This window comes from Ceratotherium simum, chromosome 6 (genome assembly GCF_057802395.1).
Source record: "Ceratotherium simum simum isolate JZ-2026a chromosome 6, ASM5780239v1, whole genome shotgun sequence".
In the NCBI taxonomy this organism is placed as follows: Eukaryota; Metazoa; Chordata; class Mammalia; order Perissodactyla; family Rhinocerotidae; genus Ceratotherium; species Ceratotherium simum.
The window spans coordinates 90729887-90781720 of record NC_141905.1 but is presented as its reverse complement, the minus strand read 5'-3'; the positions used below and the strand labels follow the sequence as shown (position 1 = coordinate 90781720).

Sequence of the window (51834 nt, the reverse complement as noted above, 5' to 3'; positions counted from 1 at the left end):
GGACCCGGCAGGGCGTGGGGCGGCTGCGGGGAGGGCGCTGGGGAGCCCCGACCACAATGACATGTGGCGCCCTGGGCTTGTACCTGGCGAGGGGCGCGAGGCCCGAAAGGCGCCTGCGGGCCTGGGCCGTGTGTCGCCCCTACCCTGGCTCAGCCTGCGCGATGCGACGTCCTCGGTGCGCCACGAAGGGCCCAGCCGCACGCGCCCCTCTCGCGGCCCCGCGGTTCTGCCCCGTCCTCTGTCGACCCCGCACCTCTAGGCCCCCCGCGGTTCGGCCCCGCCCTCCCTCCATGCCCCGCCCCCTCCAGGCCCGCGGCTCTGCCCCGCCCTCTCCAGGCCCGCCCCTCCCTCCAGGCCCCGCCCTCTCCAGGCCCCGCCCCCCAGGCCAGCGAGCATGGTGGTGCTAAAGGGCGTCCCCGCGGTGCTGTCCCCGGAGCTGCTCTTCGCGCTGGCGCGGATGGGGCACGGAGACGAGATCGGTGAGAGCGGCGGGGGCGGGGCCTCGGGGACCCCCACCCCGGGGCAGAAGTCCGGCGGGCGCGCGGGGCCTGGCCCACGCCGTGTCCTCTTCGGGTCTCGGGGCGGCGACATCGCTCCGGCCGCCCCGTCCGCATTCCTTAGGAAACTGAGGCCCGGGCGGGCGGCCAGGCCCTCGGTTGGCCCCGGGCGGTCACGAGAACGGAGGCCCTTGGTCCGGGCGGGGCTGCGTCCGGGCATGTCCGGCCCCTCCCCCGGCCCCAGGCCCTGCGTGCCGCCCAGACTGCAGACCCCTCCACAGACGGCCCCGAGGGCCACCCCCGCCGGCCCGGGGCTGCCCCCCGACGTTTGCGGTGGTTTCTCTTCCTGGGGCCGTGGGCCTGGGGCGGGGACTGCGGGGCCGGACCCGGGGTGGAGGCCGCGGTCCGAGCTCCGCCCTGGTCGCGGCAACGCCAGCAGAGTCTCCTGCACCTGGCCGCTCCCTCTCCCGGTCTGTCTGACCAGCGTGGGGGGAGGGCGGTGGGCGTGGTCTGACGCCCCCCCTCCGGCGCAGTGGGAGGGTGGGTTGCGCAGACCCACCCGCGCGGTGGGGAGGGTGTCTAACCGGCCCGCTGTTCAGTTCTTGCAGACGTGAACTTCCCCACCTCCGCCGTCTGCAGGTGTGGCCCCGAGGAGATCCGCGCCGACGGTGAGCCACCACCTCCTGCTCGGTGGGGTTGGGGAAGTTGGGCAGTCATCCTGGCCCTCGGCTCCCCATCCATTACCAAGCACCCACCAGTGACCCAGGAAATCCCAGTACCAGATCCTCGAGACTCTCCCTGCAGCCCCCAGCCCCCAGAGGTGAGCCTGGGCCTCCTGCTCCATCTCAGACTCCACTTGGTGACTTCTTGCAAATGGGGAAACTGAGGCCTGGCACCTTGTCAGCTGGCTGAACAGTGGTGCCCCCCCGCCCCAGGTCAAGTGTTCAGTTCTTACGGTGCTATAGAAATGCCAGCACTGGTGACCTGGCCTCACAGGCCCCAGGCGTCCACACGCTGGGTCTCTGACCCTTGGGGATGGGCAAGAGGTGAAGCTCAGAGGCGCCTGGAGCCAGGTCCCTGGGGTTGGTAGAAGCAGAGTTAGTAGTACCAGAGGTAACTGGGGGCGTGGGGTGAGGGCACCAGCACCCTGCCTGGTCATGTCCTGCCTGAATGGGCACTGGGCTCCAGCCATGCCTGGCTGCCCCACCCCCACCCCAGTGATGCTGTGAAGCAGGAACACAACTCTCCCTGCAGAGTTGAGGCCACTGAGGCACAGAGATGTGAAGTGTGGGGTACACTCAGCTTCTCTGGATGGAGCGGACCAGTGGTCCCAGGCCTGCGTGGTGGGCTGCTCGTTCCTGACCCCGTGGTCTCGGCTTCTACCCTGTGCTCAGGGAGCTGAGCCAGCCATGCCTTGGCTTACGCTGTGGGCCCGGTCACCCGAGGTGCTCTCCTCCCCAAGGAGGTGGGACAAGGTAGGCCGTGGGAAAGGACCACAAGCATTGTTTAAGTAAATCACGGTACAGCCACCAAAAGTGACACACAGCCTGCTTGTCAGTGGAAAGCAAGCAGTTAGGAGTTAGTGTCACTACAGTCGTCCCTCGGTATCTGTGGGGGATTGGGTCCAGGACCCCCAAGGATACCAAAATCCACAGATGCTCACGTCCTTCAGTCAGCCCTTTGTTTTGACGTGTTCTGTATGCGGATACGGAGGGCCAACTGTATGTATGCAGAAAGGCCTGATCATGTAGCAATGCAGAGAAAAAAGGCAGAAGGGACCGTACTCAGACAGGGGCAAGGCTTCCTCTACATGGTGAGATCAAGGTTCTTCCTCTAACAGGCTACTTTGTTTCCCGATCTTGTACAGAGAGCATCACTTCAACGATCACCAACCAGCTTTACAGGAGAGCAGGGGGCCTCAGAGCCCAGGGGGGCGTTTGGGGGCAGCCTTGGGCAAGAGAGGCCCCTTCCCAGACCCCACTGTCCTCGTCACAGGATAAAGGTGGCAACCCCGGGGGTCATCTCCAGGGCCTTCCGGGGTCAAGGAGGTGGCCCCTCCTGGTGGACGGGTGTTTGGGTCACCACCAACAACCTGCGTGGTGCAGAGTGAGGGGATGGCCAGTGCTGGGGCAGTGACAGGCACCGTGGCCAGGGCGGGGAGATGCCAGTGTGACCTCAGTAAGTGTCACCAGGCAGGCAAGGAGGTGCCTGCGGTTCCTCATCTGTCCTGGGCCCAATCTGTCCTTGCTGGCCACTTAGCGGGATCCAGTGTGCAAGGCATGGACAGTCGTGCAGGCAGGTGGTGTTGGCAGCTGGTGGCTGGGTGGGAGAGGGCGGGAGTCTGAGGCTGGCACTCTGCCCTCAGGCCTGGGCGTCCCACAGCTCCTGGAGGCCGTGCTGAAGCTGCTGCCGCTGGACACCTATGTGGAGAGCCCGGTGAGGGCCCTCGTTGCCATGCTGTCCCCTCGCTGCTCAGGCCTCGGTTTCCCCTTTGCCAGACCTCAGAGGACCCACTTGTGGGGGGCGGGGGGGCACATGTTTCCAAAGGGCCCTGATGCTGATCAGAGGAGCCCTGAACCATCACCCAATTCAGGGGCCTGAGGCGCCAAGGGTGGCTGGGTGGGTGGGCACAGAGGTGACCCCTTCCATCTCCAGGCTGCTGTCATGGAGCTGGAGCCCAGTGACCGGGAGAGGGGCCTCCAGACCCCAGTGTGGAGAAGCTACCAGTCCATCCTCCTCGGAGCTGGCTGCACGGTGAGCCTGTGGCGCCCACCCGAAAGGGGACCCTCTACACCTCCTTGGAGGCCCAGGAGGAGCAAACCACCAGGACCCCAAACTCCACCCCATGGTTGTGCGGGCACCTGCTCACCCCCCACGGAAGAGTGACCCTGGGGGTCTGGCCACCCCCGTGCCAATGCCCCCAGTCTCCCTTCCAGGATCCTCACCTTTCTCTGCCTAGGGGCCCTCACCCACCCAGCCTGTCCCAGTGGAGCCATGGGAAGCGGGGTACCCCTGGCCACTGTCTTGTGGCCAGATGCCTGGCCTGAGGCTATGTGTCACCCTCCACCCTTCAAGGGGACGGGCCTGTCCTCCTGGGACCACCCACTGGAGGTCTTGGGCAGGGCCTATCTGATGAGGGGACACCTGGGGCTCCTGTCCTGCACAGTGGTCCCCACTCCTCCAGGGCAGCTCAGAGGATGCAAGGGCCCCAGGCAGGCACCTTGCCCACCACAGCCCCCCATGTCCCAGCCTGCCCAGTCCTCGGAGGTCAGAGGGTGGGCGTCCTCAGGACCCCAACCAGGAGAACCAGAGAAATGGAGTTCAGAGAGGCCACACCTCGTGGTGCCCCTGTGCCTGCTGGACTGAGGGTTTCTGTGCACCGTGCTATTTTGCCTTCCAGAGCACCCTGGCAAAGATAGAGAGGTTTGAGTTTTACAACCGGGCCAAAAAGGCATTTGCTGTTGTAGCAACTGGGTGAGTTCTGGCTGGGTCCACTGGGTCCGCTGGGTCCAGCTGGTTGGGTGGATCCAGCTGGGTCTGGGCCGAGTGTGGGGCCCTCCCCCCGCGCCCCACTCCCACTCAGTTTCTGCCCTGGCTGAGACTAGATGTCCCCCAGGGAACAGGAGGGTGGCGGGGGGCGGAGGGGGAGGTTTGCCTGAAGGCTGGTCCCTGGGCCTGTCCTGCGGTGGGATGAAGGTGGGTGGTGGAGCAGGGATCTGGGCACCCTGGCCCTCTCCCGCCCAGCCCGGCTCTCAGCTCAGCTCCTTATGCAGGGAGACGGCTCTCTACGGAAACCTCATCCTCAAGAAGGGGGTGCTGGCCCCCGATGCCCTGTTCTAGGCCTGTGAAGACCGCCCCAGGCCCAGAGAGGGATCTGGACTCCTGAGCCCGACAACGCCACCAGCAGGCCCACCCGGCAGCACCCAGGCCTCACCCAGCTGGAGGCTCCAGGGGCGGGTCCTGGGGGCCCCTGCTGACGGGGGCTGGGATTCCCTCGATTTATGAAAATGACGGCAAAGTATAGTGATTGTGAATGTTCCGTCTAAAGGTTTGAACAGCAGCTTTTTCTCACTCACAAAGGCCTGTGTGGTGCTGAGCACAAGGGAGGCCATTGGCTTCTCAGAGAGCAGCCCCCCACCCGCCCTCCATGAACCCTCAGGTGGAAATCAGGCCTCCCTCCTCCCAGTGGGTTTGGGCTGCCTGACTCGGCGAGTCCCTGGGCTTGGGGCAAGAGCTCACAGGTAGAGACCCTCATGGGGGGAAACCGCACAGAGGACCTGGGGGCCGGGGCTGTGACCTGGGGGCCGGGGCTGTGACCTGGGGGCCTGGGGACCTGGGCGGGGGCCATGGCAACACAGCGACCTGCAGGAGGCCAGGAGGTGGGTGCAGCGGCTGCCCATGCAGCCCTGAGTGGGGTGGGGGTTTCTACATCAGCCCCCTCGGCTGCAGACACTAAGGTGGCCCTTGAAGAGGGGACCAGGGCCATTCCTTCAGCCCCAAAGGCAGGAGGACAGGTGGTGGGTGCTGGTCTGGAGGCTCTAGGAGGTGACCGTGTGTCGGGGTGCTGGCGAGGGTGGGGGAGGGCAGCCCGGGTGTAGGTCTTGAGCTGCCTGGGGCGCGGGCTGGGCTGTGCCTCTGTTCCCTTGTCCTGTGGTTGAGTTCTTAACCAAATATCCACGAGCCTGAGCTGTCCTGGGAAACGAGAGTCAAGGATGGGAGGACACCCGGTGTCCAAGCAGAGGGCCGGCCAGAAGGGGTGCCTGTGAGTCTGCGATGGCTTCCCGGCATGATGCTTAGACTGGCCTCACGGGGGAGGGATTCCCGCCCCCCACTGTCCTGGACCCCAGAGTCTTTCCCTGAGGACCCCTCCCTGCTCCTCCAGACCTTCCTACAGCCGCCTGGGTGTGGGAGCTGGGATGACCAGGGGCTCCTGGGCCTCTGGGTCCCCCAGGGCCTGGGGGAGGCATCCCAGATGTCAAGGAGCCTGGAGGGCAGACAAGCCCACCAGTTGGAGATCTGGAGCTCAGCCTGGGAAGGGACCCTATTCTTGGCCCATCACTACCAGGGCATCACCTCAGCCTTGACCCCATGGCCATTTCTAGCCACACAAGGGCCTTTCTTTAAACAGCTTTGTTGAGGTCTAATTGACACGTAATAAACTGTACACACTTAAAGTGCACAGTGAAATACGTTTGGATATTGTCTGCACTCTACAACCTGGCAGCCTGTACCCCCACCCCCGGTCTCCTCCTGCCCCATCCCACTGGTCTGCTTTCTGTCGCTAAGGGTAGTGTGCACTTTCTAGAATTTCACATGAATGGAGTCCAGTGCATACTCTTGTCTGGCTCTTCTTCCTCAGCGTGATCATCCTGGCACGTGTGCATGTTGTATATACGGGTAATTCCCCGTGGTTGCCGAGCGGTATTCCGTCAGGCAGACACACCACGACCTTCTATCCGGTCACCTGGTGGTGGGTGCTGGGTTGTTTCAGGTTTGGGCTGTCACAGATAAGCGTGCTGTGATTGTGCATGCACAAGTCTGTGTGGACACGAGCCTTCATTTCTTGGGTGAACACCTAGGAGTGGAATGGCTGCGTCGTACGCTAAGTGTATGGGTAACTTTTTAGCAACTCCCAAACAGTTTCCAAGTAGCTGTCCTAGTTTACATCCCTGCCCGCAGGGAATGAGAGTTCCAGCTCCTCCTCACTGTCACCCTCGGCCGCACTCCGTGCTGGTCTTTCGTGTTGGTTGCTCTAATGGGCAGGCGTGTCTTGGTGTCACCTCTGGTTTTAATTTTCATTCCCCGATGATTAGTGTTGAGCATCTTCTCCTGGGCTTATTTGCCTTCCGTCTATTTTCTTTGGTGACGTGAATGCTCAATCTCTTGTCCATTTTGTATCAGCACCAGGGCCTTTAGTGATTCTGGTCACCAATTCCAATGTGGAGGGGGTGGTCCTCACACCACCAAGCAATTCTCCAGCACCAGCTGGGTGTCCTACAATTCAGTCAATCCTGACACCATCTACCTGGAGATGGCGTCAGACCCCACAGGTGAAGGGCTCAGTCCCACAAGGCTGTCCCCCACTTCAGATGCCACTCGCAAGTCCAGGCTGTCACCTGTGCCTCTGACCAACTGGCTGTAGATCTGAGGTTCCAGTGACCCCCACCTTGGGTTTGATTGATTTGCTAGAGCGGCTCACAAAACTCAGAGAAACGTCTCACTTACTCGATCGCCAGGTATGAAAGGATAGCACTCAGGAGCAGCCAGATGGGAGAGCACGTAGGGCGAGGCGTGGGAGAGGGCGAGGGGCTTCTGTGCTCTGAGTGCGCCCGCTCCCCACGTCTCCACCTGTTCACCGTCTCGGAAGCTCTCTGAGCCCTTTGCTTTTGGGTGTTTACGGAGGCTTCATGACACAGGCACGATTGATTAAATCATGGCCACTGCGATCAATTCAATCTCCAGCCCCCTCCCCTCCCAGAGGTCGGGGGTGGCACTGAAAGTTCCTCCAAGGTCAGTGTCAGTTCCCCTGGCAGCCAGCCCCACCCTTAGCTGACCTGGGGGCTTCCCAAAAGTCACCTCATTAACATAATAAAAGACACCTTCATTGCCCTCCTCTCAGGAAATTCCAAGAGTTTTAGGAGCTCTGTGCCAGCAATGGGGACAAAGACTAGATATGTATTTATTATAAATTGCGATATCACAGCCTTTTTCAGTCAGTCCAAGCTTTCCTTGGGGAGCCCCAGTGCCCCCCAAAGGCTCTTGGGCTCAACCAGACATTCAGACACCCTTGTCAGCCGCCCACTCAGGAAGGATGTCAGACAGGGATGCAGCTGGTCATGGGGGCAGCTCAGGTGTGTGGGGATGAGGGTTGGAGGGCACCGCCTGGCTTAGGAGCCCATGCCCCGCAAGCCAGTGTCTCTGGTCACAGCTCTGCAAGGAAGCACCCGGGGTCCCCACCAGGACTGCTGCATCAGGGAAGCCAGACCTGTGGCTCCCAGCACGACTGACCTCAGCTGTCGCCCTCCCAGTCTGGACACCTCCCACCCACCAGCAGTCACTCTGCGTAAGCAGTATTGCCTAGTGACACCAGGGAGCAGAGAGAGGTAACCTAAGCTCAGCGCTGTCCAAAGGGTTTGTTTCCCTTGTGGACACGGGGAGAGTGGGTGGGAGAGCTTAGGGGAGGGGCTTTGCATGGGAAGAGCCAGCCAGGTGGGCCTCCGCCTTGCCTTCCCCCACTCCTGACTTCCATAAAGGGCTGGAAGGAGCCACACGCAGTTTTGGTGCATATCTCCCTGGACCCCTTTGGGCTGAGCCCGGGGTCTCGGGTCACAGGGAGCTGAGCTGGCTGTTGTCCCTGCCAGGGCCTCCTCTTCACGAGGCTCGCACGCTTCGATTGCACACCCCCCAATCCCCCGGCTCACTCTGCCTCTCCTTGTGCACTCTGCCACACTACTGTGCCCTCAGGTTGGAGGAAATGGCCACGGGGGATCCTGGCTCCAGCAAGGCCAGAGAGAGACTTGGCTACAAACACTACCTCGGACTGCCCAGGGCCCTGGCCACCATCGACCCTGAGTCTGAGCTCTTCGGGGCTCCCTGGTCCCCAACCACCTGGACCTGAGTCACTCAGGGGTGGCCCTCCTGACCTGACAGAGTGATCTGGAGGGGCCGTGAGCCCTCACATGTGCCGTGCAGGACTCAGGGCAGCCTGAGACCTGGGCACGATTCTGGGGCCTCTGCGTAGACACTGCTCCTCAGATCTGGGACAGGAGCAGGGGCATGCTGATTCAGCATCGCACACCATCTACTCAGCAGGATGGCAGGCGAGGTGCACACTAGTGAGGCTGTGACCCACTCTGCCCCTGTTAGGGCAGGACCCTGAGCAGCTCACTGTCCAGGCCTCGGTCTCCTCATTGGTAACATGGGGATGACAAAGCTCCTACTTTGTGGGGCATGAGGCATGTAAGCTGTCCAGCAGCACGTCTCAGGATGAGGGCTGCCATTCGCGTCCTCGAGGGAGTTTGGGACCTGCTGGGGGACGCAGGGAGCTCTAGGACACCTGAAGTCACCTGGACAAACCCAGGGTCCCAGAGCAGCCGACTGCATCAGAATGGAGAGCTCGGTGGCCTCCGCCTGGCACTTCGTTCTGTCTTAGCCACCAGAGTGGGCTCCGTCAGGGCCAGGGGGAGGGTTCAGGCACCCAGTGCTTCCCTCTCAGTGCTGGGGCACAGTTGCCACACAGAAGCCCCGTCTGCGTTTGCACACAGCTCAGCATATATACAGTACGTGAAATCACTCGTGACCCCGTACCTGCAGCTGCGACGTCAGGCCAGCTGAGCCAGGCCGTGCAGGGGAACTGGGCACCTTAGCACTGGGCGACCACTAAGAATGAGAATGGGAAGTCTGGGCCTGAGTCCTGCCCCCACTTACCTATGCACCTGAGCACCTGTGTGCTTGGTCTACCTGTTCACCTGAGCACCTGTCCACTAGTTCACCTGAGCACCTGTCCACTAGTTCATCTGAGCACCTGTCCACTAGTTCATTTGAGCACCTGTCCGCTTGTTCACTTGTGCACCTGAGCACCTGTCCGCTTGTCCACCTGAGTACCTGTCCGCTTGTTCACTTGTGCACCTGAGCACCTGTCCGCTTGTTCACTTGTGCACCTGAGCACCTGTCCGCTTGTCCACCTGAGTACCTGTCCGCTTGTTCACTTGTGCACCTGAGCACCTGTCCGCTTGTTCACCTGAGCACCTGTCTGCTTGTTCACCTGAGTACCTGTCCACTAGTTCACCTGAGCACCTGTCTGCTTGTTCACCTGAGCACCTGTCCGCTAGTTCACCTGAGTACCTGTCCGCTTGTGCACCTGTGCACCTGTCCACTTGTTCACCTGAGCACCTGTCTACTAGTTCACCTGAGCACCTGTCCACTTGTTGACCCATGCATCATAGCACCTGTCTGCTTGTTCACTTGTATACTTGAGCACCTGTCCACTTGTTCATCTCAGCACATAAGCACCTGTCTACTAGTTCGCATGAGCACCTGTCCACTAGTTCACCTGAGCACCTGTCCACTTGTTCACCTGAGCACCTGTCCACTAGTTCACCTGAGCACCTGTCCACTTGTTCACCTGAGCACCTGTCCACTAGTTCACCTGAGCACCTGTCCACTAGTTCACCTGAGCACCTGTCCGCTTGTTCACCTGAGCACCTGTCCACTAGTTCACCTGAGCACCTGTCCACTAGTTCACCTGAGCACCTGTTCGCTTGTTCACCTGAGCACCTGAGCACCGGTCCACTTGTTCACTCATGCATCAGAGCACCTGTCCGCTTGTTCACCTGAGCACCTGTCCACTAGTTCACCTGAGCACCTGTCCGCTTGTTCACCTGAGCACCTGTCCACTAGTTCACCTGAGCACCTGTCCACTAGTTCACCTGAGCACCTGTTCGCTTGTTCACTTGTGCACCTGAGCACCGGTCCACTTGTTCACTCATGCATCAGAGCATCTGTGCGCTTGTTCGCCTGTATACTTGAGCACCTGTCCACTTGTTCATCTGAGCACCTAAGCACCTGTCCACTAGTTCGCATGAGCACCTGTCTGCTTGTTCGCCTGAGCACCTGAGCACTATCCACTTGTTCACCTGTGTGCCTGAGCACCTGTCCACTTGTTCCCCTGTCCGTCTGAGCACCCAATGATTCGGCTTCCTTCTCTCAAGTACTTTCTGTTCTCAGGTCCCATCTGTGAGGAGCCCAGGTTAGCTCCATTTCTCTGGTCCCAACCACTGACCTCTGCCAGGCCCCTGCCCCCATCCCAGCATACAAAGAGCAGGCCTGGGGGAGTAGATAGTTCTGGGAGCATGGAAGCCGGGTGTGGGGAGCCAAGAGTCAGCCCTGGGGGCTCTGGGTGTGTGGAGTGGACATGCGGCCCCAGGAGGACACCAGCCCTTCTCCCAGACAGAGCAGGCTGGGGCCACACTCACTGTTCTGAAGACACTTTGCAGGGTTTATTTGTCCAGTTGGGGGGTCGGCACCCTCAGGAGTGTCCCCTAGGGTGGTAGATGTGGTCTCGATCCTCCTCTGGCCCCCGAAGCACCTGGCGAGACAGCAGCACCCGAGACCAGGGCCCCGCCTCCTCCTGGGCCTCCTCGGGCGGAGGATGGTACAGATTGTCATGGTCGGGCTCAGGGCTCCTCCTGGGGCTTCGGAGGCCACGCAAGATGTCCTTGGTTCCTGCCTGGTCCTTGGTGCCTAGGGACAGGCAGGTGGAGGTGTGGCCTCAGTTTCCCTCCAAAGGCCTCATCTATCCAAGTCAACCCCATGGGGGCTCCCCTCCTGTGGCCTCGCTCCCTTTGGGGGATAGCAGGGGACTTGCCCTGACCTTGCTGCTTCTCCTGGGTGGTGGCCATGAGCTTCAGTGCCGGGAGGAGTCCCATGAGCCGGTCCTCTTTCTCCGGAGGCTCCACCACTCGGGCGCCCCAGGCCCTGCGAGCGCAGCTGGGTCAGGTCCACGTGCACAGCAGGAGGCGGACATAGCCGGCACCACCAGGGAGGGCGCCCACCGCCTCCCAGGCAGCCCTGGGTCCCCGTGGACAGGACCTGGCGGGAAGCGGCTCCCCACCAGAGTCCTCGGTGGCTCCAGCCCATCACCCACCAGCTGCCCAGGGTCCCCAGAATGAGCGCTGCTGCCTCTCCCTCAAGAACTACAGCCGCAGCCTCCACAGAACCAGACCCATGGGCCAGGTGTCCCTACCACATCCCTGAGCTGCAGGGGTGGGAGAGGGGCCCGGTAAGGTCGGAGCCTCCCTTGGCCAGTGTCCTGGAGGGTGAGGGACATGAGGAAACCTTCCTCCTGGCCCAAGACTGAGGCTGCCCTGGCTGCAGCCCGGGGCGCTCCCTCGGGACGGACGTGGCACCGGCACTCAGCCAGTGAGACCCCACGAGCTTGGGCAGGACTCCCTCCTGTTCCAGTGTCAGTGGGAGCCCAGGCCTGCGCAGGCTGGGGACTGGCGCTGTGTCCTCCGGCCTGGCGGGGCACGGCCCCAGGTGAAACCAGGCCGGCTGCCTTGTGGGCACAGGGAAGGGGCCATAATTCAAAGGCGGCTCTGTCTATGACCAGGGTCCATGGTGGGGGCTGCCAGCAGAGCAGGGCAGCTGGGGGGTCGGCCTGGAGCCCCCAGGCCCCATTCGCTACTCGCTGCTGACGGATCCCATGGGCTCCTGGGCTGACTGGAGCATCACCCCCTCCCGGAGGCTGCTGGGCAGGGTTTCCCCTCCACCCACCGTTGTCCCAGCTCAGGGAGGGCCTGGAAGAGGGGGCAGCAGGAGGCGCAGGCAGGGCTGCGGGGACACTCACTCCTCTGCGTCCTGTTCGCGGGCCCCCACTCCGCCTTTGGTCTTGATGAGGACCTGGAGAGTGAGGTCACACATGTGGGCTTAGCGAGGTCCACAGAGCTCCAGGGTTGAGGACCCCTGGGGAGAGCCCCCTGCTGACTCCACCCCACCCCTGCCCACCCCTCCTGGGCCCTCTGGGGTCTGGCTGAGGCCTGGTGGTTTCTAGGGAGACCAGGGAAGACCGTTGGGGCTATACCTGCACCCCCGCCCTGGCTGGTGGCCTGAGGAAGGGGGGCTGGTTCCTCTGAGCCCAGCCCTCCTTGTGGTGCAAGTTGGGGACGGGAGCAAATGAAACCGGCGGCCCCGCTGGAACATCAGCGCCTGGCAGCTGTAGGGCAGCCGTGCTATCCTCCCGTGTCTCCAGCCAGGAAGGGGCGGGCCTCCCTCTTTGCCTGGTCACTCCCAGGCATGCAGGGCTGAGTGGCTTTGTCCCAGGGTAGGGAGAGGACAAGGCCCCAAGCACAGTCCTGGCCCTGGACACCAGTCATCGGCACAGAGAGCAGCTGATGAGCCCTGCACGCGGAGGTGCCTGGGCTTCACGGCACAGGTGGGCATCACTGAGGCCCCTCCTCCACCTGGGTCGCCTGGTGTCATCAAGGCTGACCCGTCAGACCCCACAGAGGGGCCCACTCGCCCTCATCCTGAGGGTCCCCCCAGTGCCCATAGCACCGCCCAGTACAAAGGGACCCACAGTCACATCGGTGACCCGTCGTCTCTGTCCTAGGCCAGCTTGGTGCCCTTTCTCCACCCCCTTGCTGACCGGGCCGAGGGGGAAAGCTGAGGTGGGGGCCGGGCAGAGGAGCCCACACGTACCTGGGGTGCTGAGGCTATGCCTGCCTGCTGCAGCAGCATAGCCACCAGGTTGGTGACGAGGAGGAGCCTGCAGGGACGAGAGGAGAGTGAGAGGCAGGCACCTCCAGACAGGACACCAGACTGGCAGCCTCGTGCGGCCAGTAACATGGGTCCCAGCAGGGAGGCCTGGGGCCAGGTCCACAAGTAGTTTTATCTTCTCCCCATCTCACGGACCAGGACACACAGCCACAGAGACGTGGGACTGCCACACGACCACACCTGCTCCCTGGCCTCTCCCGCAGGCAGCCGCTGCACTCCACGTTCTGGGCAGATCCCACACTGCAGGCACCAGCCACCCACGTGGATCTTCTGGTGTCTGTGCTGGCCGCCGCACAGGGACACACACACCCCTCTCAGGGCACAGAGCAGCGTGGGCTCACGGCCCCCTGTGCTTAGGCGCTGATGGGGCAAGGACTTGGGGACGGCTCTCAGAGCGTCCCCGCCCACAGCACCCCTGAAGCTGTGCACGTGGCTCCCTCAGGACCAGGCCACATGTCAATCTGTCCCAGAGCTGTGGGTGGACGGCAGTGCCATTACCTGGGTGAGAAGGATGGGGCACTCTGCCTGGACACATCCAGCCTGACCTCTGGGGAGGCCGGGGTGCCCACAAGGGAGAGGAGGTCAAGGACCAAGGCCCCAGCAGGGGTCTGAGGAGCCGTGACCAAAGGTAGGAGACACAAAGAGACACATGCAGGACTGAAGGGGACTGGCGGACTCAGCAGCGAAGGTCCTGGAGGCCTCATCCAAGACAGTGTCGGGAGAGCGAAAGATGGGAGGCTGACCAGTGCATGTGTGAGCACGCATGCATGTGTGTCTGTGTGCTTTGTTAAACAAGACAGCGGGCCCAGAATGGGTCGCTTATGCTAAGCCCCATGTCAGGAAACGGAGACGACTGATTCACAGTCCGGGCTCTCCCAGCAATGGAACCTTAGAGCCGTCGGTCAGGGACCCCAGGGTCAGCACTGGTGAGGTCACCTGCCTGACCGACCCCTGCCGTCCCCTAACGGAAAGCCACCTCAAACAACCAGCCCACTTCTCCCAGTATAACCTCCTTGTTCTGCTCCTGTCTGCCTATAAAAGTCCCTTGTTTTGTACAGCTCCTCGGAGCCCCTTTCTATCTGCTAGATCGGATGCTGCCTGAATTGAATCGATTTTTGCTCAAATAAACTCAAAATGTTCAATATGCCTCAGTTTATCTTTTAACAGCCCGTGTGCATGCACAGCTCTTCAGGTCTTGCATGGAGGGTTTCTGTCTGCAGCTGGCAGGGTGAGGCCAGGCTGGGGAAGGCAGGGGAGCGCAGGGGTCAGCAGGGGCCTCAGATCAAGGCTTCCTACACGCTGCCCCAGCAGCCCCAGATTCCAGCCCCACAGAGACCTTCAGCCCCAGATTCCAGCCGCACAGAGACCTTCACTCCTTCTCTGGTGACTCAGCACTTTGGGTGCACACCGCAGGAGCCAAAGGGCAGGGGCTGGACTGGGACCTGTGCACAAGTGTCTAGACCCCACGCCCACCACCACTCTGCCAGCGACGCCTGGGAAAGGACTCACAGGACAGGATGCTGCTGGACCTGGGGAGAGGGGATGGCAGTGGCAAGCATGGGGCAGCCTGGCTGTGGGCCCCGCTGTAGTCCCCTCTCCAGGCAGACAGCTCTAGAAACCAAGGGGTCCACAAGGCCCCCAAGCCACCAGTGGCCCACCTCTCTACAGGGAGGCTTGACCTCTGGCCCAAGCTGGGGTCCCAAGGAGAACCCCCAGGACAGGAGGGCCAGGGGGAGCTCTGGCTTGGAGGAAGAGGGACCCCCACAGGAGGAGAGGGAGGGGGAGGAGGGGGACCCCCACAGGAGGAGGATGGCCTTCCAGAGTCCAACAGGAGCCCCAGTGCTTCCCTGAGCCTCACACCCCAGCTTCCAGGGTGACGTCCCCTCAGGGCACCACCTGCCCCCTGCCCCCAGCCCCCAGCCCTGGCCTTCGTTTTATCTTCTTGAGCCCCCCTTTCTTTTGGGGGGTCACAGACCTGCCTCCTTTGAGCCTGGTGCCTCCCACCTCCTGCTTCCAGGGGCTCCCTGGGTGATTATCCACTGGGTCAGGGGACCCCCAAGGACAAGTGCCCACTCTCTCTCTCGTGGGGGCCACATCGGTGGCCCCGGGAGCTGGACCCCAGACACAGACACCAGATGGACAACCGGGAGGGAGAGCTCTGCCCTAAAGCCCTGTACACCCCAGGCGGAGCCGGACTGCTCCTGGGGACCACAGCCAAACACCAGTCTGTGGACAGACAGCCCCCCTTCTCTCTTCCTGACTCTCCCTCCCCTGGAACAGCCAGGGCTGGGGACACAGGTACCCCAGGGGCTGGTCTCTGAGCCTGGGGTTCCTGGAGCCGAGTGACCGCACAGCAGAGCCGCCAGGTTTGGGTGGGGAATCTGGCCTCTGGAGCACTGGGCATTACCTCTTCATGCTGGAATCCCCTTCTCAGTGTAGAGGGTGCTCTGGGGGGCCCGTAGTTCTAGATCCAGGTAGCCGGGGACGCAGGGATCCAAACACCTGGCCCTGCTCCTCCCCGCCCAGCCTCTCGGGGTTTTATGGCCTCCAGGTGGGCACGGCTAGACAGAGATCAGGGGCCAGGTGACTGGCCCCACCCAGCTGGCCCCACACACCTGTCTGTCACACTCATGACCTTCCCCATGACCCATGCACCACCCACTTCAGCACAGAGCTGACTCAGCTCCCCCTGCCCCACCCCACACACTGGAATCCATACTGCCGCCACCCGCCTCCTGCTGCTCCTCTCGCCCCGCCCCATTGCTGCGGGCCCTCGGCGCTGGGACCTGGGGGCAGTGGACCCACAGCCCTGTCCTCCAGGTCCTCAGTGGCTGATGTGCAACGGGTGGGGCTTCCAATGGGGCAGGACAGAGTGAGGATCGTCCAAACCACCCATTTCAGAGGGAACCTGACCCACGTGCAGGAGCAGGTGAGAAGAGCGTGCACCCAACTCCTGAAACTTGGGTGAGAACAGAGGAGGCCAGTGGCCTTCTTTCTGGGGGCTGCTCCCACCCCAACCGCAGGTCAGTAGGCACAGTGGCTCTGGGAAGTGGGTTTGGAGCCCTGGTGGCCCCCAGCGTTGACTGGGAATGGGGAATTGGGGGGCGGGGTCATTGCCTGAGGCTCCCACCTCCCCGGCTGACTGCAAGAGGGGGCACAGGCCAGCTCCACCCCTCGGTCACCACAAGCCTGTGCACACACGCAGAGGAGACGGGAGACAGCCCCACAAGAAGTGAAAGCCTGGGCAGCCTTAGAAACTGCCTTGACATGGATGGGCTCCCCAAGCACACACAGGCTGTCGGCAGAGGGCAGGATCCTAGCCGCCTGAGGAGAGCACAGCCTTGACCAGTGCAGACACGGGTGACCCCTGGGGAGCCAGGCTCACAGAAAAGAGGAGAAGGCCGGCCCTGTGGCATAGTGGTTAAGTGCTCGCACTCCACTGCTGGCAGCCTGGGTTTGGATCCTGGGCATGCACCAATGCACCACTTGTCAGGCCATGCTGTGGCGGCGTCCCATATAAAGTGGAGGAAGATGGGCACGGATGTTAACATAGGGCCAGTCTTCCTCAGCAAAAAAAGAGGAGGATTGGCATGGATGTTAGCTCAGGGCTGATCTTCCTCACCAAAAAAAAAAAAGAAAAGAGAAGGAGAAAGAATACTAGCAGGAGATCAGGTCCCCACACCACAGGGAAACCGTCCACAGATTCAGTCCACGGAAATTTCGAAACAAACAAACCACCACCACTCTCAGGGTGAAAATATAAAATTCCAAAGCAGCTACAATATGTAATCTAAGACATCTAGTTTTTTTTTTTTTAATTAATAGGCTTTACTTTTTGAGTAATTCTAGGTTTAGAGAAAAATTGAGCAGAAAGTACAGAGTTCCCGTATATACTCACCCGTGAGCCTGCTTCCCTTACCATTAACAGTTTGTGTTAGGTGGCACATTTGTTACAATTGATGAGCCAATTAAAACATGTATTTTCAACCAAAAATTACAAGCCAGGCAAAGAAACAGGAAAAGAGTGACCAACATTCAGGAACAAGCAGGTAACAGAAACTGTCTCTGAGTGAACCGGAGTGTTGGACTTAGCAGACAAAAAAATTAAGGGAAACCACGCTTAAAGAATTAAAGGAAAGTATGATGAAATGACTTAAATAATCTCAATAAACAGAATTTTTAAAAGAACCACACGGAAGTTCTGGAATTGAAAAACAGAATAACAAAATTTTAAAATTCACTGGTGGGCTTACTAGAAGGCATATTTAAGTATGTGATATCTTTAAATTAGATCAGCACTTAAAGATAGATCAATGGAAATTATCCAATCTAAAGAAGAGAGGAAAAAAAGAAAATTGAACAGCATCTCAGAGACCTGTGAGACAACAGGTGTCAAGCACACATACACATACACACACACTCCACTCACATACACACACCACACACACAAGAGTCCTAGAAGGAGAGGAAAGAAAGGGACAGGAAAAAATATTTCAATAACGGCTAAAACCATTCCAAATCTGTAGCATTTATCCTCAGATGCAACAAGCTCAGTGAGCCCCGAGTAGGATAAACAAAGACACATCGTAGTTAAACTGTTGAAACCCAGAGACAAAGAGAAAATCTTGAAAGTAGCAAGAGAAAAACTAGTCTCCTGCGCAGAGCACCAGCAACACAGTTAACAGCCGCCCTCTTCTCAGAAGCGTCGCAGGCCTGCAGGCAACGTTTGGGAAGGACGGAAACCAATCTTCACAAACTACAGCGGTGAGAACACTCCTTCCATGAGGCCAGTATTACTTTGATTCCAAAGGCAGACAAAGACATTAAGAGGAGAAGAAAACTATAGGCTAATATTCCTCATGAACATTGACATGAAAATCCTTAATAAAATATTAGCTAAATCCAGCAACACATAAAGAGGAATTTATCCTAGGAATGCAAAGTAGGTTTAATACTCAAAAACTAAATGAAAGTATCATACTATATTGCTAGAAAGAAGGACAAAGACACACAACCATGATATGAGAAAATTCTTATATATTGAAGTATATGGGGAAGCCACTCTGGTTTGAACTTGATTTGGCCTGAATTTTATTTGAACCAAAGAAGCCTGACTTGTGGCCTGTCAAACATACATTGTACGTCTGCTTTGATCATGACCCTAAGGTAAAGAATGCACTCTTTTGAAGGTAAGAATTGATGCCACCCTTCTTGCAAGGCCAGCAGTCTTTGAAGATAAGTCTCCCTTCCCATGATACCAGGGTCATATTGACCTGCCATGTACGTGATAATCTGTAGCAAACAGCCCCTTGAATCCTTGAAGGAATGTACCCCTGTTACGCTTGTTCTATGTATCTTTGTTTTGAAATGGTATATAACTGTGCTAAAAATCGCTATTCTTTGGAGCACTTTTTCCCCTGGAAGTCTGCGACTCCTGGGCCATAGTCCTCACTTTGGCTCAAATAAAACTCCCTTCTTTTCTTTATTACAGAATGATTACTGACTATTTGCATTGACAATCATTTTAATAGAAACAGAAAGAGAATCTGACAAAATTCAATACCCATTTACAATAAAAACTTTCAACAAACTACGAATAGAAGGGAACTTCCTAAACCTGATAAAAAGGTATGTACAAAAAAACCTACAGCAAACATCATATTTAATAGTGAAAGACTGAGAGTTCTCTCCTTAAGATTAGGAATGAAAAGGATATCCACTCTCACCACTGCTGTTCAACATTGTACTGGAGATTCCAGCCAGTCCAACAAGGCAAGAAAAGAAAGAAAATGATGCTCAGATTGGAATGGAAAAGTAAAACTGTCTTAATTTGAAGGTGATATGATCCCATACTTGGAAAGTTCTAAGAAATCAAAAAGAAATTACTAGAACTAATAAATGAGTTGAGCAAGATCTCAGGATATAAGACAAACATACAAAAATCAGTTGTTTCTATATACTAGCAATGAACAATTTGAAATGAAATTAGGAAAAACATTTTCATACATAACAGCATTGAAAATAATAAAATACCTAGGAATAAATTTAACAAAAGAAGCACAAGACTTGTGCTGAGAAAAATTACACAAGATCTAAACAAATGGAGAGATAGTCCATGTTCAATGATCGGAAGACTCAATTTTGTTAAGATGGTAATTCTCCCAAAATTGACCTATACATTCAGTGCAATTCCTACCAAATTCCTATCAGGATTCTTTGTGGAAATCGACAAGCTGATCCTAAAATTTATACAAAATGAAAAGGACTCAGAAGAGCCAAAACAATTTTCTAAAAGAAGAACAAGATTGGAAGACACACGTTACCCCATTTCAAAACTTGCTATTAAGCCACAGTGATAAAAGATATGCCATAGGCATAAGGATGGAGACACAGATCAGCGAAATGGAATTAAGAGTCCAGAAATAAACCCACACATGTATGGATAACTCATTTTTGATAAAGATGTCAAGACAATTTGATATGGAAAGGTTAGTGTTTTCAACAAAAGGTGCTGAAATAATTGGATACCATACAAACACACAAGAAAAGGGCTTAGACCTATAACTTATATTGTACATGAACGTTAACTCAAAATGTGTCATAGACTTAAACGTAAAAGTTAAAATTATAAAACCTCTGGAAGAAAAACCTGAGAAAATTTTCATACCCTTTGGTTAGGTAAACAGTTCTTAAATACAACACCAAAACATAATACATAAGAGCCAGCCCTGATGGCCTAGCAGTTAAGTTCAGTGCGCTCCACTTCAGTGGCCTGGGTTTGGTTCCCGAGTGTGGAACTGTCAGTAGCCATGCTGTGGCAGCAGCTCACACAGAAGAACTAGATGGACCTACAACTATACACAACTATATACCAGGGCTTTGGGGGTGGGGGGGAAGAAAGGAAAAAAATAAAGCATGACACATAAAAAATTTTTTTGATACATTGGACTTAATTAAAATTACAAACTTTTGCACTTCAAAACACACCGCCAAGAAAGTGAAAAGACAAGTCACAGACTGGGAGAGATAATTTGAAAATCATATATCTTATAAAAGACTTGTATCGAGAATACATAAAGAGTTCTTATAACTGAATAATAAGAAGACAAAGAACTCAACTGAAAAATGTTCAGAACATTTGAACAGACATTTCACCAAAGATATGCAAGTGGCTAATAAACCCATAAAGAGATGCTTAGTTAGCATCATTAGTTATTAGGGATGCAGAGTCAAACCACAGTGAGTTATCATGACACATCTACTAGGTCAGCATTATGGGCAGAACTGTTTCCCCCCAGAACTCATATGTTGGCTTCCTAACCCCCCAGTATCTCAGAATGTGACTGTATTTGGAGATAAGATCTTTACAGAGATAATTAAGTTAAAATGAGGTCATATAGGTGGGCCCTAACCAATTCTGACTAGTGTCCTTACAAGAATAGGAGATTATTATACATGCAGAGGGACGACCATGTGAAGACAGAGGGAAAACACGGTGTCTACATGCCAAGGAGAGAGGCCTCAGAGCAAACCAACCCTGCCCACACCTTGATATCAGGCTTCTAGCCTTTGGAATTGTGAGGAAATAAATTCCTGTTGTTTAAGCCACCCAATCTGTGGTAGTTTGTCATGGCAGCCCTAACAGACTAACACAGATGGCTGTAATAAAAAAGATGACAAGAACCAGTGTTGATGAGAATGTCGAGAAACCAGAGCCCTCGTACATATTGCTGGTGGGAACGTAAAATGATGCAGCCACTTGGGAAAAAAGTGTAGCATTTTCTTAAAAAGTTAAATGTAAACTACCACCCAACCTAGCAATTCCACCCCTAGGTACCTACCCAAGAGAAATGAAAGCCTACGTCCACACAAATACTTGTACGAGAGTGTTCACAGCAACACTGTCAACAACAGACAAAACCAGAAACAGTCCAGATGCCCGTCAGTGGGTGAATGGATAAAACGGGGCATATCCACGCCATGGGACACTATTCAACAGCAAAGAATGAAATGTGTGTGAGGGGTGTGAGTGAGGTGTGCGTGTACACAAGGTGTATGTGTGTGTGAGGTGTGTGCATATGCAAGAGTTGTGCACCTATGTGGGTGTGCATGTGAGAGGTGTGTGTGCAAGATGCGTGAGGTGTGTGAGGGAGAGGTGCATGTGTATGGGAAGTGTATGCATATGTGAGGTGTGTGTGTGAGAGGTGTGTGTGTGTGTGTGAGGTGTATGCATATGTGAAGAGTTTGTGTTTGATGAGTGTATGTGTGAGGTGTGTGCTTGTATGTGAGGTGTATGCATATGTGAGGTGTAAGTGTGTGAGGTGTCTGAGAGAGTTGTTTGTATATGAGGTATATGCACATGTGAGGTGTATGCCTATGTGAGATGTATGTGCATGTGAGGGGGATGTATGTGAGGGGTGTGTGTGAGGTGTGTATCTGAGGGTGTGTGTGTGTGAGGTGTGTATATATGAGGCGTGTGTATGTGAAAGGTGTATGTATGTGACTGGTGTGTATGTGAGGGGTATGAGAGGTGGAGTGCGTGTGAGGCGTGTGTGTGTCGGGTGTGTATGTGAGGGATGTATGTGTAGGGGTGTGTGTGTGAGGTGCATGTATGTGAGGAGTGTGTATGTGAGGCATGTGTGTGTGAAGGGTGTGTATGTGAGGCATGTGTATGTTAGCGGTGTGTGTGTGAGGTGTATGCATATGTGAGGGTGTGTGCAAAGGGGTGTGCATGGGGGGTGTGTGAGGGGATGTGCGTGAGGGTGTGTGTGTGTGAGGAGTGTGTGTGTATGTGAGGGGTGTGAGAGGAGTGCGCGTGAGGTGTATGCATGTGTGAGGGATATGTATGTATGTGAGGGGTGTGCATGTGAGGTGTATGCGTATGTGAGGGGTGTGTGTAAGGGGGTGTGTGTGAGGAGTGTGTGTGTGAGGGCTGTGAGGGGTGTGTGTGTGAGGTGTATGCATGTGTGAGGGATGTGTGTGTATGTGAGGGTGTGAGGGGGTGTGCGTGTGAGGTGTATGCATGTGTGAGGGATATGTGTGTATGTGAGGGGTGTGCATGTGAGGTGTATGCGTATGTGAGGGTGTGTGTAAGGGTGTGTGTGTGAGGAGTGTGTGTGTGCATGTGAGGGTGTGAGGGTGTGTGTGTGAGGTGTATGCCTGAGGGTGTGTGTGAGGGTGTGTGTAAGGGGTGTGTGTGTGTGAGAGGATGTGTGCGTGTGTGTGAGGGTGTGTGTGTGTGTGTGAGGGTGTGAGTGTGAGGTGTATGGGCATGTGAGGGGTATGTGTAAGGGGCGTGTGTGTAAGGGATGTGTGTGCGTTTGTGAGGGGCGTGTGTGACGCTGCGGGGGCCCAGCCGAGGGGGGCACTGCGGGAGGGGCGGGGGCGGCAGCCGCAGCGCTCCCCTCCCCCGGCCGGCGTCTCCCGGCAACAGCAGCCTCGGTCTCGGCTCGGCCCCTCCCCCGCCCCGCCCCGGCGGCTGCGAAGCGTCTGGAACCGCATCCTTCCTCCGCATCCTCGTCCTGCGACCGCATCCTGCCGCAGCCGCAGCTGCCGGGGAGCCGCCTGTGAGCCATTTCCACCTTTCTCCTTGTGGAGCGGGGGCGCGGGGGCCGAGTGCGTGTGGCGGTGTGTGTGTGCGCGGCGGTGCGAGGTGCGTGTGCAAGGGGTGGCAGAGTGTATGGGGGGCACTGCGGCTGACCCTAAGGCGACCAGGCCGAGCCGGGGTCCTCCCTTGGCGTCTCTGCTGGCCGGAGCGGAGGTGTTGCCCCCAGGTCTCCGGGACGATCGGGGGCCTCCGCTGCCTGCACCTGCCCAAAGGACCATGGGTGTCCAGCCTTGCGCAGACCCGACGTGCTGCCCGATCCCCGGTCCTCGGCAGAGCGGGGCAGCTCCGGTGGGGGTGGGATTGCGGGACATCACCCCCCCTCCCTAACTGCAGCCCCCTCCCCGTAAGCCGGCTCCACCCCTGCAGGTCTGAGAGAGCCAAGGGAGCTGGGCGTCCCGAGGAGGGGAGGGGGCGCGGGGGCGGGGTAGTGAGGGGAGAAGAGGGGAGGCAGAAGGGGCATCAGACGGACCAGAGCACCGAGACGCGCTGCCGGCACCGGGAGGGGGCGGTGGCCGAGGTGGGGCGGCTGCGTGGCTGGCGGGAGGTGGCCAGGAGGCCGGGAGAGGGGCATTTCTCCAGAACCACCTGCCGCAGGCTCTAGACGCGGGCCACAGGTGGCTGGTACGTGGGAAGCGAGCAGCCCTGCGCCAGCCCCCACCCGCCCCCCTCCCCGGGCCTCTCAGGGCTGGACTGGTGGCGCCCGTATCCAGCTGCCCTTCAAAAAGGAGCCGAACCAAAGACCGGCCTGCAGGGTGAGGGGCGGGAGCGGGCCTGGGTGGGGGCTGCGGCGGAGGTGGGCGGGGGGGGGGGGTCTGCTGGGTTTCAGCAAAGCGCGCAGTCCCCCCGCGCTCCGCAGTCACACGCACGCCCGATGCGCGCAGGACGCTTGTGCCCGCACAAGCCCGCACCTCTCGGCGTGACGCAGCATCCCAGGTTGGGGGTGTGTGTGACAGCGAGTCTGTAATGTGACCTGCAGCGGAGCTTCCGTGGGCTTTCAGCTGAGTGTCCGGCGCCCCCGTCCGTCCATATGTCCATCCATCCGTCCGTCCGTCCGTCCGTCCATCCATTCATCCATTCATCCTTCCGTCCATTCATCCATCCGTCCGTCTATCCATCCGTCCGTCTATCCATCCATCCGTCCGTCGGTCCATCCATCCATTCATCTGCACAGCCTCGCCGCTCATCCTGTGCCCCCTCCCCAAGCCTCGGAGAGGAGACGTGCACCGCCCCCCGATCCCAGGGGTTGAACGGGTCCTGGGGAGCAGGTGACCGGCTGGAGAGGACACAATTAACAGCGCAGGGTGGAGGGAGGGGGGCTGGTGGGGGGAGTGGGGACGCCCCTCCCCACCCCTCCCCCCATTCCACTAGCTCTGTTTCTGTCGTGTGAAGAACCCAGCCAGCCTCTCCAGCGGGTCCGCAGGACTCAGCCAGGGTCAGGAATGTTCTGGAGGAGGGGTCACAAGTGCAGCCCAGCCCCTCCTCCAGCATTCTGCCTGGAACCAGACGCAGAGGGTCCAGAGGGCCCCAAAAGGCTCCTTTTCTTCGTGGAGACGTGTCATCTCTGGCCCATCTCCATTGCCATGGAAACCTGTGATGATGTAACACGGACGTCATGCCGCGACAGAGGACTTGGAGACAGAGGACTTGGAGCTTACGTTTGGCTCAGAGGGGACCCCAGAGGCGGAGCTCCGTATCGAGAGGGGCCTCCTGCGGAGGGGAGCAGGGAGACCCCGGCACTGACCCTCCAGCGGACATGGCCACCAACCTGAGACTGACTGCGCTGCGCCCCCCTCCCGTCTGCTTTCCCCTCTGTAAGCCACAGGCTGGGTTTGTGAGCCGCGGGGCGTCCGCTCGGTGAAGGCCCAGCCCCTCCCCCGGATGGCACACCCCTCCCGCCCCCGCCAAGCTCCCCTCCAGCCCCAGGCACTTGCCGCCCCCTCCCGCCCCCAGCCCCTTCTCTGCAGTCTCGGTGGGTCAGTCCCTCCGCCGCCCCCTCCTGCTCTGATGAGCTCTCCAGTCTTCACGGTGCCGGATCCCCGACCTCTTTACATCGGTATTCGGATGGGTCCCCTCCGTCTCCGCCTCACCGAGTGCGGACGTCGTCTGCACGGTCCGCCTGAAGAATGACTGACCGATTGCCCGCTCGCCTCGGGCAGGTGCCGAGGTGCCCGCGCGTCCTCCCCAGGCTGAGCCCTTGCAGGACCCCGACCCACCTCAGGAGGATCTCCCAGCCTGGGGGGTTGCAGTGGGGGGCGCTTTGCTGGTCTATAAGGGCCCGGGCCAGGTGCGGGCATCCAAGGAAGGGCCAGGTTCAGGGCCCTAAGAGGACCCTCCACCCGGAGCCCCTGGGGAGTCCACAGTGCCGGCGGCTTCCTGCCCAACCCACAGTGGCCGTCCTGGCCACCCATCCAGCACACTCTCCACAGCCGTGGCCTGCCCGCCCAGTGCCTTCCACAGTCTATCCTGCACATCCGTCAGCCGCTGGGCAGAAGCCTACATCTTCGTCCGTGCGTCCGTCCGTCCCACCCCTCCCCCAGCCTCCCACACCCGGAACCCACAGTAGGGCCTGGCTGCTGGTGTGTGAGAGAGCGGTGACCTGCGGGCCTGGTGGGCACCAGTGCTGGTGTGGCCATTACGGGGAGAGATGTTTGGGGATGGTGAGGTCACCCTAGGAGAGAAGTTTGGGGTTCAGAGGCACCACAGTCTTTGCAGGGTGGGTACAGGCCGTAGTGAGGGAGGGGCCACACTCAGAGGCCAGGACAAGAAGCCCAGGCCCTGGAGCTCTGCCCTTCACCCCAGAGTGGTCCTCACAAGGAAGGGGCACAGAGACAGCCAGGGCACAGCTGCCCAGCCACTGACCCTCTCTGTTCGGCACAACGTCGGGGTCCAGTCCTGTGGGAGGGCATGGGGTGGCTGTGCCTCTGCCACCAGCCTGCTGTCCTTCCGTTGTTGGTTTCGTTTGTTTTTAACCTTTTTTTGTTGTGAAATGTAAGGAATGTTCAGAAGAGGACATGAAACAAACAGGCAGCCTAGTGATATGCCACAGGGGAACGCCAGGCTTCCACCATCCAGGCGAAGACTGGAAACCGCATCCCGCCCCGAAGCCGCTCCCCTCCCCCAAGGGCGCCGCCACCCAGACTCGAACCTTGGCCTGGACCAGAGGAGCGCACGTTCCTCTAGGCGAGATTGGTTCCTAAATGCGTGGATGGTGTTTGCTTGTTCTTGAACCTTCCTTTGTTCCTGGCTTCTTTCAGCCAATGTTGTTTTTGTGAGATTCGGGGCTGTTCCTGCTTGTAGCTAGAGTCCGTTCACTTCCGCTGCTGCGCCGGACTCAGGTAGAAATGCCCGACCGTTTACCTCGTCTACTCTGGATGACGTTCGGTGGTGTGTGCTTCTGCGGGAACAGTGCTGCTGTACACGTTCGTGCATGCCCGCCTTTCTGCTAGTGTCCACCCAGGAGCAGGGCTGGTCACAGGTTCACCATCAGTAGATAAAGCAAGTCGCCCCTCCCATGTGGCGTCTTTGCTCCCTGCGCCGTCCTGGGTTCTGGCGAGCTTCAGCATGTCTCCTCCTGCTGGCTATAGTTTGTCTTCCTCGAGGAGGAAGGTTCCTAATGAGGGTTGAGCACTTTGTCAGTATTCATGGGCGTCTGAAATCCTCTCTGTCCACTTTTCCCTTGGGTTATCTGTCTTTTTCTTTACCAACTTGAGCTGTTCTTTGTGTGTTTTAGGTATCTGTCCTGTGTTGGCTTCCTTGGGCTGCTGTAACAATTACCACCACTGGGAGGCTTAAAACAACAGACGTTCATTCTCTCACAGCTCTGGGGGCCTGAAGTCAGAAATCAAGATATCCGAAGTGCCCTGCTCCCCTTGAGGCTCTGGGAGAGGCTCCTGCCTGCTCCTCCAGCTTCTGGGGGCTCCAGGTGCCCTGGGCTTGTGGCTGCATTGCTCCACTATCTGCCTCCATCTTCACATGGCCTCCTTCCTGTGTGTGTCTGTGTCCAAATCTCCTCCTTATGAGGACATGAGTCTTTGGGTCAGGGCCCACCCTAATCCAGTGCAACTTCATCTTGACTCGATGACATCTGCAAAGACCCTATTTCCAAATAACGTCTCGTTCACAGATACCAGGGGTTAGGACTTGGGCATATCTTGTTGTTGAACCCACAACAAGCCCCGAGTCATTTATGGGTCCAAATATCTTCTCCCAGTCTTGGTTTCTGTTTCCATTCTTTGAAGGCTATGTTTTGATGAGTAGAAGATCTTAATTTTAATGTAATCTTTTTATCAATGTTTCCTTTTATGGTTAGTGTTTATTTGTCATGTTGAAGAACTCTTTCCCTCCCTGAGACCAGGAAAATATTCTCCTGTGTTATCTTTAAGATGCTTTTCTAACTTTGGTTTATATACCTGGAGTAGATCTCTGTGTGGTGTGAGGTAGGGTTGGGTTCACCGTTTCCCACATTGACATCTGTTTATTGAAAGGTGGCCATCGCCCCGCTTTGCAGCAGCATCTCTCTCATAAACCCGTGGTCTGTGTGTGTAGGGTGTGACACATGGGTCTTTGTCTACCACAATCAATACCACACAACTTAATTTCCACTGCTGTGTAACAAGCTGGACCCCTCGTTCTTTTTCAGGATGTCATGTGTGTCCTTGTCTGCCTGCCTTCCATATAAAATTACAGTGCTTGTTAAGGTCACACAAAAAAATCCTGTTGGAATTTTGATTGGGATTTATTGATTCTACAGATACATTTGGGGGGGTCGTGATATTTTAAACATGGAACCTTCCAAAATCCATGACCACATCCTTCCTCATTTATGTAAGGAATTTAGGCCTTCTTTGGTCTCAGGCCTTCTTTGTTTTTAATGAGGTTTTTCACATGGAGGTCCTTCTCATCTCCTTAGAACTATTCTTGAGCATTTGATATTTCTGATATTGTTTAAATGGAATCTTTCAAAAAATCATTTTCTAATTTTTTGTCACCGATAGAAATATAATTGATTTGTGAATACCGTAAAAGCATCAACCTTGCTGAACTCACTTCTCAATGTTTATAATTTATCTGTAGATTCTTTTGGATTTTCCATACATAAAAGGTGTTTTGTCTGTGAATAATGAGCGTATTCCCTAACCTTGTCCAGGCCTTGTATCTCTTATTTCTTTTTCCTGCCCTACAGCTTGGCTAAGACCTCTAGCACCATGATTTATAGAACTGACCATAAAGGGCCTGTTTGTCTCCTTCCTGATCTTAAAGGCAGAGCTTTCACTGTTCACATTCAATAAGGTTTGCTGAAAGGATTTTTGTGGATAACCTTTATCAGATTAAGGAAGTCTCCTTCTGCCCTTAGCATGCTAATGCATTTTTAAAGTAGTCAACAAATATTGAATCTTATTACTTTTTTAGCTACTGTTGAAATTGATCAGATGACTTTTCTTCTTTATTCTGTTCATAAGGTGAAAATACTGATTGCTTTTCAGATGTTAAACTAAATTTCATTTCCAGAATACGCCCCACCTGCCGTGATGTGTGACCTTTTTGTATCTCGCTGGATCCTGTCTGCCTGCATTTCGTCTGGGGCCTCTGCCCTGATGCCTGTGGGTGGGGTGGCCTGCACCGTCCTCTCCCACGGTGTCCGTGCCAGGTTTGAGGTCGAGGTTACGTGGGCCTCACGAGCTGGAGTGTGTTCCCTTGTCCTTATGTTGGCAGAGTTTTGTGTGAAATTTGCGTTATTTCCTCCTTAAGCGATTGGTCGAGTGCAGTGGTGATGCTGGCTGGCCTGGAGCTCTGTCGGAGGGCTGTAACGACAGATTTAGCTTGTCGTTGGACTGAGGACCTTTCTTGCTTCTTGGGATCGACTGGAGGTGTTTTGCTTTTCTACTTCGGTTTGGAAGCTGTTTGCTGCTTTCCTTTTCCCTTAGCGGTCAGTCTAGAGGTGAAATGGCCTTGACCCCCCAGGGTTAGGGGAAGCCTCACCCTGCTACAGGCCACGGGGGCCCGTCCACATCCTCCATGTCCTCCACGTCCTCCCGACTCTGGCTCTGGTCGGATGTCCAGCTCTCCGGATGGTCTGGCCCCGCATGCACCCTCCCTGCTGTGTTCTGTGCAGCTGGCGTTTGGATCAACTCGTCGACGTCCTCTTTCTGTAGCTCGGTGACATCCTGCATGTCCAGTGGGGTTTCCAGATAAAACACAGGACGCTCAGTTACATTTGAATTTCAGATGGACGACAAATGACTTTTTAGTTTAAGTACGTTCTATATTGCGTATTACGTGGGACATACGTAAAAAACAGTCTGCATTGCTTCTCTGACTCAGAGTTAGCCGGCTGTCCTCTACTTTCATTGGCTAAGTCTGGCCACCCTACTCTCCAGGCCTCTGCCTGGGGTCATTTTCTGCTGACTGGAACAGCTGCCCTTGGAGCATGTCTAGAGCAGGTGGGCCGGTGGAAGAATCGGCCAGAGTTGTGTCTCTCGGTGGTCACTGGTCAGAGGCGCCATCCCCTGTGTGGCTGTGGGGCCTAGAGGGAGCCTAGGGGCAGGAAGGGCCGAGAAACCTGTGGCTGGACTCGCCCAGTTTGTCCTGGGGAGGTTGGTCTGGTTGCTCATGGCCCATCCTGGCTCTGGCATGAGGAGCATCAGGTCCAGCCCGGGACCTTCTTGCTCCACAGCCAGCTGGCGTAGACATCTGCTAGGTGGCCCGTGGGCAGTGACCCTGTGTCTGCCTCTGGACAGGACGAGGACCACCCTCCACCATGGTGAAGCTGGGCTGCACCTTCTCCGGGAAGCCGGGCAAAGACCCCGGGGACCAGGATGGGGTTACCACGGACAGCGTCCCTCTAATCAGCCCCCTGGACGTCAGCCAGCTCCAGCCACCATTCCCTGACCAGGTGAGGAGCCTGGGCCAGCTTGGGGTGCCCTCCGCCTGCCCTGGGAACAGAGAGGTGTGGGGGAGGTTTCCTTAGACGTGGCCTCCTCCGAGGTTCAGGAGAGCAAGTGGAAGAAGGGCCATGCTGAAACCCCAGTCAGCCACAAGCGATCCCTGTGACTCGGTCAGCTCCCTTGTCACCAGAGGCCACCCTCTCCTCATCTGTAAACGGGGTACACTGGCCACAGGCGACTGTGAGAATTCACCCGCTGCCTCGCAGACAGCGCCCAGCCCACGGTGCTGCCCAGTGGGGGCTCAGCAAACAAAAATTCCCACTCCCTCTGGGCCAGGCGCCCCGTCTAGGGTCAGGGCCTGAGAGGGGCCTCGGGGCAGGTGACATGGGGAGGGAGCTTTCAGAAGGAGCCTGTGAGAGCTCTACCTGATCCCCCCGGGGGCTCTGGAGTGTGCACAGCACCAAGCATAGTCCCCGTGGAGGTGAGGGGCGGCCCCCTGTCCCATGTCAGTCACCCACTGGCTGGGAACCAACCGTGGGGCAGGGGTACCTCCCAGGCACTGCCAGGTGTGCTGCTCCTGTTGGCTGAGGATCTGGGTGGGCTTTGGCTGCATCTACTACAGTTCTGGACCCGGTTCTAAAAGGACACCGTGGGAGGGCTCAGTCCTTTCCCCTTGGGAGCACACAGAGAGCACAGGACTGCACCTGCCTGTGCCCCATGTGGTAGGGCCTCAAGACTCGGGGAGCAGAGGAGAAGTCAGGGCAGACTTCCTGGAGGAGGGGGCCGAGCTTTGGAGCTGCTGAAGGGAAAGCTCCTGGCAGGGAGAGCTGGCACCCTCAACAGTTGAAGGCAGCCAGCAGACTGAGGGGCTCCATCCATGGTCTGGCCAGGCCTCAGGGCTGCCATGGCCGTGGCAGAATTGCAGCGGCCACCTTCCCTCAGCCTCAGCTTGTATTGACTGGAGCCCGGCCACTAGACAGTCCTGGCAGATGGTCAGCACCAACACCACTGCCGGGCAGCTGGCCCCGGCCCCTCCCCTCCCAGCCCTCCAGCTCAGGGTCCTCCTGGCTCATCTCTCCGCAGGTGGTCATCAAGACGCAGACGGAATACCAGCTGTCCTCCCCGGACCAGCCGAAGAAGTTCCCCGACCTGGAGGCCCAGAAGCTGACCTGCAGCCACCCGGAGGAAGGGCGCAGGGTAACAGAGCCCTTGGGTCCCGTGCCGCCTCAGTCCTACGGGGAGTCAGGGCAAGGGGAGGTGGACAGGCAGCGCAGGCCGAGGCACCCAGGCCCCGGGCCGGCGGGCGGGCCCTGCTCAGTCTCCTGCTCTCAGGGGGACTTGGACAGGGAGTCACCCCATTCACAGGCCGGGGTTGGGGTTGGTCTAGGCGGCTTGGGGGACTTGGGCCGGGCAGCCCCAGGTCAGGTGCCAACCTTCAGCGATGGCTGACCTGTGGCTGCCGAGCCCCCAGCCTTCCTCGCTGTGGAGCTGGGTGAGAGCAACAGCCAAGCAGAGGAGCCCCGGCCACGCCCGCTCCGTCTGGGCAGCACCGCGTGCCAGTGGTCATGTCTGTTCTTCAGTGATGCGTGGCTTTTCTGTATACTGTGGAAAGTCACTTTTCCTGCTGTGTATCTGGCAAATATTTTCCTGCATCTTTTTTTCAGATCTTAACTTGAGTAATGATGGCTTTTATCATTTGTAGTGTACTATTTCTAAAGCCTTTCATTTTTCAGTATAAAACCTGTCCCTTTGCCTGTGGTTTCTGAGAGGGACGCGCTCCTCCCACAGAGGCCTGGGATCCTGCGGCTGTGTGCGCGGCCTGGACCCTGAGGGCCTGCCCCGTGGCCTTGGTGCCATGCCCAGCCCCTGCAGCAGCTTCCCCCCACGCTGGGAACTGGGTTCTCCCCCTTTCTGTCCGCCCTGCAGCTGCCCACAGCGCGCATGATCGCCTTCGCCATGGCGCTCCTGGGCTGTGTCCTGATCATGTACAAGGCTATCTGGTACGACCAGTTCACCTGCCCGGACGGCTTCCTGCTTCGGGTAAGGCTGGCGAGCCTGGGTGGGAGTGGGGAGCGGGCAGCGGGTGGGGAGGGGTGGTCCAGGCCCTCCTGTGCTCTGGAGGCCTCCAGGCAGAGTGCCAGGGAGGGTCCCACGGGGTCTCCCTGTGGAAGCATGGGGGCAACGTGCCTCCCTCCCCCTGTCCCGGGCCACCTCCAGGGGCCACCAGGATGTTTCCTGCTCCTCTGGTGGCTTGAGATCCCCGAAGGAATAAACGTATTGGGGACACTGTCTGCAGTATTACCGAACTGCTCAAAAGCAGAAGGGACAGGGAGCCCCAGGGGTGCCCGCCCTTCCCGCGTGCGGCACAGGAACGTGGCTCCCTCGTTGTGGCAGATATCACTGGGCACTCACCCCTTTGCACATCTGAGCCCAGGGGCGCTCCAGCCCCCTCCCAGCCCGGGCTCCTCCCGCCCTCTCCACCCGCAGCGTCCCTCCTCCCCGTCCCCCCACCCTGCGCCCCTCCCACCTTGGCTGGCCCTGACCGGCCCCCTCCCGCAGCACAAGATCTGCACCCCGCTGACCCTGGAGATGTACTACACCGAGATGGACCCCGAGCGCCACCGCAGCATCCTGGCGGCCATCGGGGCCTACCCGCTGAGCCGCAAGCATGGCACAGAGCCGCCCTCGGCGTGGGGGGGCAGCTACCGTGCCGTCAAGGAGGCCCCCAAGGCGCCCACCCTGGCGGGCGCGGCGGCGGCCACCCAGCCCCCCGGGAAGCCCTCAGCGGCGGGAGAGGAGGCGGTGCAGAAGGCAGCGGGGAACGCACCATCCCCGGCCCCCCAGTGACGGGCTCCGCGCCCAAAGCCCGGGTAGGTGTGCCCCCTGTCCTCTCCTCCGAGCCGGGGACCCTCCTCCCTGCGCCTCGCGGGGGCGCCCACTCTGCTGGCCAGAGCCTTACCCGGGGCCGCTGTTCCTGCGCGCGGCCCCCGGGACCATGTCTGAACGCCGGGGCGGTGGAGGTGGGGGTAAGGGAGCGGGGGCCTGGAGGGAAGGGACGTGGGCGGGGCGGGCGATGGGGTCTGGCGGGTGTAGATGGGGGGTGGGGGGGGCGAGTGAACTGGCGGCGGGCGGGCTCGGGCTCACCGTCCTCCCGCGCAGGTGGGCAGTGGCGGTCGCACCCCCGCCCGCTCGCTCTCACCCTGGGCCCTGTCTTCGCAGCGCCCCGCCGGCCCCCGTGACCGCCTCGCCGCCCCCGCTGTGGCCGCGCCCCTGCTCCCGGCCCCCGCTGGCGCCCCCGTCTCGTGAGCCTCGCTCTGTCGCTTTCCTCTAAGTAAAGATTCACATCCACTGACGCCCGTCTCCTGAGCATCTTCGGTCCCACCGGCCTTCTTCCTGCTCCCCCGCCCCGCCCCCATATGTGGGTGAGGGCCCACATCGCCTCCCCCACTGCCCAGAGGGACCCCTGAAAGACCCCGGGAGCAGCGGCGGCCTCGGAGGGGCAGTGGGCTGGGCCCTGGGAGGCTGGGGCCACCGTGCAGGCGGGCTTGAGGGCCAGAGCCCCGTGGACAGGGCCTTATCTGGTACAGTGCCTTGCTAGAACATACTCACCCCCACCCAGGGGAGCCTCTGGGTCCTGGGGTCCATCCCTGACCTCTACCCAGTGCCATGCCCCACGTGTCCACCACGGGCCCCCCCCCGGGCTGGGCCTAGTTCCCATGCGCCTTCCCCGTCGCACTGGAGGATCTGAATGTCCTGGCTCTGGGCCGCGTCTGTCCTGCCCCCCAGCGGTGTCTCCCTGGGCATGACAGGCATGAGTGACTGAAGAAAGGAGCCAGAGCGTGGATCTGAGGGGCACCTGGGGTCTCCAGGGAGAGAGTGAGGGCCCCACGCTCCAGGAGCACCCCGTCTCCGTTTCCTTGGAGCTGGAGGGGAGGTGGGAGGTCTGGGGGCCCATGGACCCGGGAGCTATCAAGAGTCTTCTCACCCACCAGGGCAGCTCCCCCTGGGGGCTCACCTCTGGGAAACGCAGCCCACCCCATCTCCTCCTCTCCCTCTGGCCCTGGGAGGCCCCAGGTCTGCGCCCACCTGGATGGGTGCCCCGGGCCCCCACCCCCAGACCCTGTTTTCCTTCAATGGTTTCTATCCTGGGCCCAGACACCCTGCCTGGTGGAAGGTGAGCTCAGGCCTTGGCGCTAAGGGCTGGGTTTGAGGGGTGGTGACAGAGCCTGCAGAGCTCATGGGACCAGAGGACACAGCTCCAGGCAGGACAGGCCCGTGTTTCCCGTGCTGCTCCATGGAGAGTGACGGTGCCCACCAGTGTAGGTGGCTCACCACACGTGGGTCAGAGTCCCTGGGGAGCCTCCTTTGGCCCCAGGGCAGAGCCCCATGACTTGGACGAGAGCCCAAAGCCTCTCCACGGTGTCAGGGCCCTCTCTAGAGCTAGCATCAGTGAGTGCGACCTGGAGCTGGGCACTGGGGCCAGGCACTTCCCAGGGTCCTTGTTGGGGTCATGGGGCTGGTACTCAGACCCAGGGTGGGACCCTGACTGTCTAGCCTCCAGGCCTGGGGGGCAAGGTGGGGGTCTGGGAAGCTTCGGAATAGCAGGTGGTGCCCAGGAAGTGAATGAGACAGGTGTGCAAGGGGAGCCGTGGGCACACTGGGGGTGAGGTGGGGGGAGCAAAGGTGGGGGTTTCGGGGGAGGGTGGGGTGGAGTCAGGAAAGGCTCGGCCATGCACACTGTGCCCTTCATCGCTGGGCTTCCATTTGTCCATCTGTCCGTCCACCCATCCCTCAACTGATCACTCATTATCGATCATCTGTTTGCTTACTTATCTGTCATCTGTCTGTCTGTCTGTCGAGTGTGTCATCTCTCTATCATCTGAATAAAGTGTTTTCTGAGCTGTTGAGAGGAGTTGACTCCTCACCCTTAAAGTCCTCAGTGTGGATTTCCCAAGAACAAGGCATTTTCTTACATCACCTCCATGCAGTGATCAAAATCAGGAATGTAACTCTGAGACAATACTATTATCTAATCTTCAGACCTTATTAATATTTTGCCAATTGTCTCAATAATGTTCTTTTTAGCAAAAAGAAAAAAATCTGGCCTGGGATCCAGTCCAGGGCCCCGTTGCCTTCCCTCTTGACCCTCCTTCTGTCTGGGGCAGCTTGGTCTGTCTCTCGTGACCAGGACAGTTTTGAAGCACACTGGCCGGGTGTTTGCAGAGTGACCTTGACTGGGACTCGTGTGATGTGCTGTCTCTATCAGCTGGAGAGGATGCATGTGAGGATCTGCATCCCCAGGAGTGACACCAGGTCCTCCTCGGTGTCACAGGAGGGGCACGTGAGGTCTGCTTGTCCCTTACTGGTAACGGTAACTTGGATCACTTGACTAAGGTGGCTTCTGACGGGGTTTTTCCCTGTAAAGTTACCATTTTCCCTTGTAAATTAATACACGTTTTGTGGGAAGATGCTTTCAGACTATATAAATATCTTGTTCCTCACCAAACACCCCCCACCTGGTTTTAGCCTCCATTGATGGTTCTTGTCTGAATCAATAATACTGTGTTTCCCAAGTGGTGATTTTCTTTTTTTTTTTTTTTTGTGAGGAAGATTAGCCCTGAGCTAACATCTGTTGCTAGTCCTCCTCTTTTTGCTGAGGAAGATTGGCCCTGGGCTAACATCCGTGCTCATCTTCCTCTACTTTATATGGGATGCTGCCACAGCATGGCTTGATAAGCGGTGTGCAGGTCCGCACCTGGGATCCGAACCGGAGAACTTAACCACTGTGCCACTGAGCCAGCCCCAAGTGGTGCTTTTCTAAATTCATCATTTTTTCTACACTTACTAGTTGAGGTTCTATTAGTCGATTGTAAGGAAAAGCTTTCCCTTCTCTTCCTTTACTCATTGAGTCATTTATTTATACCATGTGACCCACGGATTCCTGTGTAACCCACTGGTTAAAACCCGTTACTACCATCATTTATTTCATGTCCACATTGTTCCACATCTGGCTGGTGGGAGTCGTCCTTTTGACACATCCGCTTCATCCTCTGAGGCCTTCCTAACCTTCGGGCACAAAGATGCTCCAGGCTCATCCTGCACTGCCGAGATCTGGTGCTGGCTGGGCCCTCTCAGTGGATGGTGCTGGGGTGGGAGGGGTGGGATATATCCACACATACTCCTCCTCTTGGTAAGTGTATATGTGCACGTACACACGTGTGCATGTGTGTGTAAGTACATGTACATATATAGAGTCCACATAAATCTATACACTGTATCCATACGATATCTACACACCATTTATACATACACATGAGTCTCCTTGAGTTCATAGTGAGTCTTCTAATTCCAATCTCAGACCTCAGGGTTTGTTCTTGTCGTCCCCCTTCCCACATGGACACCCTCCTTCTCCAACAGGGAGGAACCTAGTTCCTGTTACCTTCCACGTATTTATTTGCTTGGTCTTGGAAGACTCTGAAATTTGTTTAAGAACTGGTGACCCACACCACGACAGAACAAGCCGGAGGCTGGAGTTTGGTGTCTGTGTAGAGTTCTTTTCGTCTTTGACCTGAGACGATGGAGTCAAAGTGCTTTGTGCAAAAGCCGTTTGGGCTCATTCTTTTTTTCACATCAGCGTGCTTATGTCATTCCTTCGAAATATATGGAGTCGCTTATTACTGCTTACACTCCATTTTAGGGTCCTCCTCCCATTTTTGTGGATTCTCTTCTATTATTTTTTGGTACATAAAACATTAACATGGTTCCAAAAGGCAAAATCATACAAAGGTGTCTCAAAGAGGTCACCCCCCTCCCTCCCACCCCCCAAAGGATGTCAATCTTGCTAGTTTCTAGGTCAGCCTTCTGGGGTATCTTTTTGCAAAAATAAGCAGATGTATGTGCATTTTTTATTTCTCCTACTTCACATTTCTTGCTGAAGGGGGACTTTTTCCACACCAACCACCACCAATTCCCCAGCACCAGCTGGGTGTCCTACAGTTTGGTCCTGTTCTGACACTGACTACTCAGAGTCCAAGCAGACCCCACAGGTTAAGGCCTCAGTCCCGCAAGGCTGCTCCCGCCTCAGATGCCGTCACAAGGATCGGGGCCCTGGGCCCGCCCGCAGGACAAGGTGTGGGGGTGGGGGCTCAGAGCCTCGGTGGCCTCTCCTGGCCCACCCTCTCAGCACCAACCTGGAAGATCTCCAGACCTCCTCCCTCAAGTTTCTATAACCCAACGTGCAGCCCCCTCCCCACCCAGAGATCAGACTAATAATGCTCTGGTCTTTGTGGAGACCAGCCCTCCACCCAGGGTACCTAGGGGCCCCACCCTGAGTGGTCTCATCAGCATAAAGTCAGATGTGGTTATGAGAAACAAAACACACCTGTCCCTCAGGAAGTCCCCAGGGTTTTAGAAGCTCGAACAGGAACCCGGGACAGAGGCCCAATGTATTTTTTATTTCACCACATTCACTTAGCATACGCTGGGGGTCGTTCCGCATCCGTGCACAACGTGCTCGTGCTGGTGCAGACTCCCCTCTTTCGTTGTCACGGTTGCACAGCAGTCCTTGGCAGGTGGACCCTGTTCACTCACATCCACCCATCCCCACCACAGAGGGGCATTTATGTTGTTTGCAGTATTTTTGCGGTGCAAACAATGCTACACTGAATAATTTATGCATATGTATTTTTTATTGTTGGAGATTTATCTTTAAGGCAAATTCACAGCAATGGAATTGTTGGGTTAAAGTTTTTTAATTTATAAAATTATACAATTTGATAATTTATAATTATACATTTAAAACCATCTTTCTCAAGCTTTAAGACTCAATTAGAAGCTTATTTATAAATCTAGTAATTTTTGTGTTAGTGAATGTCTTCGCTTATTCCATAATTAACATTCTACTAACTTATACATGTGATATATTCAACCTTTCTAAACTTTTTAAGACATTTCACAAACGTGACAAGCTTGATTAATTTGATTCCCTAGGCATTTCAGACTCTAATCATATGTCGATAGATCTGATTCTCCTGAGCCCTTTGAACATCTAACGGCGCAGCCGACAACCCCGTCTAACAGACCCTCCATGAGTGTTTGTACACGGCTCACAGTCTAACATGACAGGAACGTTGTGAACTGAAATCCTCTCACACGTTCTAACATTAAAACCCAAGGTCGTCGAGGTAACATTTAAGACATTTCAAATTACAAGTCACGTGTGCTACGTCGTCTTAAGGCTTCAGAGCTTTCGGTAGCAACAATGTGAACGTACCGCCGGCAGGAGTCCTGGGTGAGCCTGACCCAGGGCAGCAGGAGCAGGGCTCCTCTCCCTCCCTCTCTGCCTGCGCGCCATCCCACCCGCGCCCCCTCAGGAGGGCAGGGACAGACTCACAGCAGAGGGTCGTGGGTGCCGGCCAGGGTCGGGCTGTGGGGTGGGCCTCGGGCTCTGCGTGCCCCTGCCAGGGGCCCGGCGCCTTTGTCAGAGTCAGGCTCCGGTTTGCAGACCAGGGTCTCACACATCCTCTGGGCGTCCTTTAAATTTTGTTCACGCCCAAATTTTACAGAAGCCTCTTCAAAAGCTTTCACAAGGAGGACGCCTTGGGGTGCAACCCCAGCCGGCTTCCTTCAGGCAGGCCGTTGTAGGAAGGATGCATCGTGGGCTGTAGGGGCCTGCCCCCACCCAGACCCGGCACCAGGTCAGCTGCCTCGACGCTGAGACGAGGCAGGCTGCTCACCTGTCGGTCTCGGCAGGAGAACCGAGCCTGGGCCCTCAGTTAGGGGCTGCCGTCACGCAGGGGACCGTGGCCTTTGTGGCCATCCTTCCACTGGACAGACAGTAGCAACGTGTCCGTCCTGCGTGAGTGACCCTCATTCCGGGGCTCAGCCGGGCTTGCACCGTGTGCACGGCCGGCACTGCTATGACACTTGTTCTCTGAAAACGCGTTTCCACGTGACTGAGGTGTTCAGAGCAATTTGAGCAGAACGTGAACTTTGCTCGGTCAGGCGTGATTTCCACTGTGAGAAACCCTAGGCTAACGCAGAGCACGGCACTAGGCTGGAGCACACACATGCACGCACGTGCCCACACACACCCACCAACCTGGTCAGCGGCCGCACACAGCTGGCTCCGGGCTACGACTTTCCCCACTTCCTCCCACCTCCTCCCACCTCTTCACAGGAACTCACAAGCACAGCCCCAGGTGCCCATGTCCTCGAGGTCGTTTCAAAGTTAAGTGCCCTCCCCCATGAGGCAAACACTCACTGACTAAGGACCAGGCCTGGGGACACAAGGATAACATTCTGCAGGTGGGAGACCCCTACTCAAGTGGGTCATCACAGCCCCTCACCATGCTACCAACCCAGACAGTGAGACACGTCACCAGGCCAGTCCCAGTCCCAGGAACATGGAGCACCTTCTCCCTGCCAGGCACCCGTCTGGAGCCTCAGGGAAGAGAGCTGAGCCTGGGGATCCAACACCAGACACGGTGCTGTGTGAGGTGTCAAGAGGGAGACCCAAGAGCCAGCCCTGATGGCCTAGCAGTTAAAGTTCAGTGCACTCCACTTCGGCGGCCCAGGTTCAGTTCCCAGTCGCCGAACCACACCACCTGTCGTCAGAGGCCATGCTGTGGTGGGGGCTCACACAGAAGAACTAGGAGGACCTACAACTATACACAACTATGTACTGGGGTTTTGGGGAGGAAAAAGGAAGAAAAAGGAGAAAGATTGGCAACGGATGTTAGCTTGGGGCAAAAAAAAAAAAAAAAAAAAAGAGGGAGACCCAGCTCATGGGTTGGCTCCAAGCTGTGTCTGGGCCACCTCACCCTAGGGCCTCTGAGAACTGCAGGTTCCTGTGTGACCCAGCAGAACAGCCTCCCGGGGTGATCCTGCACCGTGACCCACAGTGTGAGCCACAGTGTGAGCCTGAGGTGTGATCGCGAGGAGCTGCAGCTTGCAAAAGACAGTGGAACAGGGGAGCCAGGACACACACACTCTTCCCTCAGGCGTCCGAGGTTGTGGTGGCCCTTCCTGGGTCCCCTCTGCATGCATGTGCACACACACACAATGCACAGTCACATATATGCACGCACACGCAAACACACGTGTGCACACGTGTTCTCACTCTCCCTCCTCCCCAGACGTCCCTCCCCACATAGGCATCCACACGCACATTCGCCTGGGTGGAGACCCCTCCCCAGGGTGGGCAGTGGGTGGGGCCAGCAGACAGTGGCAGCTGTCCTGGGGTGTTGACGGGGGCTCCTTGAGCTGCAGTGTGACCGGAGGTGTGTTTGAATGGACTCCCCTCAGAACCAGCCTCCAGAACCCAGCCGGTGGTATCCCCAGGTGCAGGGGTTCCTGCCGTTCAGCCAGGAGCCAGGCTCCGATGGGCGGGGAACCCAGGCCGGCAGACGAGATTCAGCCACAGGGGGCTGCACGGTCTCTTGGTGCCAGACCCCAGAAACTCAACTTCCTGGTCTGTGAGGGACCCTCTCACAAAGGTGGCTTAACTCACTCTGGAGCAAGGCTCCCGATGCCTCTCGTCACCCAGGCTCAGCCAGAAGTGCCACCGTCCACTGGCTCCCTGGGTGTCGTCTGCTGAGAGACACCCTGTCGAGGGTCCTCACAGCCCCCGTCATCGCACCTGGCCCCTCGCAGCAACAGGCAACTGTCTCCTTGGCCAAAATGGCCTCAGCCACTTCCGGACCCCCAGAGCCTGTGGGAACACTTCTCAGCGAGGAGGCTAGGACCCGCCCTCACGCTCAGTTCCCAGCTGGGCCTCCCTGCAGCCCCGCCCAGGTCTGTAGGGTGGTTCTCATCTGTAGGGTGGACCTCTGAGGAGACCACTCTGGCTCAGGGCCTCAGACCCAATGCCCAGGCCACCCAGGGCAGGCTCAGGACAGCATTCTGCTGACCTGTGGCAGGGGATCGTGGTGAGAGCAGCTCTGGCCCAACCCCACTGTCCACAGTGAGGCTCACCTGACCCACAGAGCAGAGCCCAGCCAGGTGGAGGTCAGTGGAGGGGCCTAGGGCCCTGGGGGCATCCGGTGACCGGCAGCCTTGTGAGGGGCTCCCAGGGCTAGTTAGAACCTCAGCCCCTCCCTGGGGTCCACAGGCCCCAGCCTGCCTGAGGTCACCCTGCTGAGGACCAGCCCAGGACAGACCAGAGCCGCTTCCCAGGGCGCTTGCGGGAGGTGGAGCTCCCACGGGAGGCTCCTTCCTCACCTGCCCAGGGCGGTGCATCTTGGGGCTCTGCTGGCTCTGGTATGGAGGGCCTGGCTTGGGGCAGACAGTGGAGGTCGGCTCGCCGTGGCTTCTCCCCACACCCCCCTGAAGGCTGCTGCTCCTGGGTGTGGCAGGTATGCCTGGGAGTGGGGACTCCAGCAGCCTGAGGACAGAGCCCCATAAGACCCCCAACTACGGACCCTTGGTGCAGGCCACGAGGCCGTGGGGTCAGGGCAGGCACTGTGACTCGGGGCAGCCCTGTGTCCAGGCTGCTGGGAGGTGGGCTGGCTCCCGGCGTTCTGGAGCCACAGGCCTGGGTCACACAGCCCCTGGGAGGGTGCTTGGGGCCCTAGAGACTCTCACTCCGGACACTGCTCCTCGGCTGGCACTCTGCGGGTACCACCCTTTGAGGTCTAGCGTCCCCCACGGCCTGAGGCTGCCCAGCCCCAGCAGGAGGATCTGTGCAGGAACGGGGTGGGGGCGACCAGACGCCGTGTAGGGAGCTGGAGAAGGGGCTGGCCGAGGCGGGGGCTCTGGGCTGGAGGGACAAGGGCCCCACAGACATGGCCTCCTTGGCGTCCCGTCCTGGCACAAGATGAAAGAGGCTCGGGTTTCCGTGGAAGATCAACTGTCCCGTAAAATGGCTCATTTAAACGTCTTCCCTTTGTTGTGTGCACAAATGTGCTACTTCGTGACTTAAAAAATCTCAGCCTTCTGAAGTGACAGATTTGTCACCTCCTTTTTGTCTATCCACCCATCCCCCGGCTGCATGGCACAGTGCACTGGAGCAGGAATGCCACTGTTATCACACGGCTTCCTGAGGGGCCTCGGGGCCGAGTGTGTGCGCATGTGCACACAGCTAGGCCCCAGCCCCCAGACCCCGGGCACTGTCTCCAGGCCTCCCAGTGCTGCAGCCAGGAGTCTGCTCCCGAAAAGCCTGGCCCGTTGCCCAGCTCTGCACCAGGGGCTCCTGCGCTCTCCGGCACGGCCGCACTCTGAGCACTGCGTGGACTCTGGGCCGGGGCAGGTGTGGCCGGCGTGGCCCGGAGTCGGCCTAGCTGTGCTTGTGGGCGCCACCTGTGTCGTCTGTGAGCTTGGCCCTGGCCCAGGCTGGGTGTGGGTGGGCCCGTTGGTGTCCTCGCCCCGCAGCGCGACCTTCGCCAGGGATGGAGGACCCAGCGGAGTCCAAGGGGGCCCTGGAAGGCAGCAGGAGCCCCCACTGCTCCTGTGAGGCTCCCTCTCCATGTGGGGCCCAGACTGTGCCCCCTACTTTGGACATCTCAGAGACCAGGTTGGGACCCCTTGGGGTGGGTCCTGGTGCCAAGCACTGCCCCCAAGAAAGTTCTGGCACAGGAAGCCACCCAGCAAGCCCCAGGGCTCACGGATGCTCCCCCACTTGGCAGCGTCCACCTCCTGGCCATGCTGGTTAAATGTGCAGGGGAGCAAGGCCCCATCGGCCACAGGAGAGCACCGTGTCAGGACCCATCATGGGGGGCCCTGCGGGTCCGGGCTCCTCCCTGAGCCCTGCACTCCCACGTGGCACTGTGCTCACACTGTCCCCTGCCCAGAGCCCCCTTCTCTGCATCTCACACCCCTGCCTGCTGGTCAGTCTCCTCCAAGGGGGATCCTCCTATGCGTGCCTGGCCCCAGGACGGAGGTGGCCGGTCCTGCCTCTGCGCCAGCCTCCAGCAGGCCGACGTGTGGCTCTGTTCAGTGAACACTTGCTAAGTGGGGTGCAGGGCGCCCGACGGGGAGCCACGGCTCAGCGACAGACCACGAGAGGAATGGAAGTGGAGCAGTCTGTGCACGTGAGTCCTGGAGGAAGAACACGCCGCGCCTCGGGAGGCAGCAGGGGGTCAAGGCAGGGTGCAGACAGAGGCCGGACGCAGCACACGCCTGGACCAGGTTGGGGCGGAGAGCTTCGGGCTCCCGGGCTAGGGCCAGAATGGTCAATTCAAACCAAAAGAGCGGGTATGGTGAGCTCCACAGGGTCTTATCTAAGGGGCACAAGGAGAAGGTCCTGGGAGGGGGACTGTTGCTCACAAGGGCTGTTGAGGAAGTCACATCAGGAACTTAGATTCGCTGTGACTCTGCAGCTGCTATCTCTGGCTGCGCCTGCGGGCAGGGAGGCGGGGCAGTTGGTCAGTTTAAGGCCCCTGCAGGCTTGGCCACACAAAATGGATGCAGGGCAGCAAGACCACAGAAGCTGAGCTAAACTCTCGCCAGCGCAGCCCCTGGCCGAGGGCCCGAGGGCTCCCCGAGGTTCAGGGAGCATCTGCAGCACAGACCTCAAATCCGGCAGAAGGTCCTCTGCCCACTGCACGTTTACAGACAGGTTAACTGAGGCTCCTGGAAGCGCCCTGGGGCCACTCCTCACCTCCAGGGTCCTGCCCTGGTGCTTGAGGCCAGAGCCGAGGGGATCCCTGGGGATCCCGGCTGGAGCTCACTGGGCACGGGCGCGAGGTGCAGGGGTCTCACTGCCCCAGCGGACAGAGGGCTGCAGGGCCATGCATCTCAGCCAGGACGCTCACTCTTGCTCTCTCGCTCTCGGCGACAGCTCAGCCTTGCGCTGCTCCCTGCTGTGTCCCCAGCATCCAGGACCAGTCCACGTCCACGCCCCGCAGATGCCCCTCTGTCCTGAGCAGCATCAGCAGAAGCGCCAGCAGCACCAGGAGAGGCACTGACACGGAGCTGAGAGAGGAGCCAGAGGACGCCTCACCGCCAGGCTCCCGGAGGCAGCACTGCAGCCCCAGGCGCACCCTCCAGCATGGGCCGGCTGGAGACAGCTGCGGTCTCCATTTCAGGACCCAGGGCAAGGGCGGGAGTGGGGGTGGCGAGCAGACAAGGCGCACCCAGTCCGCAGTCGGCCGCGTGCAGACCCAGGTCTGAAGGGGTGTCCACGCTGAGGACAAACGCAGGCCTCCCCACTTCCAGCCAAGGATGGTTGAGGCTGGTACCCTGCAGCCTCTCAACGTGGACAGTGGAAGCATGGTGAACGTGTGTGTGTCCACGCCCAGAAGGCTGAGGGTGAATGGCCCAAGTCCCTCAGGGCTGACCTGGTCTCCCCGGCTCGGTGTCCCAGCATGAGGGGCAGAGGCCTGGGGGAGCTGCCCAGAGAGGGGGTTCTGCCCTGGTCCCCTGGTCACTAACTGGCCATCCAGAGAGGAGCAGTGACTGTCCCCTCCCAAGGGGTGGGCCGGTTCCTAAGGGGACCTGAGGGGTCCCGAGTTGAGCCCACTGCTTTCCCCAGCCTGCTCTCAGGTAGTTTGACCAAAGTCCCCCTCCCCAACCTGTCAGATTGGAGCAGGACACTAGTCCTGGTGGGACTAGCACCGACCGGTAGTCACCTCTGCCCTCAGAGCAGGCCGTGGGGTCCTCCGGGTGGTGCAGGGGCCAAGGGCCACTCCACTTGGCACAGCTAACAGAGGTGAGAGGCCCGTGCAATGTCCGCAGGGCCAGCCGAGGGGCAAGTGGACATCCAACCCCTGCCACAGTCACACGGGGTTGACCCCGAGCCCCCTGCGTTTCTTCAGCTGCAGAGACACAAACTGGCAGAAGCAGAGGCCCAGCTCCTGGTGGCCCCGCACGCCCGGGGCGCCCTCGTCCTCGCAGGGGGGGAAGTGTGCGTGGGCAAGGCAGCAGGCGTAGCTGGAGGAGAACTGTAGCAGGGCCTCCTGGAACAGGGCCTCGCCCTCAGGCGCCTGTAAGAAGACCTGCCTGCAGTCCCCCAGCAGCACGTACACGAAGTGCAGCTTGTTGAGGGTCTCGCAGCCCATCAGCACGGAGTGGTGCGCCAGCAGGAGGTTGGCTTCCCCCACTCTGAGGACCACCTCCCGCATCTTCCTCTTAGAAAACCTTCTGAACCAGCACAGGGTGCTGACTGCCAGGACCAAGAGGAGGGGGCAGAAAAATATATTGGCGGCGATTACGAGGAACCGCTGAGCTGGGAGTCGTTCAAGGAGCCCCAAAAGCACAGGGAGCAAAATCGACAACAAGGAGAGAAAGATCAGGAGGATGCCGAGCGTGACTCTGCAGCCCACGTACCGGAGGCAGGACCTGGGGGACTGCACCCCGTTCAGGATGCCCACAGCACGCCTGTACACCTCGGGGTCCTCCAGGACCTCCTTCAGGGGGTCCGGAACACTCAGGGTGCTGAAGGTCCCCACCTTCCACGAGGGCAGGCTGTCCCTGTTGATGCAGTTCAGGGTCAGCAGGGTCTTGCCACTGTAGAGGGAGGAGGCGGGGCGCAGGGCCGGCGGGGAGCGCGACACGTGTTGGTTGGGCGTGCACAGGAGCTGCACCAGCTTGCTGTAGAATCGGCTGTCTGTGGCCTCCAGGTACGTCAGGTGGCTGAGGTGCAGCGGGACCCGGCAGGGCCTCAGCAGGATGGGGATGACTGGCTTCCTCTCCAGGCAGGAGCCAAAGAGCGACAGGTCAGCCTCCAGGAGGCACCATCTGCTCTGCACAAAATCCTGGCTCAGCACCAGCAGCACCTTCTGGCTCTGGTGGATGCACTCCGCCATGTTCTCCAGGACGTTTCTGCCCGGGGTGAAGTCCCGCTCGTGCAGGCAGACCCTCAGCCCCGCGTGGTCCGCTTCCAGGCGGCTGATGAGCCCGTGGGTCCACGTGGCGTCCACGCTGCTGTAACTCACAAACAGGTGGAACTTCTCACTTGGCCTCAGTGGAGGGATGGTCGGAGCCTCGCCCTCCTCCCCAGGACAGGAAGCCGTGGGCACTGTCCCCGGCATCTGCCTCAGGCTGCAAGAGATCAGGATGGACAGACTGACTATGCAGACGGACAAGGGCAGACAATTGATAAAGATGGAAGCAGGTCCACAACCTGCAGTAACCAGCCCAGGAAAGTACCCCTGCAGCAACCGCCCAAACCCCCAGGACACGATCAGTGACCACCAGCTTCCCTGGTTACTACTCAGGACCCACCCAAGGAAGTCAAAATGCTCCCCTAACCAATCATGATGATGCCCTGCTTCTAGATCCCACCCCAGTCTGTCAGGCCCCCAGCCCCCATTGGGGGACCCCTGAGTCCCCCTTTCCACTATGAAGTCTCCACTCCTCTGCCTGCCTTTGGGTCTCTGCCAAACCCAAGTGATGGGGACGCCCACTACAGTGTGCTGAGGACTCAGCCTCAGCTGTTCTCATCTGGGGGTCTGCAGTGACGTCCACAAGACATTTGTCTTTGAAAGAGTGGGGGAACACGGTGGCCACACCTTCCAGTCCTTTCTCTTCAGATGTGGTTCATGCAGTCACTGGTCATGGGGGGCTGCTATAGAATGAATGACTGTGTCCCCCCACAATATGTATGTTGAAACCCTAACCCCCAAGATGATGCTATCTGAGGTGGGGCCTTTGGGAGGTGATTGGGTCAAGAGGGTGGAACTGTGATGATGGGATTAGTGTCCTTATAGGAGAGACCCCAGGGAGCTCCCTCACCCCTCCACATTGTGAGGACACAGTGAGAAGGCGGGCATCTGCAACCAGGAGGAGAGCCCTTACCAGAACCTGACCACACGGGCACGCTGATCTCGGACCTCCAGCTTCCACAGCTGTGAGAAATGAATGTCTGTTGTGGAAGCCCCCAGCCTGTGGTGTTGGGTTATGCAGCCTGAGCAGACTAAGAAGGGTCTTCCTTTGCAACACTTGCTCTAGGTTGGAAGGGCAGTCACACTTTCCAGAAAGCACTAGAACTTTCTCTATGATGCTCAAGACCCTCACATCAAGATCCGGCTGCTCAAACTCAGTCAACCAAGGGCTGAGCTTGAACTGCTGCCACATGGGGTCTGTCTGCTTGTTTCTAGCAAAGCTCACGAGCACCATCCCCCCAGGACTCATTGCTGGGAGCTTCCTCATGTGCCCATGACCAGCTGCGGTGGCCCCACAAGTGGCCCTGCCTGCTGGAGCCTTGCAAACTCCACATGGCCAGCTCTGCAGGCGGAAAGCAGGCTTGCCATCACTCCACCCTGTGGCCCCCAGCTGAAAACTCTCCCTCTCCCCACTTGGGTGAGAACGGGTGGGGTCATGAGGAGGCCGGGCCAGCCCTGCAGGGCCCCCATGCCTTCTAGCCAGCAACTCCAGGAAACAACAGAGGAGAAAGCCTGACTGCCCACTCCCACTTCCACGAGGACTTGGGAGCCCCACCTCCTCTGCCTGGCGGTGGGAAAGAAGGCTCCCGCACCAGTGACAAGGAGGGTGCTCATCCCGTAGCCTGCCCAGCACAGCCCAGCTGGAGCCTTTGCAAGAGGCCACGGTGCCTGCCCTTCCTGCCCAGCAAGCCCACATGCCCCGGACGCTACCCCCCAGACCCCCGCCCCATCCCTTCCAGGAGGTGACAGCTGAGACTCAGATGAGTGAGGCTCCGAGGGACACAGCTGGAAAGCGTGGCCTCTCGGGGCACCCCCTTCTCTCACCGGCACCCTCCAAGTGGGTGAGGGCGTGCTCTCCTTCCGCTGCGTCCCAGCCGTCCACTGAGTCTCCCGCCGACAAGGTGAGTGGTGCTTGTTCACTGGATCCTCAGGCACCGTGACTCAGGTGCTGTTCTGGGCACCAAGAGCCTGAAGATCACAGGCTCTCGGCTGGCCAGCACTGGCCACCCACACTGCCCACTGCTCACTCCAGTCCTCAGAGGAGGCCCAGGGGGCAGCTGGGGACCCCAGAGCCGTTCCCAGACAGAAGGAAGTTTGCAGCCAACACTTTCTAGAAGGATCTCTGCTAAAACTGCCAGTGGGAAAATAAAAGAAGGAACCACATTGAGGAAGGCCCTGAGTGCCGGAAGCGGAGGGGTGTCACTGGGAGAAGTGGCCGGAGTCAGGGGTGCGAGTGCACTCTTGGCGTCCTGGGGCTGGCTGCACCCTCCAAGGGAAGACCCTCCCCAAACAGCCACAATCCAGCTCCACTGCTCTTTGCTCCTGGTACCTGCACCCAAGGGTGGGGCAGCCGGGGCGTAGCTCCACGGTGCCCGGAGGGCAGTGTCAACAGCCGAGGGCAGTCCCAACACCCATGTGGGGAGGGGGGGCGCCCAACCCACGGGGTCTGGGAAGGCAGTCGCCAATCAGAGCCCTGCCTGGCTCCTGGTGCAGCACTTGGGGACCCCAACCTGTCTCCCCACACCACCCCGGATCCCTCCCCACACTGGCCCGGATCCCTCCCCGACACACACATCACCCTCTGCCTGGGGGGTTCACACTCACCCAGGTCTGCGGGTGTGGGGGTGACCCCGGACCCCATCACCCTGAGGGAGCCACCAGGGGAGTGAGGGGGCACTGAGGAGGACTTCACAACATGCCCACACTCACACACACGCACACACACCGGCCTCCCCAGGCCCAGCTGGGGGACAGGCACCTGCGGGAGCCGGAGTGAGGGGACGGGACAGAGCGAGGCCGGGACGCTGACCCTCCATCCCGGACCCCCACCTTCCCAGTAACTCCCCTCCGCAGTCAGATAACTGCTCTTTGCAAAGCGCGCTGGTTCCCGACCTGATCGATCAGCGCCCAGAGGGGTCCCTCCGACCCCGGGTCCTCCTCGCTGGTGTCACCCTGCGCCGATTCCAGTTTGGGACTGAGCAGGTCTGAGGGGCGCAGGGTGGGGGCGTCGCGGTGGAGGGAGTCCTGGTGCGAGAGAGTTGTGGGGGTGGGGTTCCCTGCGGGGGGGTGGGGGGACGTGTTGGGGGTTCCCAGGCAAAACCTCAACGTCACCAAATAGGAAGAGAAGGCACTTGCATCTCCCACAGGAAGTACAACTACTTTACTACTGAAGGAAGACTTCTCTCTCCACCTAGCAACAGCCCAGCCAATCAGACATGCTGCAGCTCAGCCAATCAGAAATGCCACAGCTCAGCCAATCAGAAACGCTGCAGCTCAGCCAATGAGAAGCCCTTGCCACCCTGAACTGTCACTCTCCCCCAATGGACTTTCCTTTAGAACAGCCCTGCCCTCTCCCTCTTCTCTATAAAAGCAGCTCCCTCCTTTGTTCTCTGAATTTGTCTGTGGTTCTCCATAGCATGCACAGCCTGAATTGAAATTCTTTTGGCTATTCCCAAAGAAACTCATTTTAAGGGTAAAATAACAGGTGAATTTGCTTTTTAAGTTGACAGTTCCCAGTGGGCTGTGAGGCTCTCGAGGCCTGTTCCCACTTCTCTGAGTCCAGTGTCCCTCTACCACACCAGAGCACAACCCTTCTCCCTTTTGGGTCCCTTCATCCTGTTCCTGGCCCCCTACCATTTGACGGTTTATTGATGATCAAAGTCTTCACAAGAGAAGAAGCTTTTGGGAATTGGGGAGGATGGAAAGAGTGGGGAAGGAGGAGAAGTGGAGAGGAGGGAGGAGAAGGGAGGAGGGAGGAAGGGGAGGGGGCTGTGCTGACCCTCCAGGCAGTGGTAAGGGGATCTGGATGCTCCTTTTCTCCAAAAGAAGACCCTGCTCCTCCCCACAGGATCTAGTCATCTTGGGTATTTGAGGGGGAGGTCAGACTCAGGGGCCAAGTGTAATTTGAAAAGCAAAAGCCATGGAACGGTCAATATCTGCAACAGTGGAGGTCATGACTGGGGGCAGGCCCAGGATTTGGGAGTTTGGGGGCCACTGAGGCCAGGTCACCTGTTCGGGTCACTGTCCACCTAGGACAACAGCTCAGGTGCAGCAGCGCTCACCCTCCCAGCCTGGGGCGCAGCGGGGATGTCACACTGAGCTCTCACTCTGGATTCTGGATTCCCAGGGGCTCACTCAAGACTTGAGGGAGCATCCTGACCCCACAGTGCCCTCGGCCCACCATCACCTGTTTTCCCAGAACGTGTCCAGGCCTTCCACGGTCAGTCCGGGAAGTATCCTGTTGTCAACAAGCCGCCCACTGTTCTTGGGAGTTTTCAGGCCAGGACTCCGTGCTCCCCCAGTGTCTTTGGCGGGTTCCCTCGGGGACACAGGGAAGGCCATCACCTAGAGAGCTGGTCCCCGGAACTGGTTTGAGGAGGGAGTCTGGGCCCCATGATGCAGGGAGTGGCGCTGGAACTCTTTGCCCGCCCCTGGCTTTCCCCTAACTCAAACAGACACCCACGTGGCTCATCTTTTGCCTTTCAATTGGGTTTATTGAAAACACTGGCTATTAATAGTTTCAGTGAGGTAAATAAAAATTTTGTTTTCTCTTTAAAAACAACTGCACATTAGTCCCAGGGGCCTTGTCCCACTGGAGACACATCAAACTGCTAAGGGCCACGGAGAGAAAACCCCTCCCCAGGCAGGTGAGGTGGGAAGACATCCCCTATGCAGCAGAAGTTTCCAGGAAGGGAAGAAACCCACAGGCCTGGGAGGACCCTAGAGTTGGAACAATGCAAAACTAATCATGTGCCCGAGGAGCAAAACTGGCACCAGGGCTCAAGGTCACAGGAAGAAACATCTACTGGACCCAGAACTGCCCCCTGAGCTTATTTACTGGTTTGACTTATGCCTGGATGGCTGTATTGGGCTTTTTGACCCTGAGAAGATCAGAAGGGGCTTCATAGGAAGAGAAAGGAAATCACCTGGTGTGCCCCAGTCTGGTTTGAATTAAGGGAAGGGTCCCAGGGCTGGGTGAGGGCCGAGTGGGGCATGGGGGGGACATGCAGCTCAGTTCTACGTCCTCATCTGTCTCCTCCTGTAATGACCGCAGGCCCAGGATGGGGATGGGGGTCAGGGTGGGGTGTGTCCCAAAGCATCTCCAAGATGCCTGCAGAGGTGAGTTCAACTCTGCATATCCTTGAGGGAACCTGGCTGGCACCTCCCTCTTGGGCTCACGTGGGTTCCCAGGCCTCTCCCCCATCCCCTCAGTGGGTAGTCCCTGTGCAGCCCCTCCCCTTCCTCCCACCCTCCCAGACAGCACCCCCCCCAACTCCTGCCCTGTCTGAGTCAGCTCCCCTCCCAGGACAGCTGCTCCTGCCGGGTTAGTCCACTCCCACCCAGAGGGAGCTCTCATGGGGGACTTGGGGTGTCACCCACTTTCCACTCCTCCCTGCCCACCTCTCCGGCCACCCCACCCCAACACAGTCTCTAGGATCTCCTAGCTTGTGGTGCTTTCTTGCTGCAGGACCTTAGCACATGCTATCCTCTCCTCCCTGGCCTCCTGGAGAACTCAGCCTGGACGGGGCCTTGTCACTGGGCCATGAGCCCCAGGTGAAACTCAAGAGTAATTCCAAATGAGTCCTTGTCAGCCGTGAGAGAAGTCTCTTGAGGGCAGCCACGGGCAGGCCCATCCCTCTCACAGGTAGAGGCAGGCCCAGGCCCTGGTCATCCTAAATGTGCTGGTGGCAGGAAAAGAGAGCAGAGGGAGGGAGAGAGAGAGAAAGCCACGTGGGAGGAGGGTGCCAGGAAGGCAGGGCAGTGCTGCTGAGAAGGTGGTTGCTAGGCTGCTGGCCCGAGTCCGGGTCGGCATGGGCAGGCGCACTCAGGGCCTCTTGCTCAGCACTGACCCCCGTGCCTGCCCTTCCAGCCAGGCCCAGCTCTGGGTCTCCCGAGTCATGGGTGCATCCAAGGGCGACTAGCCCTTGTGCACCCTGACCCCTGGGCCATCCCTTTGGTGTCACAGCATCTCTCAGCGAGGCAGGTGGCAAGCCCAGTGCCCAGCCGTGGACGCTGGCGCTCAGTGAGGCCCAGGGCTGTGGGTGGGCACGTTCTGGGCCCTCCTGCTGTGAATCCACCTGAAAGGAGCAGTGTGGATGCGTCTGGTCCCAGGGCCGTGATTCTGGGGGAAGCTCTTGGCCTTTGGCCCTGGTGATGTGGGCCCGGGGGCGTCATGGGAGCCCCTTCTTGGGTGGCCGTGCGGAGGTGTGGCCCTGGCACCGGGGTCTGCCAGCCAGGTCACTAGAGGGTGCTGGGTAAACACTGTAGCCAGCAGAGCAAGTGGTGAAGAAAGACCCAGCTCCTCGTCCCCAGTTCCCTGGCCCCCACATGTGCCTGGAGCGCCCCCTACAGGCCTAGCAGGGTCCAGCCGGCAGGAGGTCCAGGGCCCAAGCCCAGCAGAGGTCTCCAGCTGCATCCTGAAATGACTGGGAAGCCCCCAAGGGGCCAGGCAATCCCATGTGACTCTGTTTCCTCGTCCCTCCCACCAGGGCTTTTGGTGCAGACGTGCTGTCTGGGTGCTGGGTGCTCGTCGTGGAAAGGCCTGCTGCGGGAGCCAGGTCTGGAGTTGGCTGCGGTGTGCAGGCGTGGATTGCATTAGCGGGTTGGGGCAACCACCACCACATCCAGCCCTAACACACACACACGCACACGCACACACACACACAAGGCTGTGCTCTGCATGTGTTCGGAACTTTTCACAATAAAAATGGCTTAACAGGAAACAGGAGTGATGAGGTGGGGGAGGGGAA

The 51834-nt window shown here is 58.3% G+C and overlaps 4 protein-coding genes across 6 annotated transcripts; 2 read left to right on the top strand and 2 right to left on the bottom strand.

The window, feature by feature from the left end:
- Window positions 1-360: 360 nt before the first annotated feature.
- On the top strand, window positions 361-5676 carry FUOM (fucose mutarotase). 3 transcript variants are annotated; one of them, XM_087432910.1, is made up of 6 exons: window positions 361-479; window positions 1097-1317; window positions 2880-2933; window positions 3153-3251; window positions 3898-3971; window positions 4271-5676. In XM_087432910.1, the coding sequence occupies exons 1-6, from the start codon at window positions 395-397 to the stop codon at window positions 4335-4337; spliced, it is 600 nt and encodes a 199-aa protein (XP_087289036.1). In that variant the 5' UTR covers window positions 361-394; the 3' UTR covers window positions 4338-5676. The 3 variants fall into 3 exon arrangements, with proteins under 3 accessions (XP_087289036.1, XP_087289037.1, XP_004438908.3); XM_004438851.3 differs by having other exon boundaries at window positions 362-479; window positions 1097-1165; window positions 2863-2933; XM_087432911.1 differs by lacking the exon at window positions 2880-2933.
- Window positions 5677-9884: 4208 nt separating this feature from the next.
- PRAP1 (proline rich acidic protein 1) lies at window positions 9885-15314 on the bottom strand. Its single transcript, XM_087432913.1, has 5 exons — window positions 15181-15314; window positions 12696-12762; window positions 11845-11897; window positions 10870-10973; window positions 9885-10739 (listed from the first exon to the last, which is right to left on the bottom strand). Exons 1-5 carry the CDS (start codon window positions 15186-15188, stop codon window positions 10525-10527), a joined length of 447 nt encoding a protein of 148 aa, XP_087289039.1. The 5' UTR covers window positions 15189-15314; the 3' UTR covers window positions 9885-10524.
- A 6977-nt stretch (window positions 15315-22291) lies between these two features.
- Window positions 22292-32616, top strand: CALY (calcyon neuron specific vesicular protein). Its single transcript, XM_004438852.3, has 6 exons — window positions 22292-22339; window positions 29118-29272; window positions 30348-30461; window positions 31191-31304; window positions 31824-32134; window positions 32484-32616. Exons 2-5 carry the CDS (start codon window positions 29138-29140, stop codon window positions 32109-32111), a joined length of 651 nt encoding a protein of 216 aa, XP_004438909.1. The 5' UTR covers window positions 22292-22339; window positions 29118-29137; the 3' UTR covers window positions 32112-32134; window positions 32484-32616.
- An 11362-nt stretch (window positions 32617-43978) lies between these two features.
- On the bottom strand, window positions 43979-45232 carry LOC147916938 (uncharacterized). The gene has a single exon (XM_087432907.1). The coding sequence runs from the start codon at window positions 45230-45232 to the stop codon at window positions 43979-43981; it is 1254 nt and encodes a 417-aa protein (XP_087289033.1).
- Between the last annotated feature and the right edge of the window lie 6602 nt (window positions 45233-51834).

What these genes read in the sequence shown, in the direction of transcription:
- LOC147916938 (XM_087432907.1), bottom strand. Translation starts at nt 45,232, where the DNA reads ATGCCGGGGACAGTGCCCACGGCTTCCTGTCCTGGGGAGGAGGGCGAG.
- PRAP1 (XM_087432913.1), bottom strand. An exon ending in CGCGAACAGGACGCAGAGGA is followed by an intron (nt 10,974 to 11,844) that starts GTGAGTGTCCCC and finishes CTGCGCTCGCAG; the next exon opens with GGCCTGGGGCGCCCGAGTGG. An exon ending in CACCCAGGAGAAGCAGCAAG is followed by an intron (nt 10,740 to 10,869) that starts GTCAGGGCAAGT and finishes GCCTGTCCCTAG; the next exon opens with GCACCAAGGACCAGGCAGGA.
- FUOM (XM_087432910.1), top strand. Translation starts at nt 395, where the DNA reads ATGGTGGTGCTAAAGGGCGTCCCCGCGGTGCTGTCCCCGGAGCTGCTC. An exon ending in GGGGCACGGAGACGAGATCG is followed by an intron (nt 480 to 1,096) that starts GTGAGAGCGGCG and finishes CCCGCTGTTCAG; the next exon opens with TTCTTGCAGACGTGAACTTC. An exon ending in ACACCTATGTGGAGAGCCCG is followed by an intron (nt 2,934 to 3,152) that starts GTGAGGGCCCTC and finishes TTCCATCTCCAG; the next exon opens with GCTGCTGTCATGGAGCTGGA.
- CALY (XM_004438852.3), top strand. Translation starts at nt 29,138, where the DNA reads ATGGTGAAGCTGGGCTGCACCTTCTCCGGGAAGCCGGGCAAAGACCCC. An exon ending in ACCCGGAGGAAGGGCGCAGG is followed by an intron (nt 30,462 to 31,190) that starts GTAACAGAGCCC and finishes TCCGCCCTGCAG; the next exon opens with CTGCCCACAGCGCGCATGAT. An exon ending in CGGACGGCTTCCTGCTTCGG is followed by an intron (nt 31,305 to 31,823) that starts GTAAGGCTGGCG and finishes CCCCTCCCGCAG; the next exon opens with CACAAGATCTGCACCCCGCT.